Source organism: Barbatula barbatula, assembly GCF_947034865.1.
Source record: "Barbatula barbatula genome assembly, chromosome: 5".
Classification (NCBI taxonomy): Eukaryota; Metazoa; Chordata; class Actinopteri; order Cypriniformes; family Nemacheilidae; genus Barbatula; species Barbatula barbatula.
In genome coordinates this window covers 3,988,625-4,060,713 of record NC_136769.1, presented here as the reverse complement: position 1 = coordinate 4,060,713, position 72,089 = coordinate 3,988,625, and the positions used below count along the sequence as shown (strand labels likewise).

The 72,089-nt window shown below is 38.5% G+C and overlaps 3 protein-coding genes and 3 long non-coding RNA genes across 7 annotated transcripts in view; 3 read left to right on the top strand and 3 right to left on the bottom strand.

Moving 5' to 3' along the window:
• The first annotated feature begins 1,390 nt into the window (after nt 1–1,390).
• On the top strand, nt 1,391–6,065 carry LOC306894606. The gene is made up of 3 exons (XR_013786712.1): nt 1,391–1,810; nt 2,902–2,986; nt 3,070–6,065. It is a non-coding gene; the product is annotated as an uncharacterized lncRNA (long non-coding RNA).
• On the bottom strand, nt 1,400–6,818 carry LOC306894604. The gene is made up of 4 exons (XR_013786710.1): nt 6,203–6,818; nt 6,056–6,080; nt 2,956–4,449; nt 1,400–1,780 (listed from the first exon to the last, which is right to left on the bottom strand). It is a non-coding gene; the product is annotated as an uncharacterized lncRNA (long non-coding RNA).
• A 12,727-nt stretch (nt 6,819–19,545) lies between these two features.
• On the top strand, nt 19,546–35,932 carry LOC306894406 (uncharacterized protein). Of its 2 annotated transcripts, none has more exons than XM_079456926.1 (3): nt 19,546–20,640; nt 32,850–33,080; nt 34,408–35,901. In XM_079456926.1, exon 3 carries the CDS (start codon nt 34,410–34,412, stop codon nt 35,487–35,489), a length of 1,080 nt encoding a protein of 359 aa, XP_079313052.1. In that variant the 5' UTR covers nt 19,546–20,640; nt 32,850–33,080; nt 34,408–34,409; the 3' UTR covers nt 35,490–35,901. The 2 variants fall into 2 exon arrangements, 1 of the variants encoding a protein (XP_079313052.1); XR_013786687.1 differs by lacking the exon at nt 19,546–20,640 and adding an exon at nt 31,526–31,647 and having other exon boundaries at nt 34,408–35,932.
• LOC306894408 (uncharacterized protein) lies at nt 19,814–26,439 on the bottom strand. Its single transcript, XM_079456931.1, has 2 exons — nt 23,540–26,439; nt 19,814–23,481 (listed from the first exon to the last, which is right to left on the bottom strand). The coding sequence occupies exon 1, from the start codon at nt 25,897–25,899 to the stop codon at nt 25,120–25,122; it is 780 nt and encodes a 259-aa protein (XP_079313057.1). The 5' UTR covers nt 25,900–26,439; the 3' UTR covers nt 19,814–23,481; nt 23,540–25,119.
• Nucleotides 35,933–37,152: 1,220 nt separating the features above from the next.
• On the bottom strand, nt 37,153–40,232 carry LOC306894664. Its single transcript, XR_013786717.1, has 3 exons — nt 39,604–40,232; nt 38,865–38,948; nt 37,153–37,463 (listed from the first exon to the last, which is right to left on the bottom strand). It is a non-coding gene; the product is annotated as an uncharacterized lncRNA (long non-coding RNA).
• A 29,068-nt stretch (nt 40,233–69,300) lies between these two features.
• LOC306894743 (uncharacterized protein) overlaps nt 69,301–72,089 on the top strand; it is an 8,833-nt gene continuing 6,044 nt past the window's right edge. The window contains exon 1 of the mRNA XM_079457488.1: nt 69,301–70,063. The gene's annotated coding sequence lies outside the window, so the exon portion shown is untranslated. The remainder of the gene's footprint in view (nt 70,064–72,089) is intronic.

The following is a 72,089-nucleotide window of genomic DNA, read 5'->3' as shown; positions in this document are numbered from 1 at the left end:
TTCAGAAGGCACGGATGCCGAATCGATATACAAAAGTTTGAGGAAAAGCTTGAGACAAGCGGGACTGGATGATGAGTTTCTGGGAAAAAATCTCATCGGCATTGCAACAGATGGAGCAGCGGTACTGACGGGCAGAGTCGGCGGACTCGTCACTAAACTCAAACAAGATTTCCCCAAAGTTCATTCAATACACTGTCTAGCTCACCGACTTGAGTTAGCTGTCAAAGACTCACTTAAGGAAGTAGCTGGATGTAACCAATTTGAGTTTTTTATCTCAAAACTTTACAACCTTTATAACCAGTCATCAAAAAACGCCCGTTTGCTCCAGGAGGCAGCTACAGGTTTAAACATGCAAATCCTAAAAATAGGTCAAATCTTTACAATTCGTTGGGTGGCTAGTAGTTTTCGCACTGTGAAGGCAGTATGGAACGATTATCCTGCACTTGCGCACCAATTCAGAACAGCCATGGAAGACACATCTCGCTGCGACACAGAGAGGCAGAAATTCAGGGGCCTGCACAAACTCCTTACAAGCACAGGTTTTGTGGCTGATTTGGCATGTATGAAGGATGTCCTGCGAGAATTACAAAATCTGTCGCTAAAACTGCAACGCAAACAAACATCTTTAGTTGATGCAAGTTGCCACATTCAGCAGACCATTGACGTCTTGACAGCCATGAAAGCAAGTGGAGGAAAATCCACACAAAAAGCCGAACAACGCATATCGACTGGCCTGTTCAAAGATGTTGAGCTTTCAGACAGCAGGCCGAAGATAAACCGTCTTCAGTTCAATCAGTCTATTATCAACAGCCTAAAGAAGAGATTGCCCGAACCGGACCTTGTCCAGATGCTGAAACCGCTGGATAAACGCTTTTGGCCACAGCAACATAGCGCCCGTATCCTATATGGGGAAACTGAAGTTCGAGCATTGGCAAAAACACTGGGAGAACCGGCCCGAGAGGCTGTCGAGGAGTTCCGGGACTTTAAATTGCAAAACAGAGCACCAGGGAAAACGCTTGTCAAACTTCAAACAGCAAGTCTGACCTACTTGCCGTCCTCAGCTGAGTGTGAGAGGGGATTTTCTGCCGTGAATTCTACTGACAGCAAGTATCGCAACAAGTTGCGTGAACAAAGCCTCTCCTCGCTTCTCTTCGTGGATCTGAATGGACCCCCTTTGGAGCAATTTGACCCTCTGCCTTTTGTATCATCTTGGATTAAAGCCGGTCACCGACCCTCAACATCCTGGGTTACAGGACGGAAAGCAAAGACAGAAGACCCCAGGCCTCTGTGGTCACTTCTGATTTAAGGTAAGAATCGTGGAATTACTTACTTGATCTGTGCGTTTGTGAGGATTGGCCCTAATCCTATTTAATATCGATGTATTTTTTTTATAATTGTTATGGGAGTTATTCTGTTTTTATCAAAATTTGCATGATGTGGGCCTAAGCGCGGTTGATTCAGAACCGTGGACAGAGCTGTTTGCCCTAACACTGACAACACTGACTGAAGCTTGCGTTTTGAAGTAAACGGTTAACTAAGTAAACAATAGGTTTACTGTAAACCTATTGTTTTAAATGCCCGAACATACACCAAAAGCGTTAAAGTCGGTCAGGGTCAGGGAGGATCGGAAAATAGGGCTCCCCCGAAAGCCACTTTGTAATTCGAACCCTGCTTAAGACACACATGAGAATTCACACTGGAGAGAAACCTCAAGCATGTCTACAGTGTGGAAAGACTTTTACACAAACAGGAAGCCTTAAGACACACATGAGAATTCACACTGGAGAGAAACCTCACGCATGTCTACAGTGTGGAAAGACTTTTAGAAGCACAAGTGACCTTAAGAAACACACGAGAATTCACACTGGAGAGAAACCTCACGCATGTCTACAGTGTGGAAAGACTTTTACAGAAACACGAAGCCTTAAGACGCATATGAGAATTCACACTGGAGAGAAACCTCACGCATGTCTACAGTGTGGAAAGGGTTTTACAGATACAGGAAACCTTAAGACACACATGAGAATTCACACTGGAGAGAAACCTCACGCATGTCTACAGTGTGGAAAGAGTTTTACACAAACAGGAAACCTTAAGACACACATGAGAATTCACACTGGAGAGAAACCTCACGCATGTCTACAGTGTGGAAAGACTTTTACAGATACGAGTAACCTTAAGACACACATGAGAATTCACACTGGAGAGAAACCTCACGCCTGTCTACAGTGTGGAAAGAGTTTTACACAAACAGGAAACCTTAAGAAACACACGAGAATTCACACTGGAGAGAAACCTCACGCATGTCTACAGTGTGGAAAGACTTTTACAGAAACACGAAGCCTTAAGACGCATATGAGAATTCACACTGGAGAGAAACCACATGTATGTCTACAGTGTGGAAAGGGTTTTACAGATACAGGAAACCTTAAGACACACATGAGAATTCACACTGGAGAGAAACCTCACGCATGTCTACAGTGTGGAAAGACTTTTACAGATACGAGTAACCTTAAGACACACATGAGAATTCACACTGGAGAGAAACCTCACGCCTGTCTACAGTGTGGAAAGAGTTTTACACAAACAGGAAACCTTACGACACACATGAGAATTCACACTGGAGAGAAACCTCACACATGTCTACAGTGTGGAAAGAGTTTTACACAAACAGGAAACCTTAAGACACACATGAGAATTCACACTGGAGAGAAACCTCACGCATGTCTACAGTGTGGAAAGACTTTTACAGATACGAGTAACCTTAAGACACACATGAGAATTCACACTGGAGAGAAACCTCACGCCTGTCTACAGTGTGGAAAGAGTTTTACACAAACAGGAAACCTTAAGACACACATGAGAATTCACACTGGAGAGAAACCTCACGCATGTCTACAGTGTGGAAAGACTTTTACACAAACAGGTGACCTAAAGATTCATATGAGAATTCACACCGGAGAAAAATCTCATGTATGTCTACAGTGTGGAAATACTTTTACACAAACAGGAAGCCTTAAGACGCATATGAGATTTCACACTGGAGAAAAACCTCATGTATGTCTACAGTGTGGAAAGACTTTTTCCACAAACAGGTGACCTAAAGATTCATATGAGAATTCACACTGGAGAAAAACCTCACGCATGTCTACAGCGTGGAAAGAGTTTTACAGATCCGGGTAGCCTTAAGACACACATGAGGCTTCACACTCGAGCGGAACCCTTCAATGGATCAGTGCAGTAAAACGTAGGGCTGTACGATGATGGTAAAATGATCATCATGATTATTTTGTCATTGAGAACTTTGGTTTTTCACTTGAGAGTGTTTATTAGGCCTATACTTTACAGCCAATGAAAATGTTATAATCTGCTGCCATTGAACTTCTTCAACATGGTATTTCAAACCACGCACACAATAATCTATAAAAATGTCGAAACAGAAATGAAAATGTTGTGACCTTCGGAATGAAACCTTGCTGTTCCTTTTTTATATAAATCCTTATTATTGGTCACTCTTCATGTTTGTCTGTGTGTTTTGCAAGAGAGTATTAAAATAGTACAAATGATTTGAAAAAATGTTGTGCTCTTTTATTTCCTGTTAAGTGGCCATTTACAACCATTACAAGATACAACCATGATTTTCTGACGCTATCGGGAGTTTAGCGTGATGACAAAATGTTGACTACTTGTAAGTTGTTAATGTAAATGTGACCATGCCCTTAATTATGCAGCACTTTAAGGCTTAATATAATGGAAACAGATGAGTTCACCCCCTAACAGCTGAATTATAACAAAATGAAATAGATAGGTCACCAGAACCTCTTTTTGTACCAAACTATAAAGGTGGGTTTGGAGACAGTCTCTACCGACGGTTTGAAGGTGATATAGAAAGAAATTCATACAGATTACAGATGTTGAGCCGTTTACTTTCGGTTTGGTCAGAAAGGACGTTCATATGTCATGAACGGGCAATTTGGTTTAATAAGTTGTAAATATCATGTAATATATGTTATTACATTGTGTTATCGGTCATTTGAGCGGTTGTTATTTGGGAATAACCAACCTGCAAATGTCGCGACTGGCCAATCAGAATCAAGCATTCCAACGAGCTGTGTATTAAATGTGCAATTAATTTAGCACAATCGTGGTGACAATAATGTTTTAAAAGCAAACACTAAACAGTACCTTTAGTTTTCAAGGCCATGCTACTTAGAGGATTAAAGCTGTAGTAAGCAAAGGAGAGAATGAACAATAGGATTTTTATAGACACAAGACAAAGACTTGGTTATTGGTTAGTCAAATAAATGCGGAACATGTCTGCCGTTTGGGTGGATGCTGGTTGTTCATTCCACCACAAGGGATCCGAATGAGTAAAGGTTTTTGCAGGCGATTTGATGCCTCGCTGTCGCTCATTTTTTTAGACTGAAGATGACCGGAAGGGATGTAGACCTGGAGAAGAGAGTTAAGGTCACTTTATTGACAGGTGGAATGTCGCTGCTGTCCGCCGTTTGTCGGTCTGAGCTAACTTGATCACGTCAAGATATTTATTTTAGTGGAAAAAGTTCTGTTAAAATAAAATGTAAATTTCTCACACAGCAATACTTAACTTTATTTGAAACGACAAAATCATTTAAATTAAGATTATGTCACGATCGTCTGCTGGAGTGCCCATGAACTCCAGTAGAGGGCCCTCCACTAAGGACTCTTTTTGTGTCCTTTCCCAATTCCAACTCCATTTCCCATAATCCTCGGACTAATCACCACCAGGTGTTTCCAATTCCACTCCCTATATAATCTGGTTCCAGACTCTCAATTAACGTAAAATCTTGTTAAGCCTGTCTGACATTTCAGAGCGGTCCCTGTGTTTGTCCCTGCTGTATTTGATCTCGGATTGCTTAAACCGACTGTGATGACCTGCCCCGACCTCTGCTTGTTAGTGTTTTTGGATATCCCCTGACATACCTGACGCTGTTCTCTGACCTCTGCCCGTTTGGCCATTCTTTATAATAAAATACTGCATATGGATCCGAACGTCTCTGACTCCACATTACAGATAGACATCATTCAATGTTTATGTATGAATCACTAAACTGGATCAAATGATCATAACTTGATCTGGTAAAGGTTCAATAGAATCACATGTTTGGCTATAAGGTGACCATCGTTCTGCTTTGAGTTTGTAGAGCACAGCATTTTGACCCTTTGTTTCACATTTTCATCAGTCTGTTGGTTTTTTATCGTCTTATTGAAAAGAAAACATGGTTTTGTTCTTTTACTCGACTACATGAGACACAGTCTGTTGGTTTTTAGTTGTCATTCTTTCTTTTACTCGACTATATTTTTGGGGGCATCGTTTCTGCTGTACTGAACTTAAAGTGACAGCAGCTTTATATAACGGGGGATTTAGCCCGTCATGTGGGGAAAATTAACTACGACTGCTCTGGAAGTTTGGACAACGAAAGGATCTTGGTCCTCGCTCCCCAAACGTTTTAGCCTCGTTACACACTAATGTGTGTATGTTGTTTCTTACTTTATTGTGTGAGAAATCTAAAGATTGACAAGGGTAGGCTTCAGGTATGATAATGTCACACGGTGGCTTCCTGAAGAGAAATTGCATATGTAAGAACACAGTGTGTTATGCTCCTCCCTCCCCAGATCTAATAAAGTAAGCGAGACTTCCCCACTCCCCAGCAGCCCTCAATGAAAAGATACACTGTAAATAAGAGCAAAAAAACAATTAAAACAAATTTATTCTTTTAGATTTATTATGATTGGTTATGTCTTCTGTCTAAATAAAGAATAAAATAAAGTCATTTACAGTCTTTGTGTTGTCTTTTGAATTCACAGCCACACTTTTAACTCTGAAGTTGTAAACTTTTTTTACTTGTGGTATAACAAATCCCTTATAGAACTTCAATTTGTTAATGTCAATTTGTATACCCACAAACTATCACTTTTCCAAAAGATCACCTTCAAACAATCACCTTTGAAAACAACAAACATAAACATACCATCAAATTTCCCATCTGAATAACACTTTTAAAGGTTTACTCACAGTTCACCGTTTATCAGTTCAGTCACTGAAAAATAAAGGAGAACAGTTCGTAGAACGATGAATTCGAGTGCGTTGTCTGGACGTGGGGTGCGTTGCAATAAACTGAAGATCCCTTATTGAAGTGTGCAAGTTCAAAAATACACTCACTTTTGTCTAATCTGTTTCACAGACAAACTATCTCAAAAGAAAATCAACTTGCAGATGAATCAAACGGAGATGTCACTTGAATGGCAGGGTAAAAACAATCTTCATTTTGGAATCAGCAGAAAAAGTTATGTCTCTTCCTTAAGTGCGTACTGTGTACTAGTTACTACCGCAATCTCAATCTCACGTGCTCTGACTCGTGCGGGAAATTAATTACACGTGAACAGTCCAATTGAGCTATTAACTCGACGACACGTGTCGATCAAAACACAAAAAGTGCAAAAAGACATGTAACGAGTCTCTGGATAGCAAAAATCAAACGGGGTTTGCACTTTAAACGTACTCACAGCTTTCGTGGTCTTCACAATATGTCACTGCGTTACTCTCACAGCCAACACATGCTGGAACAAAACTGCCTTACGCAAAATCAAACGCGAGTCACTGTTCACACGTTCACTTAGTGCTGTCTGCTGTCGCTCTTTACTCAAAGCCTCGATAATCTTTAATTAAAACAACTTTATCGAGCAAGCTTCACAATCGCGACACGGCACTCTCTTCTTTGTCAGACACACATACCGCGCTCTCCTTCGTCTCACTCCGCTACCTTCACCGCACGCGCAAAGAAATAGACCACTCGCCAAAATAAGAGTACCCTAAAAAATATATTCAAAATGATTACCATTACATTTATAAATCACAGTCTGTTATTATTGTTAATAAAACAACAAAAGAAAAGAAAATCGTCACTCAATGCTCTTGACTGGTGTGACTCTAATAAGGATTGATCTATATTCAATTTATACAGTGAAGACTATGTAGTGTTATTTCACATCTGATGACTTTATTTTGTACCTAAAAATATTTCGCATTGATTCTTGATTTATACTTGATTCATTCAATCCAAACCACTGAGATATCATGGCAGTAATGATTTTAATTATAAAACACATAATTCAGTAACAAAAATGATTATAATAAACATTAATTTGCTCTCTGGATTGCACAATTAATTATTTACAGTTTTGTTTCTTTTTCTGCTGAAAATGTCATTACTGTAGTCTGAGTGAATTTTATGTTGTAATTTAAACAGAGTAAAGTTAAAATATTCTCTTAGGATGTGGTCATATTATATGGCAAACACTTTTATCCAAAGCAATACTCAGTGCACTGAATGACTGTGTTCCCTGAAAATGAAACTGATCTTGTCTTGTGATGTTGTTTTGTACAATTGTGAGAACAGGAGACAAAAAGAGTGAAAAACAGCACATGAGAATTCACACTGGAGAGAAACCTCATGTATGTCTACAGTGTGGAAAGAGTTTTACACAAACAGGAAACCTTAAGACACACATGAAAATTCACTGGAGAGAAACCTTTCGTGTGTCATCAGTGTCTTTTTCGTGACTTCAGTGTGGAAAGATTTATGAGTAACCTCAAGAAGCATACGAGAACTCAGAGCGGAGAGAAACATTTAACAGTTGAAGAAACACAAGATAACACTTACAGTTCTAGTTGTGTTGGTCTTTATTCTGTACTGAATCATCATACATGTTTTACAGGAGACTGCATGAAAGAAAGAAATCAGTTCAAGCTTTAAAACTTGTTTTGTAATGTATTTAAGTTCTAGTTGTTTAAATCATAAACACTTAGATTCAAGTTTCTCTTTGGAGGTGTTCATCTTATATTCCAAACACTTTTATCCAAAGCAATATTCTGCACTGCACTGAATGACTGGGTTACCTAAAAAATGACATTTTATAATATTATTATTTTATTAATAAATTATCATGTACTTTGACAAAGCAATGTTAAAAATAAACCTGTCTAATGTGTTATTTGTAATGTTGAATCTGAACTCACACAAATCATGATCTGGATAATTTGGTTCTTTGAACGCAGCTGTTGTGTACGATTAGAATATCTGGATTAAATTGTCTGAGTTTGTTAAGGCAACGTACTGTATATCAATAGAAGAACTACGCACGCACTACGGCACCGGTTGACTATGTCTCCCTCAGGTAAGTCTCCCTCAGGTAAGTCAAAACTTTAACCATAGTATGTGCGCCCAGGGGCGCTGCCAGGAATTTTGGGCCCCATGAGAAAAAATCGAATTGGGCCCCCTCCGTGCAGCTGTTGGCACCACATCTCTAGGACCTAACTGTCCAATCAAAAGCTTTAAATAACTCCAATCAAAGGCTTGCAACTGTCTTGCTTCTTGTAGTGCAATACTAGTACTAGCAAAATATTTACACCTGGTGATCTGTAAATGCAAATCTACATACACTATGCAGTTCACTATTTGATGCAAGATTTAAAGCCACCATAAAAATGTCCATTCTCAATGTATTTTTATTGTAAACATATTGACAGATTTTAAAAATGAAAAAGAAAAAACCTAAATATATATTAACTTTTTAATCAAAATAAATTAACATCATCATCTCAAAACAATGAAAACAGCTTTTTTTTTACTTACCTACATTTACATTTATTCATTTGGCAGACGATTTTATCCAAAGCGACTTACAAGTGTTTTTTTTTATACAGTGGCACATTACTGCAGAGCAATCAGGGGTAAGGTGCCTTGCTCAAGGGCACTTCAGTCATGACCTGCTGGCACTGAGATTAGAACCAGCAACCTTCTGATCACAAGCCCAGCACTCTAACCATTAGGCCACAGTTGTTGACGGCTGTCCGAATGAGAGTCGGGCGCTCTAATGACTAGGCTAAACACCGCAGTGTCATTTCACACAACATGGCAACATGCATACAGTAATCATAACACAGAGAGAACATTATAGTTGCATACCTTTATCTTTTCAGCATACAGGGGCGCCAATTTGCCAATTCCCCACACAATGAATGAATAGATAATAGATAACCGATTTGCGGCAGCCCAGAGTTTCTTTTACTGCTCGTGCCGGTGCCGCCCCCCACGTGACATGAAAAAATGCCGCCCCGGGCGACTGCCCGGTTCGCCCGTGCCTAAAACCGCCACTGGTTATGATTATACAGAGAAGTATAATATCATATTTTATCAGTGATATGCACATTTGTTTAAGCAAACTGTATTTGTCACTTCCTCTAACTGAAAAGATCTTAAGCATTGTATGGCATTGTACAAATTCATTAAGAAAAAAAACATCTCTTCTCTATTTTTCAGTGACGATTTTCATCAGATTTTTGTAAGTGGTGAACTAATCCTGCATTATTCTGAGTCTGTTTCGCATGGTTTAAGTAGCCTAACTAAACATCGCGGATAAAGACATTTCATGTATTGGCTTAGATACGTGGTTACGTGGAGCGCATGGCGTAATAAATTTGTTACTAAGTTTCCTAGCATCTCTGTCTAATGGTTACTTTCAATGCGAAGTGCTAAACTAGAACCATTACACATCCGTCACTCCCCACGTCACATGCTCGCACACAGGCGCCATTACAGAGTTTTGCCTCCTAAAATAGCCTATTTTTTTATCAATATTACCTTTCAGTGAGTGGAAAAATGTCTCTCTCGAAAATGATTTATCTGTTCAGTGAGCGGCAGAAGCAGCACAAATATGACCAAACCACAGCTTACAAAACACCTTTTACAGACACCTGTCATTGTTACCGATTGGAGAGATATGAACAAAATAATAGGCCAATTACAGACAAATGTTTATGTCTGTCAACAGAACATTAAATATATAAATGAAAAGTCAAAAATGAAGTCTAGAGCAACCTCTGCTCAGCTGTCAGTACAGAGACGTTTCAAAAGCATCAACCCTAGCAAAGACACCTCTGGTTAAGTCTGCGCAGTCGAACACGCCTCTTGCCAGCTGGCATACAGGTAGATTCGTTTAAAGTGAATAACCTTTATGTTGCAGTTCAATTTCAGGGTGCAAAGACTGACAACACTCTTAACGAAAATATATTTTCCTCTAAATTAACTATGAATAGTATATGAAGTAATTTAATATAGATTGAGATATAAATAGAGTGGTATATTAGTTAAAATAATATATACAATATAATACATAAAGAATTGACACTTCTCAAATATTAATAAATAGATGCACTTAAAATATTATATTAAGTATTATCTTGCACTAGATATTAGGGATGGAATTTAAGGCAAAAATAATATTCGAGAGAGAGACCATTCACACTTTCAATGTGTATGATGACCAACTGTTTAATTCATTATGGAATAGGTTATTAGCTCAAGTCGTTTTAATATAATAAACATTACCAAATGACGTAACATTTTACGACCATTACATTTACATTAAGCAGACGCTTCTATCCAAAGCGACTTACATTGCATTATCCTATACATTTATACATAGACATCTGCAATCCCCTGAGCATTGCGTTGTTAACGCTCTTAGCACTGAGCTACAGGAAAGCTGAATGTTGGCACTTACAGGATCAGCAGAAAGTTGATGGGGATTCTTAGTGATGGGGCAGTTGTCCGTCAAGCATTCAACTTGGTTTATCCGATCATAAAACTAGCCACTGTTTACTACTGTCTAATGGACGGGACTGCAGGGTGCGGCTTCAAATTAATGCTTAATGTAAACTTAATGAAGAAGTTTGCACTGCACTTAATTTTCATGACAATTGTTAAGTAAAACACACAGAACTCATATTTAAAATAGTGGCAAGTTGCCGTAAATGCAATGCAAGTATAGAGTAGACAACCTCATGTTGCGGTCCGGTCAACCACATGTCTCACATCCTTCAAAAAACTACTTAAAACACATCTCTTTGGCGAATACCGTACACTAACCCTCTTCTCTCAACAGATAGTGGTTTGGCTTTTGTTGAAACTAGTATTAGCACCTAATGTACTATTGCTCTATGTATGACATATCGCTTATTGCTCCCCGAAGTCTTTGTAAGTCGCTTTGGAAAAAAGCGTCTGCTAAATGACTAAATGTAAATTTGCTGACAGCTTGGTCCCCCCCTGTTAAAAAATCCTATCTGTGCCTCTGACTTCGCTTCGCGGCCGCATAACCACCTCGGGTGGGCATTATCGAATAATTGAATGGAACATCGTCAGTTTCTATCATACAAACCTTTTTGTCCCTCTTTCTAGTCCTGAAACGTGAAGCTCTTCATCCTCATTGGTAAAGAGGTCATCAAGCTGAGCAAGTTTGCTGGGTCATCCCTTCACAGCCAGTTGTTTCTCATGAACCACAATGTCAAGCAACTCTTTGTACTTGTCACTTGTCATAAAGCATCAGTTGGACATTTATAAGTCCAAGAAAGTGTTTCAGCTAAAGTAGGCTTGTAGGGAATCGCGTGGCATGGAACATCTCGCATCTCTGCATAAACCAGATCCAGAGGAGGCCAAACTTTTAAACCAAAGAACCGACATCACACTGGTGAGTCCTTCAGACACCCGAGCCAACACACAGCCATGTGTTTAAAAGAAATGATTTCATTAAGTCGTACACTTGTTTGATTCTTGTGGTTAAACTGATTTGCTGTGGTACTTGAGGACTGAACGTTTCCTCTTGAGACTCTTTTATATCTCAGCAGGCCTGGAAGCCAATGACAGAGATCTGGAGAAGATTCAAGTGTTTGAAAAGAATCCTCTTTCTCCATCTGCTGGACAGGACCGAGAACTGTGTGACTATATGACACTGATGAGAAACAAATGAGACGCCAGTTCTCATACAGCGTGAGGCTACAAGCAAGTTCTCTATTGTGTCTTTCTGCGCGTCTCACTGTGAAATACGAGGTTACGTCAAAAACACACGAAAACAGTCCGTTGTGTTTTAATGGAAAGTAAACAGTCGCATCTAAATCACCAGCCTTAAATCTCTTTTGCATCTTTATTTTAAATCAGTGTGTTTATTTCATTCATACAGTGAAGAAGCAGTGTTTCATTTCTACATTATTCTGTTTCTTTCTTCAAATGCTAATGGCCTGTAAAATAGAGCCACGGTATTCATGTACAGATCAATATATCCTTTATTTTATTACAAATCAGTTGAACATTTATTTTTTGTTAAAGCCTTTTGCACAGGGACGTTATAGACCTAAAGCTCTACTGGGGCTCGATCGGGCCTCCATTACTTTTTTCTGTGATAGAGAAAATAATATCTTGCACATCTGCATTCATGACACAATGATACACATCAATAATTACATCTTTTCAAGAATGTACAGTTAAAATATTTTAAGAAATCAGTCGTTTTATGGATCCAACTAATATGAAGAACATATTTTCTCTTAAAAAATAAAACAATATTTTTTAAATAAATATACCTTTACCTCCAAGTATACAGAGGAATATCCTTACCAGGATAAAACAGATGTCATGTATAAACGTTCACAAATCATCAAACTATTTAAAAAAGAGAAGAAATAAAGAAAACGCAAACCAAGCAACGCTCGTGCTAGACTTTCGCTACGCAGAATAATTCCCATTTGTCTGTCATACTCAGTTCCTCTGCGTAGAGTCTCACATGAGGATGAAAACACCTGAACCTTATACGTCAGTGATTAAACTAAGTTTGTGATTGGTCATGGACATTACAATTGACCAAACGAGCAATATGGGATCTCATAAAGCAGCACATACACATCCCAAACAAGTGTAAACAAACTTATATGCCGTTTGTCCTGTTAAGGAATGGGTTACATTCAAAATCTATATTGTCATACTCACCCTGTCGTCATTTTAAAGTTGTGATTGTCTGTCTTCTGCAAAACCCAAATGAAGATGTTCTGAAATGTTGGAAACCAATAGCCGTTGTTCCCTTTTGACTTCTATTGTATAGACATCTAATGCAAGTTAATGGGAACCAAAACATTTTCTAAATATAATTTGCTCTACAGACGAAAGCCATACAGGTTTGAAGTGACAACCCATCAGTTGAGTAAATTGATAAAATTTTCACTTTGAAGGCTAAATATTCCATAGAGTAAAACCGATGCATGTGAAGGACTGTAATACAAGAGAAGTTCACTCAAGTAGTGAGGAGCTTAATCATGCAGGAATATATATCTATTGGAGAGAACACTCTTGCATATTGTATGTGTTTTATAATTACAAACATTACTGTCATGATATCTCAGTGGTTTGGATTTAATGCAATGCTCTTAAAGTGTTTGCGGACTTTAAGCCACAACTTTTTAGATTAAATCGAGCGCGCTCAAACTTCCCATCATTCTGATTACGGTTGTCATTTTGTCACCCTCATCATGGCAAACACACGGAGAAATGCAAATGATGCAGCTTTCAAGGCGATTGATCTAGCTGTTGGAAAAGGAAATAGAGATGGTGCACGGGAGCTTGGTCTTAATGAGTCGATGATAAGACGTTGGAAACAGCAGCGTGAGGAATTGACTGCAAAAAGACAACTAAAGCTTTCAGAGGGAAGAACAGCAGATGGCCCCGAACTAGAAGATGAGCTCGAAGACTGGGTCAACACACATAGAGCAGACAGCCGAGGTGTTTCAACACAAAACTTTTGTAAAAAAAATATAGTCGCCCTCATGTTGTTCAAAACTATTTAAATGTAACGTTAGGATATTGAATTTTATTTCAAGTTTAACAAAAACACTTTTCCAAAAACCTTGACAGAACTACAAACAACTTACACTAAAACCAGATAAAAAGTTCACTTGATAAATATCTCAAAACTCACAGAACATGACTAGCCCACCCAGCACCAGACGTCATTTTGACGTCTTTTTTTGGGCTAAATCATCAGCTCAAAGATGTTCTCGCCCGGGGTGCAATTCAATGTAGAACCGCCACTGTTTGTAAGTCTCTTTGTTATTCTTATTGTGTACTACTATCTACGTAGAATTCATGGCGGAATCTTCCCAAAATGCAATGCGCAATGACGTAGTTTCCTGAACTCACGGAGCTGCAGCGCAGATAATTTTTTTTAATGGGCTTACTTTTTTGGTCATTTGGTAGTATATCACAATGTATAATCGTATAAATGTACAATAAAATATTCAAAAATAAAAAATATATAATATTAGAAACTTCTGTCAGAAGTTCTTGCTGGAAGACGGCGAAGCTGACCTGGGGTCTGTGACTGACCATCGCGCGCACACAGCCCTGACTGACTTCTGTTGACACCACGTACTGCCGTTTTTCTGAGGTAAAAATATTTTTACTTTAATTAAATTCATTACAAAACATGAGCCCACAACTAAACAAATAACATTATGTACAAAAGTAATAATAACAGTACAAATTCATTAAGAAAAAAAACTATTCTCTTTTTTTTATCAGTGACGATTTTCATCCGATTTTTGTAAGTGGTGACTAATCCTGCATTATTCTGTTTCGCATGGTTTAAATAGCCTAACTAAAAATCGACACTACTGCTGCTCCCCAGTTTATTTCTAATATGCCTAAAAGATGCAGAAGATGAAGTCAAAACGGCATTAATTGTTTCAATTTCTCTATTTATTTAAAATACGGTGTTCCACAAAATAACAAAACAGGAAAGTAACAAAACAGCTTATATTGTTAGTTGACGGAAGTCGCGTCTTACTTTTAACTGAAACAGCGGATAAAGACATTTAATGTATTGGCTATACGTGCGAAATAAACCATGTATCACTTTTATGCAACAAAGTGAAAACAACACAAGTGTATCTTTGTCATTACAGATGCAGTCTGTGGGACAGCAAGCCACCGAACACACGAAAGCCGTGGGAGACCTTAAACATGCCCCTGGATGATCTTGTAGCGGATTTTGTATTTATTTTGGTTTATAATCGATTTACAATTATTTATGTAATAATAATAAATTTTTTGTTGTTGCTTACTTTTTTGTCAGTTGTCTTATTTTAAAATTATAATAATGAATGATGAAATTATGAATTTATGCTTAATTCAAGTCTAAAAAATACCACGACTTTACCTCGACCAAATTTAGTCTTAAAACGGACGTCTTTTTAAAGACGTCTTTTCAACGACTTGAAAAGGACGTCTTTTCACCTTTCACTTTTCAACCATATTTGGACGTGGTTTGGACGTCTGGCAGTGACGTCTTTTCGACGTCTTTTCGACGACTTTTTGCTTGGTGGGAGAGCTCTATTCACACAGGATTGTTATCTGGGGACCTCGTGGCATTTAGAAATGACCTCCCCACATCTGTATTTCATGTGGCGCATTCCCTCAGGATAAGTGAAGCCTGTGATTTTACTCATATCCCGGATATGATGGCAAGACTTTGTGTAAAATACCCTTGAATTACACATAGAAACTCACACCGGAGAGAAAGCGTCCACATGGCATCAGTGTGGAAAGAGTTTCAGATGAGAAGCTTGTCTCAGATCTCACCAGTGTTTTAACTCTGATCGGTGCTGAAACAAGTTTATTTCTGCATCACATCAACAAGACTTGTGTGCTGTTTGAGAGCTCATGTGAAAATCAATGTTGTAAACGTTTATGTAAACAATTTGTTGGAAATTAATATATAAAGTTGTTCATATCTTTGCAGTGTTTTTAAAATGCTTTAAGATGAATCATGTTCAAATTCACATGTCACATTGCTCAGTGTTTCTCCTTAAAACTGCAGATGCTCTCTCTCTCTCTGCACAAGACCTCCACAAACGGATGTGACGTTTACTTTAATGTTTATACGCTCACAGATGTACTCGAGTCTAAATCAACACAAAGCTGCACAAAAAACTGTTTGGTGAAAAACCTCAAGAAAAGTTATTGTAATATCATCAGTCGACAAATATCACCAGTTCAGTCATAGACGACGGTATTTGATCACTATGGTTACCGTTACTACAGGCACAATTGAGGCAGCTAACAGCTCCTCGTAGGACCCCGGGGGCGGAGCCAGGAGTCGCAGCGGCAGCAGCACAAAGAGACTGAACGTCGATGACCGACACGATTGTGAAGCAGTGACGGGAAAATACTGAAGCAGCTGCGGGCCTGTCCGTCACTACTCAGGCTAATGTACATAGCGGACATCCTCATGAATCCTCAGTTTTACAGATGTTTGATGTTTGTCGTCTTTCGTTGGGACAGTGAGGGGCAGATCGGGTCACTATGAGTCTGAGGGGTCTTGTCTCCCCGTCACTATAGTGCTGTCTGCGCGCCTGTATGCGCTGTTTGCTGTGACCGGTTTCGTCTGTTGACGAACAATGTGACATTTCAGACGTTTAAAACTCAACTAATCGCGGAGAAGTTCAGGGAACGAATTTATTATAAGACGCCGCTGTATCGTTTCAAATCCGTTCAGAGAGAATGAACGACCGGCGGATTCTCTCGTTAAGTTTCATTTCAAGGATTCTTGACGGTCTTGTGAACATGCGGAAAAGTGTCATTATTACAAACTTTTATCCAAAGCGACTTACGTTATATTATCCTATAGATTTGTTTCTAAATATGTTGATGGAACCCACGATCTTGGCGTCGTTAATACCACTGTTACCAGTGAGCATGAAATACTAAAATCGACATAACGCAACAAGTCCTAATAGTTCAGTTATACAGTGAAAACACATCCATTGGTGTTAATAGAGCTGCCGGTCTTCTGCTGATGATCATGAACGTTTTCTTTTTGTTTCAGTATAACAGACACATCAGTGTTAACAGCTGTCATTATTCTACACCCATAGTTCCCATTTTCACCTCATTCATTATGCTGATATCTTAAACTCTCATGGAAATGTCCTCACAAAACAGATGTTTGTGTTTTAAATAGGCAGAATTTGATATCGATTGTAAAAGCTCAAAACTTCTGTGATTTAAAACACCAGACAGTTTTATAACCTGAGGGTCTTGTTGTAACCGGTCAAATCAAAGTCCTTTAGAAGTTATTGAATGATTTAACTCTCATTCTTTTCAATTGAATCGTTTTTTAATGTCGATTGTGCAAAAATATCGATAGACTACAGCGCAATATTTTTTTATGATAGTGTATCGATATTCCAAACGCTACAATCATTGATATTTATAATAATATTATAATAATAATAAATAATAAGCAGTTGAATATTTATCCATCATGAATAAGACCAAAGAAATTGAACATTGTTAGATGTTTTACAACTGCTCTCACTTTGCTTGGGTTTCTGTACTTGATTTGTGATGTGGCCGAGATGTTTTTGTCATTGATGTTACACATGGAGATAAATGTTGGTATTTGATATAGTGGACAGCATCTTGGTCAACAATTGTTGTTTTTAGTGATGTTATATAAGTGAAGCTGAGTTGAGTTATTGACAATGTCTCTCTAACACCTCCAGTTCACACCAACAGTGATTGACACCTTCAGTAAAGCTCCTCCTACATCAAACCACCAATAAATACCAGAAAGCAACAAGCAGAAGAATCACTTCAGGTGTAAGAACTGAAATCTTCACACAGTTGTTGGAGTTTGTGGAAGAGAAGCTTGAGAACACGAGAGATCCAGAACTACACACAACAGAAACTCAGAGGACTAAAGAACACAGAGGTTGGTTTCTGTTTTTAAATCTTTATTTCTGACAGTGGAGGAATTATTAAGCTTTCATTTATTTGATAAACCACAAATGCAGAAGATTAGAACTGAAAGGGAATCACTAAACTGCATAAAGTGATCATAACTTGATCTGGTTGTGATCTGGTAAAGGTTCAATAGAATCACATGTTTGGCTATAAGGTGACCATCGTTCTGCTTTGAGTTTGTAGAGCACAGCATTTTGATCCTTTGTTTCACATTTTCATCTGTCTGTTGGTTTTTTATCGTCTTATTGAAAAGAAAACATGCATTTGTTCTTTTACTCGACTACATGAGACACAGTCTGTTGGTTTTTAGTTGTCATTCTTTCTTTTACTCGACTATATTTTTGGGGGCATCGTTTCTGCTGTACTGAACTTAAAGTGACAGCAGCTTTATAAATCACAGTCTGTTATTATTGTTAATAAAACAACAAAAGAAAAGAAAATCGTCACTCAATGCTCTTGACTGGTGTGACTCTAATAAGGATTGATCCATATTCAATTTATACAGTGAAGACTATGTAGTGTTATTTCACATCTGATGACTTTATTTTGTACCTGAAAATGTTTTGCATTGATCCTTGATTTATACTTGATTCATTCAATCCAAACCACTGAGATATCATGACAGTAATGATTTAATTTATAAAACACATAATTCGGTAACAAAAATTATTATAATAAACATACATTTACTCTCTGGATTGCACAATGAATACATTTTGTCAATCAAATACAAATGTCAATAATGTACAGTCTAAGCTAATTGTATGTTGCAATTTAAACAGAGTAAAGTTAAATATTCTCTTAGGATGTGGTCATCTTATATGGCAAACACTTTTATCCAAAGCAATACTCAGTGCACTGAATGACTGTGTTCCCTGAAAATATTTTGTACAATTGTAAAACTGTGTTTAACAGATAGTTTTGTTCACTTCAGATATGACGGAAGTGAATAAGGACAGTCAAGATAAAGTAAAAGATGCTGATCAGAAACATCAACGTGCACAAACGTTGCAGAAAGTTTCACTTGAAGAAGCTCTGAGAACAGGAGACAAAAAGAGTGAAAAACAGCACATGAGAATTCACACTGGAGAGAAACCTCACGCATGTCTACAGTGTGGAAAGAGTTTTACAGCTATGAGTAGCCTTAAGACACACAAGAGAATTCACACTGGAGAGAAACCTCATGTATGTCTACAGTGTGGAAAGACTTTTACACAAACAGGTAACCTTGAGACACACATGAGAATTCACACTGGAGAGAAACCTCACACATGTCTACAGTGTGGAAAGACTTTTACAAAGACAGGTCACCTAAAGATTCACATGAGAATTCACAATGGAGAGAAACCTCATGTATGTCTACTGTGTGGAAAGAGTTTTACACAAACAGGTCACCTAAAGATTCACATGAGAATTCACAATGGAGAGAAACCTCACGCATGTCTACAGTGTGGAAAGACTTTTACACAAACAGGTAACCTTGAGACACACATGAGAATTCACACTAGAGAGAAACCTCATGTATGTCTACAGTGTGGAAAGACTTTTACAAAGACAGGTCACCTAAAGATTCACATGAGAATTCACACTGGAGAAAAACCTCACGCATGTCTACAGTGTGGAAAGACTTTTACACAAACAGGTCACCTAAAGATTCACATGAGAATTCACACTGGAGAGAAACCTCATGTATGTCTACTGTGTGGAAAGACATTTGCAGTCTTGGGTAGCCTTAAGACACACATGAGAATTCACACTGGAGAGAAACCTCATGTATGTCTACAGTGTGGAAAGACTTTTACACAAACAGGTAACCTTGAGACACACATGAGAATTCACACTGGAGAGAAACCTCATGTATGTCTACAGTGTGGAAAGACTTTTACAAAGACAGGTCACCTAAAGATTCACATGAGAATTCACACTGGAGAGAAACCTCACGCATGTCTACAGTGTGGAAAGACTTTTACACAAACAGGTAACCTTGAGACACACATGAGAATTCACACTAGAGAGAAACCTCACGCATGTCTACAGTGTGGAAAGACTTTTACAGATACAAGTAGCCTTAAGACACACATGAGAATTCACACTGGAGAGAAACCTCATGTATGTCTACAGTGTGGAAAGACTTTTACAAAAACAGGAAACCTTAAGACACACATGAGAATTCACTGGTGAGAAACCTTTCGTGTTTCATCAGTGTCTTTTGCGTGACTTCAGTGTGGAAAAATTTATGAGTAACCTCAAGAAGCATACGAGAACTCAGAGCTCGCACTTCCGGGTGAATGCTGGCACTATTAGCTGCCGCTACTCAGGGAGGGAATTTTAAAACTCTATCGCTTCAAAATCTTCCTGCACTTATGAATGCATGGATACATCAATGAACTGCTTAAAATCATTATAAGGAGTCTGACCTGTGTATCCACGCTGTTTCCGCGAGTTTGTACGCTGGTTGATCTACCTGTGTAGGCTATTGACTGCCGGACTGACTGTTCTTCGTGGTACATTTGGCACGCAGTTCAACTATGAAGATTACTGAACTACTGGTGCGGATGAACTACATCTGGATCGTCCTTTCTGCATTATACCACTCGGTGGCATGGACGATGCTCCAGTATTCGGTGGCGGAACTTATCCAGCTCATTTTGCGTCCTTTTAATCTTCTGTCAACTCCACATCTTCCCTTGGATATTGTGTACATACCACGTCGGAAATATATACATCGCGGGTCTCGGCGGAGTTATAACATTGATGGCTCGTGTCAAATACGAGTTGGTCATTGGAAAATTGGTCATCTAAACCACGTTTGCCGAGGAGGCTTACACGGACTGTTGTATTAACAGAGTATTAACCAACACGGCCAGATCGGTTGGCAACGATCCTGGTAAAAACAATTTCTCCTTTGGATTACTTAAGATACGATCACTTTCCACTAAAGGACCCCTGGTGTACGATCTACTGAACGACCGTGAGTTAGATTTTTTTTATGTTTAACTGAGACATGGCAGAAAACAGATGACTTTTTCCATCTAAACCAGTCTATTCCCGCAGGATATAGTTATGTTTGCAAATCTCGTGCTACGGGAAGGGGAGGGGGGCTAGCAATATTTTAGAAAGAGAAATTTAAGGTATCTCAGTTAACTGTGTCTACATATTCTTCTTTTGAATCAATTGCCTTAAATATTAATGCCGTGATTCCTACCATCCTTATAACTATCTACCGCCCTCCCAAAATCAATAATACCTTTTTTACTGAACTATCTGAACTCTTGACTCATCTATGTTCCATATCTTCAAATGTTATTCTTCTGGGAGATTTTAACATTCATGTAGATAACGTCAGTAATGTATTTACAGGTGAATTTTTTATCATGTTTGGATTGCTTTGTTATACAACAATTTAACACATTGCCCACTCATTCTAAGGGGCATACTCTTGATCTTGTTTGCTGCTCTGGTATAACACCAGATCACTTTCTGGTGTCATTTTGTGCCAAATTGGCCATTTTTAAGGTAAACCTGTGTCGCTCGATTACATTTCGGAATATTAAGAACATTGATCTGCCTACTTTTGCTGATGAACTTGCCATCTTTTCCAGTAAATCAGTAAACCTGATTTCTCTACTGTTGATGAACTGGCAAAATATTATGATGATGGACTAAACATGATTTTAAATGAATTTGCACCTATGAAAACACGAACTGTTTCATTTATACATTCGGCTCCTTGGTTTACACCTGAACTGCGTGAACTTAAAACTATAGGCCGTAGGTTAGAGCGGCTGTACACAGGTCTGGCCTTACTGTTCATAAAGACATGTACGCTAAACATATTCTGAATTACAAAAAAGCTCTGACTAGAGCTAAATCCGATTACTACTCCAACGCAATTGGAGTTAGCAATGGGAATTCCAGGTCTCTCTTTTTGGTGGTAAACAATATTCTGAAACCACCTGATTCTTTGCCATCTGATATGACTTTTTTTACATCTAAGGTTGAAAATATACATCAGCAATTACTTACTGGTATTATCAACAATACCTCCTTTCAGCCTATCACTCACGCACCTCCCCACGCTGTTTTCTCTATCTTTACACTACCAACTACTTCAGAGATTGTGGGTTTGATGGGTAAACTTAAAGCTTCAACAAGATCCTCTGCCAACTCCTTTAGTGAAAGCTTGTTTACCAGCCTGCCGTTTATTACAAAAATTGTTCATGCCTCACTTGCTTCTGGTTTTGTATCTCCATCTCTTAAATCTGCTATTATCACACCCATACTTAAGAAGCCAGGGGCTGATCCATTTAATTTTGACAATTTCCGTCCAATTTCAAATGTACCATTTATCTCTAAGGTAGTGGAAAAATGTATTGCAATTCAAATTCATGACCATCTCTCCAACAATAACTTGTATGAACAATTCCAATCTGGTTTTCGTCCCCATCACAGCACTGAGACTGCCCTTATCAGAATAACAAATGATCTACTGATGGCAGCTGACTCTGGGCTTTTAACCATACTTTTCCTTCTTGACTTGAGCTCTGCCTTTGATACTGTCTCACATCAGATACTCCTTGACAGGTTAATTTCAATTGGTATTACTGGCACTGCTCTGTTTTGGTTTAGGTCATATCTATCTGGACGCAGTCAGCGAATTCAATTAAAAGGTTTTAGTTCAAGAATATCGACAGTCACCACTGGTGTTCCCCAAGGTTCTGTTTTGGGCCCGCTTCTTTTCATTATCTATATGCTCCCTCTTGGTAATATTCTTGGTAATATGGAAATATGGTATCCATTTTCACTGTTATGCGGATGATACCCAACTTTACCTGTCTGCCAAACCCACCGGATCTTTTCCTCCGCCATCTTTGTCAAGCTGTTTGGCTGAAATTAAAGTTTGGCTATCAGCAAACCTCTTGAAGTTAAATGGCAATAAAACTGAGGCTCTGATTGTTGTCACAAAATCTGCTGTGTCTAAATCAAACTGCTTTTCTTTATACATTGACAATATTGAAATTTGTCCTTCTTCTGAGGTCAAAAGTCTAGGTGTCATCATGGATGGCACACTATCCTTCAAAGCACACATTAATAATATCACACGAATTGCATACTTCCATTTGCGCAATATCAACCGCCTCAGTCCCTTTCTCTCAAATAGTCATACTGCAGTTCTTATCCACGCACTAGTCACCTCACGTATAGACTACTGTAATGCTTTTCTCACAGGTATGTCCTCTAAATTGCTGTATAAGCTTCAGTTGGTTCAGAATTCTGCAGCTCGTGTTCTCTCGAGAACACCCTATACTGACCACATTTCTCCAGTTCTCCAGCAGTTGCACTGGCTTCCAGTAAAGTATAGAGTTGAATTTAAAATCTTGCTACTCACTTATAAGGCACTTCATAATCTTGCACCAAAATACCTTACTCACCTTCTCCATGTTTACACTCCTTCTCGTGCACTCAGATCTTCTTCTTCAATTTATCTTGTTGTACCTCGGATCCGACTTACCACCATGGGTGCTAGGTCCTTTAGTTATGCTGCCCCCCGCCTATGGAACTCTCTTCCTCTTGATGTTCGCAATAGTGTGTGCTTGGTTACTTTTAAAACTTTACTTTTAGTCATTTAGCAGATACTTTTATCCAAAGTGACTTACTAGTAGGTTTTTTTTGTTACAGTGGCACATTACTGCAGAGCAATCAGGGGTAAGGTGCCTTGCCCAAGGGCCCTTCAGTCATGACCTGCTGGCACTGAGATTAGAACCGGCAACCTTCTGATCACAAGCCCAACTCTCTAACCATTAGGCCACAGCTGAAAACGCGTCTAAAGACATATCTTTTTAAACAGGCTTTTGTATAACATGTTTTACTGAGACTTATCTGCACTGTACATGTATATGCTGTTGGTTTGTTGTTTGTTTTGTTTTATGTGATCTGTATATTGCTTGTGAGGCGACCTTGGGTGTTTTGAAAGGCGCCATGAAATAAAATGCATTATTATCGCGGAGAGCGGAGAGAAACATTTCATAGTTGAAAAAACACAAGATAACACTTACTGTTCTAGTTGTGTTGGTCTTTAATCTGTACTGAATCATCATACATGTTTTACAGGAGACTGTATGAAAGAAATGCATCAGTTCAAGCTTTAAAACTTGTTTTGTTCTGTATTTAAGTTCTAGTTGTTTAAACCATAAACACTTAGATTAAAATTTCTCTTGGGAGGTTGTAGCAGGTGGAGAGATGACACATACACAGAGAGTCGTTTTACCGCCCCGGAGGGGACCTTTTATTTAGACATGTACGTGCAGGGTGCTCTGTGCAACGTCCAAATGGATCCGTGGGTGTGGCGTAGGCGTGTCCCGTGATTAATTCCCCCGCTGGTTCGTGCTCTCCGTGCCCAATTGCGTGTCCGTCCACCGTGCGTGTGTCTCCTCTGTGCGTGCTTCCAAGCGCGGTGCCGATCGTCAGTCCTCCGAGCCTGCGAGACAGAAGACATAAACATTAATCCTGGCTTGCATGGGAGTGGTAGCTCACCGTGTCTTCTGGCCCGTTGGCTTTTATGCCAACTTGATTGGAGAGTTGACGATCGGCAGCTGTGGCTTGTCCGTTTCCCTGGCGACGCTGATTGCGCAAGGGGTGACTCGCCACATCCCCCCCTAGGCGTCGACGTGGGAAGTAGAGGCCTTCCGTAAACCTTCGACCTGGGTGGGTGTGGGGGGGGCGGGACTGTGCCTGACCAGGACGTCCAACCTGACCAGAGTCTCGACAGACCGTCGGCATTGCCGTGGGAGGCCCCAGCCCTGTGATCCACGGTGAAGTGGAAGTCCTGGAGCGCCATGAACCAACGGGTCACACGGGCGTTGGTGTCCTTGGCCCTTGCCATCCACTGTAAGGGGGCGTGATCAGTGACGAGGGTGAAGCTCCTCCCGAGCAGGTAGTACCTGAGCTCCAGGACTGCCCACTTTATGGCTAGGGCTTCCTTCTCCACCGTTGCATACCGGGACTCGGCGGGGGTGAGCCTTCTGCTGATATACACAATGGGATGTTCCTCACCCTCCCGAGTCTGGGACAACACCGCCCCTACTCCCGCATCTGAGGCGTCGGTCTGGAGTGTAAAGGGGCAGCCATAATCCGGGTCGTACAACACTGGAGACGATGTCAGGGCTGTCTTCAATGCTTGAAACGCCTTCTCCGTCTCCTGGGTCCAGATAACCTTCTCTGGCTGCCCCTTTCTGGTCAGGTCGGTCAGGGGACTGGCTATTGAGGAGAAGTTAGGGATGAAGCATCAAAAAAGTTCATGGGGGAAACACATGAGTCCATGGGGGAAAGTCCAAAGGGGTTGGGATAAGGGGGAACAGTTTCTGTCCCTGGCGCTCGTAAGCGCGGAGTCCCAGGGGACTTAGGGGACACCCTGGGGGGCGGCGCTCGAGAGCGCGAAGTCCCAGGGGCTCTAGGAGTCCCCGGCTGAGGAACATGGCCTGACGCCGGCTGGAAGGCCGGCTGAGGAACAGGACTTGACGCCGGCTGGAAGGCCGGCTGAGGAACAGGACTTGACGCCGGCTGGAAGGCCGGCTGAGGAACAGGACTTGACGCCGGCTGGAAGGCTCGGACTCGGGACCACCGGACTCGGGACCACCGGGACCACCGGACTCGGGACCACCGGACTTGACGGGACCACCGGACTTGGGACCACCCTCCGTTGCCTCTTCTTCTTCAGCCGAGCCACCCGTCTGGTGGTCGGCTGGAGGAAGGAGGTGAAGGGCGTGGCTGTCTCCGGGTTGGAGGCCTCTGACGAGGACCCCCAGGACTCTCGCCTACCCCTCTTGCCACCAAGGCTGACTGCGGGTGGGGAGACTGTAGGAGGTGGTGCGGTGGACGAGGTGGAGGTTGCAGAGGGTGAGGAGAGGCCCACAACCCCGATTTGCAGGGTACGGCCCTCGGGGATGGCGGCCAGCGGGGGGGAAAGACTGGGTCGAACTGAGACACTGGGCTCCGGCCGATTCATGGCATACCTGATCAGGTCAGTGAAGCCCAGCGGTCTCAGCATTTTCATCTCCCACTCCGCTAGAGGTTGGTTGAGGCCGCCATTGAACAGGACCATCTGCTCCTGCTCATTGTGGACCATCTCCCCTGCCGTCTCAAAAAAACGGTCCGCAAACTCCAGGACATCAGAGTGCCCCTGGCGTAAACGTAGGAGGCGATGAGCCTGGGTTGCTCGTCTGGCCTCCATTTAGCCTGCTGGGTTCGATGCTGGCTCGTGCGTTCTGTTATGATTTGTGTGTGGAGAACCCAAGTGCAAGGCAGCAGGGATGAAGGGGTTAACAGAAGCTTTATTCTAAAGCACAAAACAGCAAAACAAACATCCACGATGGGAGAACTCTAACTAGACAAAATACAAAAACAGAAAATAAACTCATCCCACAAGGGGGGGGGGGCAAACATAAACAACTAGGAATAAAACAAGGAACTTGAAACCATACATACACTAGACTGGGCACTAGACTGGGAACATGAACAGCATACAAGTATAAGTATAACGCACGAGCACAAGACAATAGACATGAGGGCATCTTATAGGAAAACTAACAAAGGAGATAACAATGGGCAGGTGTGGGTAATGAGACACAGGAGGAAAGCAATACTAGGAACGAGAGGGGCGTCAAAAAATGTCAAACTCCACTTTTTAGTCTTTTACATCTGAACAAATTAAATTTACAATGATATTATATACACATATCATTTAATTTTGAGAATATTTATATCTCACGCATAGTGATTATTAGAGTACAAAAAATTAAATCAAAACTTACAGGTTGTAAATCAATGAATGACTTCCGGGATTCCATGGTTGTGGGTCTGAAGACCTTTCCTCCTTTCTAGTATATTGAAGGGGGAAGCAAAATGGGCAGGACTTTGAAACACTCTCCCCTTTAGCATCTAAACCATGAGGAAAAATACATAGATGCAAGTGGTTATTTAACCGTAATCATAAGATTTTCTTACGTCTTGTGCACTTTAATGCCCTTTGAATCTTACATAAGCTCTTACAGCATGGCAGAATATTCAGTGATGTTCACTTTGCAGCGTAATTAAGATCGAATTCGCGAGGACTTTGAGTAACAACCGCTGGCCTATGTTAACTTCTTAAATACAACATGAAAGTCTTGCGCATAAAACGCATTCTTACAACGCGATCAAGTTAAAAGAAAGTTAAACTCGCATCCACACTGGCGAGTGGTATGATGCAGCAATAGGGAAGAGACACCACACCACTTACTGTTTTCTCTGAGGCGCGAGTGCAGCATCAGCCATTTTGCCCAGTTGCGACTTATACATGAGTGGTTAATTACCTGCGCCATCATGCGGTCTGGTTACTTTCTTCACTTAAATTCTGCATTTACTGTCAACATGACTGATAATGTTTGCTAACGTTTTTTATTAAAATCGAGATTTATCAATAAATAAATTCGAATGAATCGAAATCGCCCTACCCTGACACCATTACATTTCAGTAACAAATAGTACATACTTTAATAACAGTAAAAACCGCGTCGATATTACTGGTAAGTTAAGGGGCATCGTTTTTAGCTAATGCAGGCTGGAGCTAACCTTAAGTTACCTGAGGGGAAAAAAGCACGGAAATGCAAAACGTAAAAATTATGGATCTGTGTTGTTGATGGATCCGGGATGTCCCTCAACCTTGAAAAAAATGCCCTTAAATCTAATTTAGTATGAAATGGTCTAATTCTGACTAAACAATACGAGCCAAACAGTATGCACACAGTAACTGAACTTTCCTTTGACCTAAGGTTAGTTTTTTTCTATGAGGCATTAAAGTAAGGGACGAAACGTTAAATGTTTTAAGTAACACACACACACATATATATACTTATATATATATAACATTTATTTAACGATAATACGATTGTTAAGGCCTTTTTTGTCAAAACATGTTTTATCTTGCTAGGCTTCCACTTAACGTAAATCATTCGCTGAATAAAACGCTAACTCTGCACAGCGACAGGTTAAATATTACATTCAACTGTTAAATCCGTGTGCTTTTATCACAATTGATTTACCAATCGTAAAATGTATTAATTTACCTCATAATCTGGCTGCTTGCTGCGACGTGGGTGGCCGTCTAGCTAGTGAAGAATCCAGAAAGTTCGATGATGAGGAAAAAGGAATAAACCGTTTGGGTCAAAATAACCCAACCCATGCGGTTAAGTGGTGAAATAACCCCTACAGTCCATTTGACCCAGCGTGTGCAACCCAACTGTGTTTTTACAGTGCCTCAAACAACCCAAAATTTTGCCCCAGCTCAATTAACCCAAAAATGTGTTTACAGAAATAACCCAGCAATTTTTAGAGTGTAGCTACATTATGATAATAAAGGCCTTCTTAAGCAAAGAGTTGTGTTTGTAAGAAAAATATCCATATTAATAACCTTATAATCAAAATGATCTAGCTTCTGCCAGACGACCGTATGCATTCATATGGTGTCAGAAGAATCGTCCATCATAGATTACACAGATTTCAGATTAAAAACAGTCCTCCATTTCCACACCTGGGTTGCCATGGTCATCTGGTGTAGATCCACAAGCACAGGTTTATCTATAATCTGAAAACACAAAAGAGGGACATATTATAAAATACTATTTAAATTTAGGGTTAGGACTACACCTTACCATGAATAACTCTTGTATAGTTCACCTTTAAGGTGTAATGGATTAGTTAAAGCATTATTTTAAATTCACAAACTCATTATGGAGGAAACACTTATTCCCCTTTTCCACCAAGGCAGAGCTGGTGCTGGTTCTGAGAACGCATTGGATTCGCAGTGTTTGGATGCCGATGTATCTTTCGCAAACCCATGAGCATCCATAGTAACGCAACCGATCGAAACTGCGGGAGTGTTTGAAGAGCATTCGACTCCTTGTGCTTTTGGATCGCTTTGGCAGTGCTTCGAAGTTATGATCGGTCTGTGAGAAGATGCATCTCGAACAAGCCTGGTGTGTTTGGTGCTGCGTTTCTGGGAAACATGAGATGTATGCAGTGACGTAAGATCTAGCTCTGGGGTGGCTCTCTAGCCGGTGGAAAGGCAAACCGGTTCTTAGTAAGCTCGTCAGTCGAACCAACTCCGAACCAGCTCTGGCTCTTAACCAGCACCCGGTTCTTGTTGGTGGAAAATGGGTATAAAACAACCTGTTATTATGATTGATAACACACACACACACACACAACAAGATGCATCTGAATAAAGTGTGCTGTTGAATAAAAGTGTGAATGTTAAATAGTTGCGTGGAGTTGAAAGTAGAATAATGTCGTTTTCATTATTCTGTGGATATTTACTAATTTCACTCCCTAACTTGTCTTGGATGCTAAAAAAATGTGTCTTCCTTTTAACTCCTTGTTCCATTTCTCTTGCCATATTCTTAAAAAAGCTTTTTTTTTTATACACGTTAACGGAATATTTCAGATTATTACCTGCAAATTGAAGGATGTACTGTTACTCCAACAAATACAGTAAGAGATCTAGGTGTTATATTAGACAGCAACCTGACAATGTCACAAAAACAGTCTTTTTCCACCTAAGAAATGTTGCCAAATTACGAAATATTCTGTGTGTTGCTGACGGGGAGAAGCTTATTCATGCATTAATGACCTCAAGACTTGACTACTGTAATCCGCTACTTAGTGTTTGTCCTCCATCATCAATAAACAAACTACAGTTAGTTCAGAACGCAGCTGCCAGAGTTCTTACCAGGTCCAGAAAATACCATCACATAACCCCAATGTTATTAACCCTTCACTGGCTTCACATTAAGTGTCGTATTGACTTTAAAGTTCTTTTAATCACTTATAAAGCCTTAAAGGGTTTAGCCCCTACCTACCTAACAGAGCTTCTATCACACTACAACCCATCACGCTCTCTAAGATCTCAAACTCAGGACTTTTGATAATACCTAGAATAACTAAATCACCAAAGGGGGTCGAGCTTTCTCATACGTAGCACCTAAACTCTGGAAAAACCTTCACGACTCTATTAGAAGATCAGACACACTCGCCCAATTTAAATCTAGATTAAAGACACATCTTTACAACCAAGCATTCACTTCATGCAAAATATGCAAAATAAACCACCGGGAGACTGATGACATTAGATATTATTTACTAGAATCATTTAACTAGTTATATAAACACCATGTACTGTGTTTTACCTTTTTTTTGTGAGTGTGTTTCGGTTTCTATTTTCCCCTGTAAAGCCGCTTTGGAACAATACAAATTGTGAAAAATGATTTATAAAGAAAATTGAATTACAGATAGAAACTCACACCGGAGAGAAAGCGTCCACATGGCATCAGTGTGGAAAGAGTTTCAGATGAGGAGCTTGTCTCAGATCTCACCAGTGTTTTAACTCTGATCGGTGCTGCTACAAGTTTATTTCTGCATCACATCAACAAGACTTGTGTGCTGTTTTAGAGCTCATGTGAAAATCAATGTTGTAAACGTTTATGTAAATAATTTGTTGGAAATTAATATTTAAAGTTGTTCATATCTGTGCAGTGTTTTTAGTGACAAGGGCGTAAGTTTGATTTTGACATTGGTGGGGACATAAAATTGGTCTGCAGAGCGCATTGTCAATAAAGTTTAGCGCTGTTTACTTGATTTATTCAAACAATATATTAATTTATAACAAAAGTATGTATGCCTACATTGTTAAAACTAATGTATGACTGAGTGTTTAATAGACCTCTAAAACAGAGCAACCTTGAAATAATGCACAACACACCTGTGACCCTGCTTCTGTCTCTCCACCTGGGCTACAGCTGCTTCTGCCAGCTAATGAAATGACACATCTTAACAATTCAAAGCTCCACCTCCTACTGTATATTTAGCCACATGGGTGATGAATCTGTGCAATAAATGAAATAAAATATTGGTGTAATGCCGCACACACCTCAAAGGATCAGAGCCCATGTTTCAGCTGGCGCTGCGTGTTCAGCTCCTCCAACATCTGCACTGAGCTCCTCTCTCTTCAAGATGAGCATAAGCATCCTGCTCTTTATCCTCCTCTTTCTAAATCCTATGGTGCTGCCCTTTAGTCTCTACAAATGTTAGCACATCCCTACACCGCTGACTTTCCCTCAAACCCTTTCCCAATATGTCAACCATGTTTACCGGCCCACTCCTACTGCTGTTACATAAATCCTGTTGCTCATCATATTGACTACACTTTACAAAAACATGCTCAACTGTTTCTAACACCATGCACTCATCACACAACCCATTCTCATGATTTACCATTAATGCCATTGTTGAGTTAAATCTCGTGTGTCCCAACCTTAGTCTTGAAAACACTACTTCTTCCTTTCTATGTCTACCATAGGAATGTTCCCTTTTCCCTACTGATTCCACAATATTATAAAACCACCTGCCTGTGCTGTTTTATCCACCTCTGTTGCCAAACTCGTGTTATTTCCTTATTAAACACAGATTTAATTTCCCTTCTTCCCAGAGGAACCTTAATATCAACCAAGTTTTTATGTAATGCTTCTTTTGCTAATTTATCAGCCGTTTCATTCCCTTTTATCTCCATATGTGCTGGTACCCAACAAAATTTTACATTTATACCTTCCATTTTAATCTATACAATAATGTCACAAACGGATGTGGCGTTTACTTTAATGTTTATACGCTCACAGATGTACTCGAGTCTCAAGAAAAGTTATTGTAATATCATCAGTCGACAAATATCACCAGTTCAGTCACAGACGACGGTATTTGATCACTATGGTTACCGCTACAGGCACAATTGAGGCAGCTAACAGCTCCTCGTAGGACCCCGGGGGCGGGGCCAGGAGTCGCAGCGGCAGCAGCACACAGAGACTGAACGTCGATGACCGACACGATTGTGAAGCAGTGACGGGAAAATACTGAAGCAGCTGCGGGCCTGTCCGTCACTACTCAGGCTAATGTACATAGCGGACATCCTCATGAATCCTCAGTTTTACAGATGTTTGATGTTTGTCGTCTTTCGTTGGGACAGTGAGGGGCAGATCGGGTCACTATGAGTCTGAGGGGTCTTGTCTCCCCGTCACTATAGTGCTGTCTGCGCGCCTGTATGCGCTGTTTGCTGTGACCGGTTTCAATGAGTCTGTTGACGAACAATGTGACATTTCAGACGTTTAAAACTCAACTAATCGCGGAGAAGTTCAGGGAACGAATTTATTATAAGACGCCGCTGTATCGTTTCAAATCCGTTCAGAGAGAATGAACGACCGGCGGATTCTCTCGTTAAGTTTCATTTCAAGGATTCTTGACGGTCTTGTGAACATGCGGAAAAGTGTCATTATTACAAACTAAAATCAACATTATAACGTAACGAGCCTTAATAATACAGTTAAATATAAAGCCTAGTTTCCTTCAGTATAATATATAATATGGTCTTAACATGATGCACATTTTCTGTTGGATCAGATGAATTCAGAGGGATTTGGTCTGATGTATTCAGAGTTGAGTCAGTCTTAGCACAAGAGATGAACACAAAACACCGGAGCACAGTGAGGAAGATATAACAATGATAAAACATGTTTAGTTCATATATACTGAGACTTAAAATCCTGATTTGTATGTTTGTCCTGAAAGGTTTGTTTCATTAGTGACATTAGCCTAACAGTGAAAACACATCCATTGGTGTTAATAGAGCTGCCGGTCTTCTGCTGATGATCATGAACGTTTTCTTTTTGTTTCAGTATAACAGATACATCAGTGTTAACAGCTGTCATTATTCTACACCCATAGTTCCCATTTTCACCTCCTTCATTATGCTGATATCTTAAACTCTCATGGAAATGTCCTCACAAAACAGATGTTTGTGTTTTAAATAGGCAGAATTTGATATCGATTTTAAAAGCTCAAAACTTCTGTGATTTAAAACACCAGACAGTTTTATAACCTGAGGGTCTTGTTGTAACCGGTCAAATCAAAGTCCTTCAGAAGTTATTGAATGATTTAACTCTCTTTTCAATTGAATCGTTTTTTTTATTCTGAATTTCGATTTGCAGCAAAAATATCGATAGACTACAGCGCAATATTTTTTCATGATAGTGTATCGATAATCCAACCGCTACTATCTGTGATATTTTTCATTGTGTTTTATCGTCTTATATGCTACAGTACATATGGCCAATGTCTCAAGAGGGAGACTGAGGTGATTGACACCTTCAGTAAAGCTCCTCCTACATCAAACCACCAATAAATACCAGAAAGCAACAAGCAGAAGAATCACTTCAGGTGTAAGAACTGAAATCTTCACACAGTTGTTGGAGTTTGTGGAAGAGAAGCTTGAGATCACGAGAGATCCAGAACTACACACACCAGAAACTCAGAGGACTAAAGAACACAGAGGTTGGTTTCTGTTTTTAAATCTTTATTTCTGACAGTGGAGGAATTATTAAGCTTTAATTTATTTGATAAACCACAAATGCAGAAGATTAGAACTGAAAGTGAATCACTAAACTGCATCAAATGATCATAACTTGATCTGGTTGTGATCTGGTAAAGGTTCAATAGAATCACATGTTTGGCTATAAGGTGACCATCGTTCTGCTTTGAGTTTGTAGAGCACAGCATTTTGACCCTTTGTTTCACATTTTCATCAGTCTGATGGTTTTTTATCGTCTTATTGAAAAGAAAACATGCATTTGTTCTTTTACTCGACTACATGAGACACAGTATATTGGTTTTTAGTTGTCATTCTTTCTTTTACTCGACTATATTTTTGGGGGCATCGTTTCTGCTGTACTGAGCTTAAAGTGACAGCAGATTTATAAATCACAGTCTGTTATTATTGTTAATAAAACAACAAAAGACAAAGAAAATCATCACTCAAACCTCTTGACTGGTGTGAGGATTGATCTATATTCAATTTATACAGTGAAGACTATGTAGTGTTATTTCACATCTGATGACTTTATTTTGTACCTGAAAATATTTTTAGATAGATTAGATTCAACTTTATTGTCATTACACATATACAAGTACAGTGTAACGAAATGTAGTTTAGGTCTAACCAGAAGTGCAGTTAACAAGTGCAGGATATACAGTTAGAATAAATACAGAATACAATATGAAAAATATAATACAGTGGGCATGGACTATAAAAATATTTTGCAGTAGGTGTGTTCTATGAAAATATGACAGTAACTATGAACAATATATACAGATGGCTATATACTATGAACATTAATGTACAGGTGGATATGAACAGATAATAATTTAGACTAAAATAGTGCAAGTGACTTAGGTATGCATAAATTATTGACATTTCGCATTGATTCTTGATTTATACTTGATTCATTCAATCCAAACCACTGAGATATCATGTCAGTAATGATTTTAATTTATAAAATACATAATTCGGTAAAAATATCATTTTTATATTATAATAAACATACCTTGGCTCTCTGGATTGCACAATGAATACATTTTGTCAATCAAATACAAATGTCAATAATGTACAGTCTAAGCTCATTTTATGTTGTAATTTAAACAGAGTAAAGTTAAAATATTCTCTTAGGATGTGGTCGTCTTATATGGCAAACACTTTTATCCAAAGCAATACTCAGTGCACTGAATGACTGTGTTCCCTGAAAATGAAACTAAGATCTCGTCTTCTGCTGTTATTTTGTACAATTGTAAAACTGTGTTTAACAGATAGTTTTGTTCACTTCAGATATGATGGAAGTGAATAAGGACAGTCAAGATGAAGTAAAAGATGCTGATCAGAAACATCAACGTGCACAAAGATTCCAGACAGTTTCACTGGAAGAAGCTCTGAGAACAGGAGACAAAAAGAGTGAAAGACAGCACATGAGAATTCACACTGGAGAGAAACCTCACGCATGTCTACAGTGTGGAAAGACTTTTACAGATACGAGTAACCTTAAGACACACATGAGAATTCACACTGGAGAGAAACCTCATGTATGTCTACAGTGTGGAAAGACTTTTACAAAAACAGGTCACCTAAAGATTCACATGAGAATTCACACCGGAGAGAAACCTCACGCATGTCTACAGTGTGGAAAGACTTTTACACAAACAGGTCACCTAAAGATTCACATGAGAATTCACAATGGAGAGAAACCTCATGTATGTCTACAGTGTGGAAAGACATTTGCAGTCTTGGGTAACCTTAAGATACACATGAGAATTCACACTGGAGAGAAACCTCATGCATGTCTACAGTGTGGAAAGAGTTTTACAGATCCGAGTAGCCTTAAGTCACACATGAGAATTCACACTGGAGAGAAACCTCATGCATGTCTACAGTGTGGAAAGACTTTTACAAAAACAGGTCACCTAAAGATACACATGAGAATTCACACTGGAGAGAAACCTCATGCATGTCTACAGTGTGGAAAGACTTTTACAGATCCGAGTAGCCTTAAGTCACACATGAGAATTCACACCGGAGAAAAACCTCATGTATGTCTACAGTGTGGAAAGACTTTTACACAAACAGGTCAGCTAAAGATTCACATGAGAATTCACAATGGAGAGAAACCTCACGCATGTCTACAGTGTGGAAAGACTTTTACACAAACAGGTCACCTAAAGATTCACATGAGAATTCACACTGGAGAGAAGCCTCACGCATGTCTACAGTGTGGAAAGAGTTTTACAGATACGAGTAGCCTTAAGACACACATGAGAATTCACACTGGAGAGAAACCTTATGCATGTCTACAGTGTGGAAAGACTTTTACAAAAACAGGTCACCTTAAGACACACATGAGAATTCACTGGAGATAAACCTTTCATGTGTCATCAGTGTTTTTTACGTGACTTCAGTGTGGAAAGAAGCATACGAGAACTCAAGAGCGGAGAGAAACATTTCATAGTTGAAGAAACACAAGATAACACTTACTGTTCTAGTTGTGTTGGTCTTTAATCTGTACTGAATCATCATACATGTTTTACAGGAGACTGCATGGAAGAAATGCATCAGATCAAGCTTTAAAACTTGTTTTGTTCTGTATTTAAGTTCTAGTTGTTTAAACCATAAACACTGAGATTCAATTTTCTCTTAGGAGGTGTTCATCTTATATGGCAAACACTTTTATCCAATGCAATACTCTGCACTGCACTGAATGACTGGGTTCCCTGAAAATGACATTGTATCATATTACATATTTTAAATAAAGTAACATGGATATTGACGAAGCAACGTTAAAAATAAACCTGTCTAATGTGTTATTTGTAATGTAGAATCTGAACTCACCCTCACACAAATCATGATCTGGATAATTCGGTTCTTCGAACGCACCTGTTGTGTAGGATTAGAATATCTGGATTAAATTGTCTGGGATCATTGCACGCTCAAGTGCAGTTTGGAAAGGCAGCATACTGTATATCAATAGAAGAACTAGTAATCACACTGAAAAAAATTACCGTTATTTTACAGGTAATATTCTGTATTTTTTTACAGAATTTCCCAAGTTCTTCATTAAACAGTAAAATGTTGTTGTTTTACAGATATTTGCTGTAATTTAAAGTTTTAACATTGAAATTACAGTATTGTAAATTACAATTACATCAAAACTATGTTTTTAAAGGCATTTCATACTATTTTTACAGATTACATTTTTTTTCTACTGAACATTACTCTAAATTTTTACAGATTTAAAAGATGTACTTTTACAGACAATTACTGTAAATGTTTTATTGATTATTTTCCTGTTCATGACAGAAATGTATGTAAAATTACATAAATCAGTAAATTGAAAGTGTTTTAAATGTATCCCCCTTCTGAATGTTCCCTCCAGGAATAACTTTCTCCAGCGTGCGATGTCTGTTTATATTCGACCAGTGATTAAGCATATTATAGCAAACTCCAAATGCTGCAATTAACAATATTTATTATTTTTTGTAAATTATCATTAAAAATTTAAATGTGGTTTATTTAGGCCATGCATACACTGTAAAAAAAACCCGTAAAAAAACGGTAAATCTCTGGCAGCAAAATTGCCAGACGGATTCCGTCAAATAACAATACAAAAAAACTTAAAAATACAGAGAATATTTTAGTCATAATTCATTTAATTATAGTATATAAGGGTTAATAATTTTTATCAAACTGTAGAAAAACAGATCAATAATGTGAAAATACATTAAAAACAACTACCTTTCAGGTTAATCTCTGTAAATGTATGGCTTTTATTTGTTACTTTATTAAGATTCTGTGTAACTATACAGTAATGTACTTTTAAAATATAGCTTATCTTTGTAAAATAACCGAGAACAATGGATAAAACCCCAATAAGTACATAAAGTCAAAGACAAATATATTAAATAATTATATTTTAACAAAATGATTGGACAATGGAAAAATAATCATCAAATGTTGTTTCTCCCAGTAAAACAAAAACTATAAAAATGTAATGGGTACCTCCAATGAAACAGAACAGTAATTTTTGTGAATTGCAAACAAATGTTTAATGTTAATTGGACAGTAGAAATACAAGCAGAGCATGAAAACATAGATACATTATGATAATAAATGCCTTCTTAAGCAAAGAGATGTGTTTGTAAGAAAAATATCCATATTAATAACTTATAATCGAAATGATATAGCTTCTGCCAGACGACCGTATGCATTCATATGGTGTCAGAAGAATCGTCCATCATAGATTACACAGATTTCAGATTAAAAACAGTCCTCCATTTCCACACCTGGGTTGCCATGGTCATCTGATGTAGAACCACAAGCACAGGTTTATCTATAATCTGAAATCACAAAAGAGGGACATATTATAAAATACTATTTAAATTTAGGGTTAGGACTACACCTAACCATGAATGACTTTTGCATAGTTCACCTTTAAGGTGTAATGGATTAGTTAAAGCATTCTTTTAAATTCACAAACTCATTATGGAGGAAACACTGATTCCCCTTTTCCACCAAGGCAGAGCTGGTGCTGGTTCTGAGCCAGAGCCTAGTTTCAAATTCGTTCTTTGTTTTTCCACACACAAAGCTCCGAACCAGAAAGAGTAGTAGCACCAAAGCATTGCTGGTCTAGAACAGAGCCAAGAAAGAACCGCTTGCGTCAGGGGCTGGGTTACTGTGACCAACAAGACGAATAGAAATTTGTGAGCGCCATTTTTAAATAGCAGCATGTCGAGTTAATAGCAGCTTGATTATAATATCCTTTTATGTAAGTTACTGCAAGCTGCACGAACGCATTGGATTCGCAGTGTTTGGATGCCGATGTATTTTTCGCAAACCCATGAGCATCCACAGTAACGCAACCAATCGAAACTGCGGGAGTGTTTGAAGAGCATTTGACTCCTTGTGCTTTTGGATCGCTTTGGCAGTGCTTCGAAGTTATGATCGGTCTGTGAGAAGATGCATCTCAAACAAGCCTGTTGTGTTTGGTGCTGCATTGCTTCTGTAAGGTGCCCGCTAAACACAGTGCTCACTAATAATGCTCAAGACAGCTGACAAATCTGTGACTATACCAATCAACCAAGTGCTACACTGTCATGAAAGGTTATTGTTAGCAAGTGTTATAAGCTTTAATATCTGAAAGAAAACTGAATTTAGTTCTGTGAATGTAAAAACAAGGCATCGCAATTTTAAAGTTTAAATTTATGTTATCAACAAGAAGCCCTCTAGAGGATTTTAGATATTTTGGTAGCCCTCACTTACAAAAAGGTTGGAGACCCCTGCTCTGAACTTTGATCCAGGAGAGCAACACTGAAGTGCTGGTAGGTGCACATTAGGTCACACACCATCTGAGAGATGTAATCGATCAGCTTCCTTATCAATTCAATTACTTTTTGCTTAATATTATTACTATTATTAATAATATTATTTCCTGTAAATATGATCATTTATTTTCAGAAAATAATCCGGGGTCTGTAATGCAGTATATGAAATTAGTGAAGACTGAAATACACATACTATATACATTGATATGATCATGACTGCATAATCTTTAGTTTCTTTCTATAATATTTATTGGTAAGAAACAGTGATACAAACTGGGGACTTAAGAGACTGAAATACCACAAATTTGCAAATGGCAGGGCAAACTGCATTTCTATATATACTGTATATATACATATGCACTGTCTGAGCTTTTATATATATACAATATGGTGTACAAATCGATTCCTGAATTCTACCTAGTACAGTCTTCCAATCTGATGTGCACAACTGACAGCTCTGGGTCACTCTTCAGTCCTTTTGAACTCCTCCCCCTCAATTTCCTGCAATTAGAAAAATATTGAGTACACCATATTGTCCTTGAATACATACACACACAATTAAACCGTAGCTATAAAATAAAGAGAATACATGTGAACTACTTTTGACCTCTTTATTATATACTTAATACTTTTTTAACCCAAATCAAAGAAAATTTGACTTAATATAGCAGGTTATTTTTGCACTATATAAAAATACTGATTCAAGATCATTTAATAGCTAAAGTATATTAATGATAGATAATCCTTGCAAGAATTAATACATGAGTATACATAAACATGTAAAGAGGCAGATCTGTGCAGATTACAGAACTTCTGTTAATGTGACATGTGCTAGAAGTTTCCGCCTATGTCTGTCTGCACTTTCTATTTTAAAACGTTTACTTCCAGCATTTTAAATGGCGTGGTCAGTAGCTTAGTTTTATTCACAGGGCAGCTAAACCTCTGCAACCAACGATGTTCATTGTGTACCAATGGCTGCGGTCGGCCAGGGACTATTTATTCCAGCGGAAGGATCGCCATTAGGTATTTTACTAACTGTGAAAGCAAAGAAGGAGTTGCGGGCACAACGCGAAGCAGGAAAAGCGCTTCAAACATGATTTATTCACGATACAACAGAGCCTCTCATAACTTATTTGCTTACTTTAATGCTCCTTACCTGATCAAATGTATTACTGGATGATCGATCAGACGTTGTGGAGGCCGTAACCTTGTTTAAAATGCGAGCGGAAACAGTTAAGCAGCGCAGTCAAGTTCAGAAACATGTCAGAATATCCCTACACGCGGGTTATTACACCGAATTAACATTAATCGGTTAAACAGCATCACCTAGCCTAGCACACCCAAGTACCGGTAATAAGGAGCGAGAGGACGCGGAAGATAAAATGTCACACATAAAAGTTAGTCTATCGTCAATTTTCGTATTAAAAAATACAAATGTGACGCAAAATATAACGTTACTGTTGCTCATGCTGTTGTTCATACCAGTGAAAATAAAGAAATGCTTGTGAAAAACATTGTCGAATACTTAAATGAAAAAGACAACCTGTCTAGAAATACACGACAACCTGAAGACATCTGTCTTGATGTAAATATATTAAGCTAGTGAAGGCTGCAAAACAGTTCTAAAATACAGTGACATGGGCCCTAACATTCGCTAAACATATATGATCGAGAAATCATAATAAACATATACTATAAAACATTTAGAAGACAATTAACTTAACATATCTGCTTGTGTGGATGATATCCGCTCCCTCAGAAACGATCCCTCAAATGGCGGGAGTCACGCGCATGCGCATTGATGAATCCTTAGAGAATTCTCTTCTGTAATATATCTGTCTAGAAAATATCGAACTAAATATAAGAAAAAAAATAATTTGCTATTCACTAGTCTAATCAAATTTTTTTAAGGTACATCGAAAAATATTTCGAAATGTGGGTTTGTTCAGGTGCTCTTCTAAAGAAAAATGAAACTCTACGTTTTTTTACGTCGTTATAAATACTTGAGTAGGCCTAATCAGTGAAAATGCAACAAACATTACATTTTAGTATTTATTTATCTTAATCAATACATGCACAACATAAACACCGCTGTAGGTTTTTTTCAACATTTTCAAGTTCACACATCAACTAACTTTTTTTTATCAGTGTATCGCTCCAGACCCCTGAGTGATGGAAATAATCTATTTGTTATTTTCGTTGTGTCTAGGTTTGACAATTTGGCAAGCAGCTAATTTTTACAGTTATTGAATAAAGCATTTTTGTATATGCCTACATCTCTGAAATTCCTTTGGTAATTAACCGATGTTCTTAAACTTTAATTCCGAAGGCGGTTGGGCCTCGGAGAGATGTAGACGTGTCTAACTGAGCTCTCCCACATGAACCTTTAAAAACTCTTTTTTTTTTGCTGTTCTAAGTCATTCAGACACTGTGTAGATTGGTAAAATGAGAATTTTTGTTTCTATTCTGTTAATCGAGGTGAGCTGCGTATAAACACGTCGGACCGGAGGAAGGCTGCTAAAACTAACGAACCAGCAGAAAACACTAGCTCGGGACAGTCAGCTATATTGCAAGCAATAAATGCATTAAGAAACGAACTGCTGGCGAAAATGGATGAGAAAGCAGAGATGCAAAATGAAGAAATACGCGAGGAAATCTGTGGTTTGAGAGACGAACTGAAGGGAGCAATCGATCAGGCCAACATCAAAACTAATGCGCTAGAGGAGCGCACCGCAGGCTTGGAAATAGCAGCTAACACTCACTCGGATGCTATCGCTAATAGCACTGAGTTGGACATTATCAGACATGGGTTCTGCAGATGGAATGAATAGACCTGCGACTAAATTTGTGAGCTGGAACGTGAGGGGACTCAATCATCCTGTAAAGCGAAGTAAGGTGTTTTCTCATTTAAACAAATTAAAAAGCAGAGATAATATTCCTACAGGAAACACACCTTCGCACAACAGACATTCCAAAATTGAAGAGAGGATGCGTATCCAGGGGCGATTCTAGGATTTTCATTTTAGGGGGGCTCAGCCCCCAATAAGGGTATGATTAAAAAAATATTATTTGACTATTAGGGTAGGTTTTTATACTTCTAAACTTATTGCTATCCACTATTTCATTGTATTCGAGAAGTGTATGTATAAGAATATAGACAAAACATGTATTAATGTAATTGTCTATTGGAAATATGTTTAATCTGTTCTATATTTATTTCTATTTGCCACTTCTATAAATCAATTACTTAAAATAAAACACAAATCCCTTTACTCTACTCTTACTCTAATGTATCATGATACACTAATGATTCATTATTACTTAATACAAAAAAAACATATAATATTACAAAACAAAATAACTCCACATGATGTTTCTCTCTCTGTGCAATTTGTGGCTTTCAGACAATGATGTGTGTATTTAACAATTTCTGGGCATGGCTGCACAATGTAATGCCGAGATACACAATAATATGTTTTAAATTTTAAAAAGTAGATTAAAATAAATCATGATCGTTTTCTAAAGTATGTTTTCATAGGTGTTAATCGCTTCATTTTTGTTGGAAGAAAAAACAACTACCACACTGTAGCGAAGACGTACTGGTATTGGATGAGAAACCCAACCGTGTATTGGTCCAGTAACATTATTTAAACTGCAATTACAAGAACTGCACCGATGCAGATGTCATATCATAGCAATAAATGCACACACACACACACACACACACACAACTCTGATGTTCGCTCTGCTCGGCGCCCCTGCGGATTGAAAAACGCGCTGAATCCACGCAGACTCAGATCAGGGGAGGAGCCGAAACTAGACGCAGCGCGCCGCCGTTACAAATTCGTTTTTAAAGGGGAAAGAAGCGATCACAAATTAATTAATCAAATATTTTTTAGGGGGACTGGGCAGAAGTTTAGGGCTGAAGCCCCCCTAAAAAGGGCCTAGTGACGCCCCTGCTACTGATTCTCTTAAGGACGCACAGGTAAGTATACAATTCAGCCAGAGACGAAGTTTAATTTTTAAAAGGGACAACGACTTTATTTCAATCATTAAAAAAAACAATTTAGAAAACATTCATACTTTAGGGAGGGGAACAAAAGGACAAATTATACTTGCTGCTGAGGCTTACCAGTGGAGGTCGCTTTGGACAAAAGCATCTGCCAAATGAATAAATGTAAATGAAACGGACACAAACACACACACACCATCAAAGGGGATTCACTCAACAGAAAGATTAATATCATATTTAAACGTAAAGAACAAATTGAAATGATCTTAATCGCAAAATAACCAAACAGCCAGCCCAGCAATGATTCAAGGAAGGTAGCACACGAACAAAATAAGATATCAATTCTGAGACACTTCTTAATAAACCAAGAGAAACGAAAATAATAAGTATGATTAAAGTACAATAAGTGTCAGGACTCTGGTCTAATCCTCGCTCAGTCTTTCGTTTTACTCTCTTCTGCGCTCACGCACAGCTGCTATCACTCTATCATTTCGCTCTCTTGCACACCTGTTCTCTCTTTGCTCGCTAATTTCTGACTGTTATGGTTGCTTCCGTCTTTCTGTTCCTTGCCAGTGTGTTTTGCAAATTATGCTGATCGCTTTGCCCTTGTACCGTGGTACGTCTTGTCATTGTGAATCTACTGTGTACTAACCTTGTCTTCTGTCCAGTGTGTGCTCATCCGAGTTGGTGATCGCTGGTTAGATCTCCTTGGACTGTCCCCTCGGTTTTTACTCCTGCCTGCCTGTTTACGAGTTGCTTCACCCCTATGATAAAGTTCGCCCCTCGGTTGACGATTGCCTGTCCCTCTTCTGACCTGTCATTGCCCCACTGGACTTCGCGGATCGACCGACCCCAGCCTTCTCGACTACCTCCGTATTTATTATTTCCGAGCTTGTCTTGAGTGTGACTCTCATTTGACTTTGTCCTTAATAAACTTTTATGTTCCACCTGCACTCTCTCTCAGATTGTGACAATAATTCCTTGGCCAATTCAGTAATAAGACAGAATCAGACAAGATATATATATAAATGTATTAACTGGATTAGTTTATCTAATGAGATAAACCACAGTCACTGATAAAGAAACAAACAATCAATCATTCAAATTAACTAAATTATGAAAAAGGAAAAGAAACAACTTAACCAGATAATAACTGTAAAGAGCCAACCCCTTCAGCTCCATTCAAGCAGTTTCAAATACTGAGGGAGAAGTTATAAAGCCTAGTTTCCTTCAGTATAATATATAATATGGTCTTTACATGATGCACCTTTTCTGTTGGATCAGATGAATTCAGAGGGATTTGGTCTGATGTATTCAGAGTTGAGTCAGTCTTAGCACAAGAGATGAACACAAAACACAGGAGCACAGTGAGGAAGATATAACAATGATAAACATATGTTTAGTTCATATATACTGAGACTTAAAATCCTGATTTGTATGTTTGTCCTGAAAGGTTTGTTTCATTAGTGACATTAGCCTAACAGTGAAAACACATCCATTGGTGTTAATAGAGCTGCCGGTCTTCTGCTGATGATCATGAACGTTTTCTTTTTGTTTCAGTATAACAGACACATCAGTGTTAACAGCTGTCATTATTCTACACCCATAGTTCCCATTTACACCTCCTTCATTATGCTGATATCTTAAACTCTCATGGAAATGTCCTCACAAAACAGATGTTTGTGTTTTAAATAGGCAGAATTTGATATCGATTTTAAAAGCTCAAAACTTCTGTGATTTAAAACACCAGACAGTTTTATAACCTGAGGGTCTTGTTGTAACCGGTCAAATCAAAGTCCTTCAGAAGTTATTGAATGATTTAACTCTCATTCTTTTCAATTGAATCGTTTTATTATTCTGAATTTCGATTTGCAGCCAATTTCTGTCAGTTGTGCAAAAATATCGATAGACTACAGCGCAATATTTTTTCATGATAGTGTATCGATAATCAAACTGCTACAATCATTGATATTTATAATAATAATAAATAATAAGCAGTTGAATATTTATAAATCATAAATAAGACCAAAGAAATTGAACATTGTTAGATGTTTTTATGACAACTGCTCTCACTTTGCTTGGGTTTCTGTAGTTGATTTGTGATGTGGCCGAGATGTTTTTGTCATTTATGTTACACATGGAGATAAATGTTGGTATTTGATATAGTGGACAGCATCTTGGTCAACAATTGTTGTTTTTAGTGATGTTATATAAGTGAATCTGAGTTGAGTTATTGACAATGTCTCTCTAACACCTCCAGTTCACACCAACAGTGATTGACACCTTCAGTAAAGCTCCTCCTACATCAAACCACCAATAAATACCAGAAAGCAACAAGCAGAAGAATCACTTCAGGTGTAAGAACTGAAATCTTCACACAGTTGTTGGAGTTTGTGGAAGAGAAGCTTGAGAACACGAGAGATCAAGAACTACACACAACAGAAACTCAGAGGACTAAAGAACACAGAGGTTGGTTTCTGTTTTTAAATCTTTATTTCTGAAAGTGGAGGAATTATTAAGCTTTAATTTATTTGATAAACCACAAATGCAGAAGATTAGAACTGAAAGGGAATCACTAAACTGGATCAAATGATCATAACTTGATCTGGTTGTGATCTGGTAAAGGTTCAATAGAATCACATGTTTGGCTATAAGGTGACCATCGTTCTGCTTTGAGTTTGTAGAGCACAGCATTTTGATCCTTTTTCACATTTTTTCTGCTGTACTGAGCTTAAAGTGACAGCAGCTTTATAAATCACAGTCTGTTATTATTGTTAATAAAACAACAAAAGAAAATCGTCACTCAATGCTCTTGACTGGTGTGACTCTAATAAGGATTGATCTATATTCAATTTATACAGTGAAGACTATGTAGTGTTATTTCACATCTGATGACTTTATTTTGTACCTGAAGATGTTTTGCATCGATCCTTGATTTATACTCGATTCATTCAATCCAAACCACTGAGATATCATGTCAGTAATGATTTTAATTATAAAACACATAATTCAGTAACAAAAATAATTATAATAAACATACATTTGCTCTCTGGATTGCACAATGAATACATTTTGTCAATCAAATACAATTGTCAATAATGTACAGTCTAAACTCATTTTATGTTGTAATTTAAACAGAGTAAAGTTAAAATATTCTCTTAGGATGTGGTCGTCTTATATGGCAAACACTTTTATCCAAAGCAATACTCAGTGCACTGAATGACTGTGGTCCCTGAAAATGAAGATCTTGTCTTCTGCTGTTGTTTTGTACAATTGTAAAACTGTGTTTAACAGATAGTTTTGTTCACTTCAGATATGATGGAAGTGTATAAGGACAGTCAAGATGAAGTAAACGATGCTGATCAGAAACATCAACGTGCGCAAAAGTTGCAGAAAGGTTCACTGGAAGAAGCTCTGAGAACAGCAGACAAAAAGAGTGAAAAACAGCACATGAGAATTCACACTGGAGAGAAACCTCACGCATGTCTACAGTGTGGAAAGAGATTTACAGCTACGAGTAGCCTTAAGACACACATGAGAATTCACACTGGAGAGAAACCTCACGCATGTCTACAGTGTGGAAAGACTTTTACACAAACAGGTCACCTAAAGACACACATGAGAATTCACAATGGAGAGAAAGCTCATGTATGTCTACAGTGTGGAAAGACTTTTACACAAACAGGAAACCTTAAGACACACATGAGAATTCATACTGGAGAGAAACCTCACGCATGTCTACAGTGTGGAAAGACATTTGCAGTCTTGGGTAGCCTTAAGACACACATGAGAATTCACAACGGAGAGAAACCTCACGCATGTCTACAGTGTGGAAAGACTTTTACAGATACGAGTAGCCTTAAGACACACATGAGAATTCACACTGGAGAGAAACCTCACGCATGTCTACAGTGTGGAAAGACTTTTACACAAACAGGTAACCTTGAGACACACATGAGAATTCACACTGGAGAGAAACCTCACGCATGTCTACAGTGTGGAAAGACATTTGCAGTCTTGGGTAGCCTTAAGAGACACATGAGAATTCACACTGGAGAGAAACCTCACGCATGTCTACAGTGTGGAAAGACTTTTACACAAACAGGTCACCTAAAGATTCACATGAGAATTCAGACAGGCAATGACAGACTTCAGTGTGGAAAGATTTATGAGTAACCTCAAGAAGCATACGAGAACTCAGAGCGGAGAGAAACATTTAACAGTTGAAGAAACAAGATAACACTTACTGTTCTAGTTGTGTTGGTCTTTAATCTGTACTGAATCATCATACATGTTTTACAGGAGACTGTATGAAAGAAATAAATCAGTTCAAGCTTTAAAACTTGTTTGGTAATGTATTTAAGTTCTAGTTGTTTAAACCATAAACACTTAGATTCAATTTTCTCTTGGGAGGTGTTCATCTTATATGGCAAACACTTTTATCCAATGCAATACTCTGCACTGCACTGAATGACTGGGTTCCCTGAAAATGACATTGTATAATATTATATATTTTAAATAAAGTAACAAGGATATTGACGAAGCAACGTTAAAAATAAACCTGTCTAATGTGTTATTTGTAATGTAGAATCTGAACTCACCCTCACACAAGTCATGATCTGGATAATTTGGTTCTTTGAACGCAGCTGTTGTGTAGGATTAGAATATCTGGATTAAATTGACCGGGATCATTGCACGCTCAAGTGCAGTTTGGAAAGGCAGCGTACTGTATATCAATAGAAGAACTAGTAATCACACTGAAAAAATTACCGTTATTTTACAGGTAATATTCTGTATTTTTTTACAGAATTTCCCAAGTTTTTCAGTAAACAGTAAAATGTTGTTCTTTTACAGATATTCGCTGTATTTTACCATTAAAATGACAGTATTGCAATTTACAATTACATCAAAATTATGTTTTTAAAGGCATTTCATACTATTTTTACAGATTACATTTTTTTTTCTACAGAACATTACTCTAAATTTTTACATATTTAAAAGATGTACTTTTACAGACAATTACCGTAAATGTTTTATTGATTATTTTCCTGTTCATGACAGAAATGTATGTAAATTTACATAAATCAGTAAATTGAAAGTGTTTTAAATGTATCCCCCATCTGAATGTTCCCTCCAGGAATAACTTTCTCCAGCGTGTGATGTTGTCACGGTGTGTGGACAGAACCCAAACGCAGGCAGCAGAGTTAGATAACAAAAACTTTATTTAAACAAAAGACCCTCGATGGGGAGAACATGATCTAAAACAAGACAAAAATGTAAACTAAAACTTTCCACAAGGGGAACAAAACAAACAAAGTCCTTTGAATAATAAATCAACAAAATCCACAAACTTAGAACAGGAACAAACACGATAATCCATAGACAGGAATAATCCAACAAGGTGACGTGTGGAGGTACAATAAAGACAAAATGACAATGAACCGACCAGGGACAGAGGGAAAACTGGGGCTTGATAAAGGGAAAACACTAACAAGGACTGATGACACAGGGAGAGTGGCCACAGGTGACAAGGATGAAACACTAAGGGAAAGCTAACAGGAGGATTGCACGAGGCAGGTGAGGGGACTGAAACACTAAGGGAAGGATGGATCAGGGCTGGAGACAAGACTAACACTAACGGACTGCAAACAGGGAAACAAGGGGGCGGGGCAAAAGGACGAGACACCGGAGAGAGAGCATGGCGTGACAAACCAAAACAATGCTCTTTCTCCACACAAAACACATGGGACTGACATGATCCTGCCACAAGACTCGAAAACCAAGACAAGGAGAGGCAGGATCATGACAGATGTCTGTTTATATTCGACCAGTGATTAAGCACATTATAGCAAACTCCAAATGCTCCAAATTAACAATATTTATAATTTTTTATAAATTATCATTAAAAATTTAAATGTGGTTTATTTAGGGTTTTACCATGCCCTGGCAGGCTATGCCTACACTGTAAAAAAACCCGTAGAAAAACGGTAAATCTCTGGCAGCAAAGTTGCCAGACGGATTCCGTCAAATAACAAAAAAACGTAAAAATACAGAGAATATTTTAGTCATAATTCATTCAATTATAGTATATTACTGTTAATATTTTTTATCAAACTGTAGAAAAACAGATCAATTATGTGAAAATACATTAAAAACAACTACCTTTCAGGTTAATCTCTGTAAATGTATGGCTTTTATTTGAGACTCTATTAAGTTTCTGTGTAATTATACAGTAATGTACTTTTAAAATATAGCTTATCTTTGTAAAATAACCGAGAACAATGGATAAAACCCCAATAAGTACATAAAATCAAACACAAAAATATGAAATAAATATATTTTAACAAAATGATTGGAGAATAGAAAAATAATCATCAAATGTTGTTTCTCCCAGTAAAACAAAAACTATAAAAATGTAACAAGTCCCTCCAATGAAACAGAACAGTAATTTTTGTGAAACAAACGTTTAATGTTAATTGGACAGTAGAAATACAAGCAGAGCATGAAAACATAGCTACATTATGATAATAAAGGCCTTCTTAAGCAAAGAGATGTGTTTGTAAGAAAAATATCCATATTAATAACTTATAATCGAAATGATCTAGCTCCTGGCAGACGACCGTATGCATTCATATGGTGTCAGAAGAATCGTCCATCATAGATTACACAGATTTCAGATTAAAAACAGTCCTCCATTTCCACACCTGGGTTGCCATGGTCATCTGATGTAGATCCACAAGCACAGGTTTATCTATAATCTGAAATCACAAAAGAGGGACATATTATAAAATACTATTTAAATTTAGGGTTAGGACTACACCTTACCATGAATGACTCTTGCATAGTTCACCTTTAAGGTGTAATGGATTAGTTAAAGCATTATTTTAAATTCACAAACTCATTATGGAGGAAACACTTATTCCCCTTTTCCACCAAGGCAGAGCTGGTGCTGGTTCTGAGAACGCATTTGATTCGCAGTGTTTGGATGCCGATGTATTTTTCGCAAACCCATGAGCATCCATAGTAACGCAACCGATCGAAACTGCGGGAGAGTTTGAAGAGCATTTGACTCCTTGTGCTTTTGGATCGCTTTCGCAGTGCTTTGAAGTTATGATCGGTCTGTGAGAATATGCATCTCGAACAAGCCTGTTGTGTTTGGTGCTGCGTTTCTGGGAAACATGAGATGTATGCAGTGACGTAAGCTCTAGCTCTGGGGTGGCTCTCTAGCCGGTGGAAAGGCAAACCGGTTCTTAGTAAGCTCGTCAGTCGAACCAACTCTGAACCAGCTCTGGCTCTGAACCAGCACCCGGTTCTTGTTGGTGGAAAATGGGTATAAAACAACCTGTTATTATGATTGATGACACACACACACACACACACACACAACAAGATGCATCTGAATAAAGTGTGCTGTTGAATAAAAGTGTGAATGTTAAATAGTTGTGTGGAGTTGAAAGTAGAATAATGTCATTTTCATTATTCTGTGGATATTTACTAATTTCACTCCCTAACTTGTCTTGGATGCTAAAAAAAATGTTTCTTCCTTTTAACTCCTTGTTCCATTTCTCTTGCCATATTCTTAAAAAAGTTTTCTTTTTTATACACGTTAAACGAATATTTCAGATTATTACCTGCAAGTTGAAGGATGTACTGTTAATCCAACAAATACAGTAATAGATCTAGGTGTTATATTAGACAGCAACCTGACAATGTCACAAAAACAGTCTTTTTCCACCTAAGAAATGTTGCCAAATTACGAAATATTCTGTGTGTTGCTGACGGGGAGAAGCTTATTCATGCATTTATGACCTCAAGACTTGACAACTGTAATGCACTACTTAGTGTTTGTCCTCCATCATCAATAAACAAACTACAGTTAGTTCAGAACGCAGCTGCCAGAGTTCTGACCAGGTCCAGAAAATACCATCACATAACCCCAATGTTATCAACCCTTCACTGGCTTCACATTAAGTATCGTATTGACTTTAAAGTTCTTTTAATCACTTATAAAGCCTTAAAGGGTTTAGCCCCTACCTACCTAACAGAGCTTCTATCACACTACAACCCATCACGCTCTCTAAGATCTCAAAACTCAGGACTTTTGATAACACCTAGAATATCTAAATCACCAAAGGGGGTCGAGCTTTCTCATACGTAGCACCTAAACTCTGGAATAACCTTCACGACTCTATTAGAAGATCAGACACACTCGCCCAATTTAAATCTAGATTAAAGACACATCTTTACAGCCAAGCATTCACTTCATGCAAAATATGCAAAATAAACCACCGGGAGACTGATGACATTAGATATTATTTACTAGAATCATTTAACTTGTTATATAAACACCATGTACTGTGTTTGACCTTTTTTTTGTGAGTGTGTTTCGGTTTCTATTTTCCCCTGTAAAGCCGCTTTGGAACAATGCAAATTGTGAAAAATGCTTTATAAATAAAATTACACATAGAAACTGAAGGATTTTTATGATGGTTTAAATGTGCCTTTACATTTAATATGCTCCAAATTTCATTATTCATTACTAACTGTGCATAACATGTTGAAAATATGACCAGTACGTGAACCAAGAATTCAGGACTCATACTGAGGGCTTTTTCCATAGGAAATGGGTATGTGTGTGTGTGTTAAGGTCAGGTTACGCACAGAGCGTGTTGGAATGTGTGAGGGTATCATGTAATGTCTTACAGATGGAAGGTGATTTGAAAAACAAGGCAGTGAGCTGATTGGCTGAGACAAGACAAAGAGGAGAGAAGCTGATTGGACCCCAGCTGAAGAAGAGGCACACCAAAATATTATAAATATGCTGTGAAATTGTTTTTCTGGGTCGGTCGGGCCGTTGTAAAGATATCAGTTCTTTTTGTAAGACTGAGTCTAAGGCAGCCCACCCACCCATCGGCTGGTGTACACAGCTGATGTATTTTGTTTTAATCTTCTGATCAATAAACTTCAAGATTTTACTTTGACTGGCCTCTCTCCAATTTTGAACTCGCAGAACATTGATCGAATGTTCAACAAAACTCACACCGGAGAGAAAGCGTCCACATGGCATCAGTGTGGAAAGAGTTTCAGATGAGAAGCTTGTCTCAGATCTCACCAGTGTTTTAACTCTGATCGGTGCTGAAACAAGTTTATTTCTGCATCACATCAACAAGACTTGTGTGCTGTTTGAGAGCTCATGTGAAAATCAATGTTGTAAACGTTTATGTAAATAATTTGTTGGAAAGTAATATTTTAAGTTGTTCATATCTGTGCAGTGTTTTTAAAATGCTTTAAGATGAATCATGTTCAAATTCACATGTCACATTGCAGATGCTCTCTCTCTCTGCACAAGACCTCCACAAACGGATGTGACGTTTACTTTAATGTTTATACGCTCACTAAATCAACACAAAGCTACACAAAAAACTGTTTGGTGAAAAACCTCAAGAAAAGTTATTGTAATATCATCAGTCGACAAATATCACCAGTTCAGTCATAGACGACGGCATTTGATCACTATGGTTATCGCTGCTACAGGCACAATTGAGGCAGCTAACAGCTGCTCGTAGGACCCCGGGGGCGGGGCCAGGAGTCGCAGCAGCACACAGAGACTGAACGTCGATGACCGACACGATTGTGAAGCAGTGACGGGAAAATACTGAAGCAGCTGCGGGCCTGTCCGTCACTACTCAGGCTAATGTACATAGCGGACATCCTCATGAATCCTCAGTTTTACAGATGTTTGATGTTTGTCGTCTTTCGTTGGGACAGTGAGGGGCAGATCGGGTCACTATGAGTCTGAGGGGTCTTGTCTCCCCGTCACTATAGTGCTGTCTGCGCGCCTGTATCATGTGGGGCCCAAATGGGTTGCACTTGGGCTGATATCTGGGGCCCACCTGGGCAACCCAACTGGGACCCAGCTAATTTTGTCCGCAGTTTCCATGGTGGCCCCACATGTGTTAGCCCACATGGGCTTATGATGGGCCCTTAATGGACGCCATATAGGCCCCACTTGGGTTAACCAGATAGCTCCCATTTGGTGTCTACAGGAGTTTGCCTAGATGGGTTAATGATGGGACCTAGCTATGTCTTATATGGGTCTCTTATGGGCCACAATTAGTATACATATGGACTAATTTATTTGTATATACTGTATTGTTTGTATGGGTTAAATTATTTTACGCTAAATCCATACATTTATCTCATTAAAATCCTAAAGGTATTTAATGAATCAAAACCAGTAGTGCATGCTTTTAAGCAAAGTCTATTTCAATTTAAAACTTTTCTTTTGAATCATACATACATCATTCATACATACATAAATATAAATTCAAACTTTATAAAACACATGTACATTTAGAACTTTAAAAAAAATATGTACATTTACAACTTTGTGTATTATAATCTAAACTTTTAATACAATTTTCAGGAAAAAAAACTGTGCAGCTCCTCAGTCCTCGTTCCTCTCTCTCCCAACAGCCCTGTGAAAAGACAATAATTACTCAACCATGATACCACTTTTCACAGTTAAAACAAGGGCTGTCAGGTTAGCATTTTGGCACCAAACACCAAGATTTAAAATTAAAGAGTCTTTTACCGATCTTGTGCCCTTGCATAACGATTTGTTTGCTTGATAAATATGAAATAATGTTTTAATTGTATGTATTGTTAAAAGTTGTTAAAGCCTTTTTGTCATTGACAGAGATCTGTCCCAAGCTGCTTTATACACTAGCGTATACTAGCTTCTCTGCTATGAGCCCTTTCATCTAATTATAACGCTAATCTTCCTCGATCGTGAGCACACCGCATGATGTCAAACTTGTAGTTTAATAAGCTTTTTCGTGTCTTGAACTATTAGATGGCGTTGGGAACAAAGGCATAATTTACAGCATTATCGTTTAGCATTGGCGCCAGAAATAAGAAAAATGACGCGATATTGTCTTAATTCTATCATGACAAGAATCAAAACTACGTTTTTGAACCATAATGAAACAGTATTTTCATACTTAAAGAGTATATACATTGTGTGTGTATATATATATATTTTTTAAACTTGTAATTCTTACCTTCTATAAACTGCAGGCAAAGTACTGCCAAGTCTGTGCACTTGCAGGAAAATGCGCGATTCAAATACTTAAATGGGAATTGCTAAAGGAAATCTCACCGGATCTTTCTGGGCTGCATCTCGCGATACTTTGATGACATACGCCAATCGTTCTGCGCAGTGAAGACCATTCTTTTTTTTTTCAAATATAAATGTTGGGTACATTATGCAAATACATTCAAAAATCAAACACAATATTTAAATTATATCAATATCAAAATAAAAAAATAAAAAAGTTAAATTAACAGTAAGTATCAAAATACTTTTATATTTGCTAAACATTACATTGAATTAGATAGGATTTCCGCCTTAACAACTATATAGGTTTGTCTACTCGAAATGTACATTTGTGGATACTAAATTTGGCTAGAAAAAGAAAACAAATTAATTACATAATACTCCTTGTGAAAAGACATAACTGTAGCCCATTTTAAACCCATGCACACATTTCCCATGAATTGCCCAACTAGAAACCATATGGGGAGCCCACCTGGGTTCACCCATGCAGGTCCTATCTGGGTCACCCAAGTGGGCCCCAGATAAGATGCCCATTTTGAGCCCATGCCCAGTCTGAACCCCTGTAGCCCATTTACAACCCATGTGGGCCCCACATACACGTGTTTGCTGGGTGACGGTCTTGTGAACATGCGGAAAAGTGTCATTATTACAAACTAAAATCAACATTATAACGTAACGAGCCTTAATAATACAGTTAAATATAAAGCCTAGTTTCCTTCAGTATAATATATAATATGGTCTTAACATGATGCACCTTTTCTGTCGGATCAGATGAATTCAGAGGGATTTGGTCTGATGTATTCAGAGTTGAGTCAGTCTTAGCACAAGAGATGAACACAAAACACAGGAGCACAGTGAGGAAGATATAAAACATATTTAGTTCATATATACTGAGACTCAAAATCCTGATTTGTATGTTTGTCCTGAAAGGTTTGTTTCATTAGTGACATTAGCCTAACAGTGAAAACACATCCATTGGTGTTAATAGAGCTGCCGGTCTTCTGCTGATGATCATGAACGTTTTCTTTTTGTTTCAGTATAACAGACACATCAGTGTTAACAGCTGTCATTATTCTACACCCATAGTTCCCATTTTCACCTCCTTCATTATGCTGATATCTTAAACTCTCATGGAAAAAGTTTTAAATAGGCAGAATTTGATATCGATTTTAAAAGCTCAAAACTTCTGTGATTTAAAACACCAGACAGTTTTATAACCTGAGGGTCTTGTTGTAACCGGTCAAAGTCCTTTAGAAGTTATTGAATGATTTAACTCTCATTCTTTTCAATTGATTCGTTTTTTTATTCCGAATTTCGATTTGCAGCCAATTTCTGTCACTTGTGCAAAAATATAGATAGACTACAGCGCAATATTTTTTCATGATAGTGTATCGATAATCCAACCACTACTATCTGTGATATTTTTTATTGCGTTTTATCGTCATATATGCTACAGTACATATGGCCAATGTCTCAAGAGGGAGCAGCATGACACCAGAGTGGGAAACTTTAATGGTTTCTACTGGTATGTGAGTGTTGGGATGATAAAAACACCTCAGCAAGTTGAATTTTCAGCTCTATTTGAGACATTTTTATTTGTAAAAATATATTGTCGCCAACACCGGTAATTGTGTTTTTCCATCTTAAAAGTAAATCTAAACTTCGTCATGTGCTGTTACCATCAGATCTAGAGAAGCTTATACATGCCTTTATGACATCAAGACTAGATTACTGTAATGCACTATTAGGCCTATTACAAAAACTCCAACTGGTCGAAAATGCGACAGCTCGGGTTCTTACACGTACAAAAAAGTATGAGTATATTAGCCCGGTTCTGTCAACCTTGCACTGGTTATCTATAAAGCATCACATTAACTTTAAATTCTGCTTATTCCCTATAAAGCCCTGCATGGTCCTCACTATTTGAGTGAACTTCTCTTGTATTTCATTCCTTCACGTCCACTACGCTCTCAGGCGCCCGGTCAGTTGGTAATACCTAGAATTTCAAAATAAAGTGCAGGTTTGGAACAGTCTTCCCCGCACTGTCAGACACACTCTGTCAGTTTAAATCTAGACTAAAGGGGCAACTTTAAGATTTATAATCTTGCATACACTACAGTATTATAATATAAATATATTCTGAAAGGTTTAGGCTGCACTAGTTAGATCAACCGGAACTGTTGTACCCTTAAAAAGGGAAAAAGTAACGCGAAGGTTAAAGAACACACAGTGACGCAGCTCTCGCCTTCACTCGTCTGTATTGAATTGAGTATTGAACAAAGTATACAATAAACCATACATTTTTACATTTGTACACATTTTGGCTTTCTAAATGATCTTTTTAACTAAATTACCCTATAAAATGTCAATTGCTTTAAACAAAGCTATCAAAATACATTTTAATACTCCTTTCTAAATTAATTCCCAAGTAACACTATAATGAATTGTACTTTTAACAATATTCAGTATCTCAGCATCACATTAAATCACCCTTATAATGATAATTACACAATGAACTTTACAGCAAAAATACGTGTACATAAAAGTAACTAGCTTAAACACAAATCACACTGTAAACACTCGTATGTATCGAGACTCCGACACGATGGAGCCACGAGATGCTTAGCCGCTAGCATAAAGTTACACACTTCATACAAACTCTTTAAACAGTGCATGAACCCATCTTATTTACTCATATGAAACCACAATATCGTAACGATTTATATTATAGACATATATGCATTGCTTTGTGAGTGGTAACTACCTTAAAAAGGGAAAAAGTAACGCGAAGGTTAAAGAACACACAGTGACGCAGCTCTCGCCTTCACTCGTCTGTATTGAATGAGGGAGAGAAGCACGCGCATGTTCAGTGTTGCCAACTATTTTTCAGGGGAAGTTGCTAAAGGCAGATCGCTTTGTTGCTAAAAGTTGCTAAATGACGTTGTGACGTCATTGCGCTATGACGTCATTGCGTAATCGCAACACAAAACTACGCCATTATAAGTAATACGTAGATATTATTGTTTATATTATATATATATATACATACATACATACATACACACACACATAGCATTTGTAAAAGTAATACAAACAACACTTATTCATGATAAGATTTTTTTCATTTTAAATACAACATTGACATTGAACAGTTAAACACTTTTGAACAATTACAGTTTGTGTAGGCTATTTTCTAATTTACCATTGAAACTACACGTTAACTGAACAATTAAAGCACTGTGGTAGTTGATATACCCTAAAACAACTTTTTTAATTGAATGATCTGTAAGACTTGGGCTTTATTAATGCTGTTCATTTATTCAAGTAATTTTTTTGACATTTGGGTATAAAGTGTTTTAATTCTACAATATATGCTGTAAAAAGGTAAAAACGTCTGAGTGCTGCCCTTTTCTGGTTGAACGGTGGCTACTGCAGTTGAATTTTCCTATTGGAAGTTGTGATGCCCTTACCAGCTCACCACGCCCTTGCCATTTCATGTGTTTTTTGGATTAGAGTCACTTTCCAAAAGTTGCTAAAAGTTGCCAAATAAATAAAAACAAATGCTAAATTTGTTGCTAGGTGCTTTATGAAAAAAAAGTTGCTAGGGTAGTCTGAAAAATTGCTAAATCTAGCAACAAAATTGCTAAGTTGGCAACACTGCATGTGATCCCCCTGCGGAAGCCCGAGGTATTACCAACACGTCTAGTTTTAACAGCGACGAACTTAATATATATTTAATATAACACACGCGACGAACTTAATATATATTTAATATAACACATTGTTTAAATTAAGTGAATTAGAAACACTTGTCACAGAACCAGGAACACTTCCAATAACAACTGATGCATTTGTTGCATCAAAGAGTGCAGAACAGTAATCTACTCTCAGCCAGTCTTGTCTCATTGTTCCAAGGTTACTAGAGCGGGCAAGATGCGGTCCATGCCCAGACCTGACAAAAGCTGTGATAAGAGCTGGACAAAGGACTCTAGAAATGTCCGGCCGCTTTTAGATAATGATAATAGGCCTATTAAATCTAATTAGCACTGTCGCGCTTGTGCAGAGGCTGCAGCTTTTGCCAGAGGAGAACTGGAATCCCCTGGTTAGGCCTGGTTTCCCTCTGAGGGTTTTTTCTCCTCCAATGGGAAGAGCTAATAGAATTTTAATGTTTTATGTAATGAACACTGCATATAGGAATTTATAGTCTGTCTGATATCTGACCTAATTTGGACTTGCATAACCTTTTATGTTTTGCTTATAGTTAATGTTTTCTTTTACAGCTGCTTTGTAACAATGAAAATTGTAAAAAGCGCTATATAAATAATGCTGACTTGACTTGATATTGCAAAATGTATAGTATAAAAATCTATTGCATTGTGAGTTATCTATGGTGATATGTATCGTATCACAAGGCCTTTGTCAATACACAGCGCTAATATAATGAGAGTTAAAGTTAGAAACACTGTAAATAATAAGCAGTTGAATATTTATAAATCATAAATAAGACCAAAGAAATTGAACATTGTTAGATGTTTTTATGACAACTGCTCTCACTTTGCTTGGGTTTCTGTAGTTGATTTGTGATGTGGCCGAGATGTTTTTGTCATTTATGTTACACATGGAGATAAATGTTGGTATTTGATATAGTGGACAGCATCTTGGTCAACAATTGTTGTTTTTAGTGATGTTATATAAGTGAAGCTGAGTTGAGTTATTGACAATGTCTCTCTAACACCTCCAGTTCACACCAACCGTGATTGACACCTTCAGTAAAGCTCCTCCTACATCAAACCACCAATAAATACCAGAAAGCAACAAGCAGAAGAATCACTTCAGGTGTAAGAACTGAAATCTTCACACAGTTGTTGGAGTTTGTGGAAGAGAAGCTTGAGAACACGAGAGATCCAGAACTACACACACCAGAAACTCAGAGGACTAAAGAATACAGAGGTTGGTTTCTGTTTTTAAATCTTTATTTCTGAAAGTGGAGGAATTATTAAGCTTTAATTTATTTGATAAACCACAAATGCAGAAGATTAGAACTGAAAGTGAATCATTAACTGCATAAAATAATCATAACTTGATCTGGTTGTGATCTGGTAAAGGTTCAATAGAATCACATGTTTGGCTATAAGGTGACCATCGTTCTGCTTTGAGTTTGTAGATCACAGCATTTTGACCCTTTGTTTCACATTTTCATCAGTCTGTTGGTTTTTTATCGTCTTATTGAAAAGAAAACATGCATTTGTTCTTTAACTCGACTACATGAGACACAGTCTGTTGGTTTTTAGTTGTCATTCTTTCTTTTACTCGACTATATTTTTGGGGGCATCGTTTCTGCTGTACTGAGCTTAAAGTGACAGCAGCTTTATAAATCACAGTCTGTTATTATTGTTAATAAAACAACAAAAGAAAATCGTCACTCAATGCTCTTGACTGGTGTCTCTCTAATAAGGATTGATCTATATTCAATTTATACAGTGAAGACTATGTAGTGTGATTTCACATCTGATGACTTTATTTTGTACCTGAAAATGTTTTGCATTGAATCTTGATTTATACTTGATTCATTCAATCCAAACCACTGAGATATCATGGCAGTAATGATTTTAATAGTAAAACACATAATTCGGTAACAAAAAGGATTATAATAAACATACATTTGCTCTCTGGATTGCACAATGAATACATTTTGTCAATCATATACAAATGTCAATAATGTACAGTCTAAGCTCATTTTATGTTGTAATTTAAACAGAGTAAAGTTAAAATATTCTCTTAGGATGTGGTCATATTATATGGCAAACCCTTTTATCCAAAGCAATACTCAGTGCACTGAATGACTGTGTTCCCTGAAAATGAAACTAAGATCTCGTCTTCTGCTGTTGTTTTGTACAATTGAAAAACTTTGTTTAACAGATAGTTTTGTTCACTTCAGATATGATGGAAGTGAATAAGGACAGTCAAGATGAAGTAAAAGATGCTGATGAGAAACATCAACGTGCACAAACGTTGCAGAAAGGTTCACTTGAAGAAGCTGGAAAGACTTTTACACAAACAGGAAACCTTGAGACACACATGAGAATTCACACTGGAGAGAAACCTCACGCATGTCTACAGTGTGGAAAGAGTTTTACAGCTACAAGTGACCTTAAGAGACACATGAGAATTCACACTGGAGAGAAACCTCACGCATGTCTACAGTGTGGAAAGAGTTTTACAGATACGAGTAACCTTAAGAAACACATGAGAATTCAAACTGGAGAGAAACCTCATGCATGTCTACAGTGTGGAAAGAGTTTTACAAACATGAGTCACCTTAAGACACACATGAGAATTCACACCGGAGAGAAACCTCACGCATGTCTACATTGTGGAAAGACTTTTACACAAACAGGAAGCCTTAAGAAACACATGAGAATTCACACTGGAGAGAAACCTCACGCCTGTCTACAGTGTGGAAAGAGTTTTACAGATACAAGTAGCCTTAAGACACACATGAGAATTCACACTGGAGAGAAACCTCATGCATGTCTACAGTGTGGAAAGACTTTTACACAAACAGGAAGCCTTGAGAAACACATGAGAATTCACACCGGAGAGAAACCTCACGCATGTCTACAGTGTGGAAATAGTTTTACAGATACAAGTGACCTTAAGAAACACACGAGAATTCACACTGGAGAGAAACCTCACGCATGTCTACAGTGTGGAAAGACTTTTACAGATACGAGTAGCCTTAAGAGACACATGAGAATTCACACTGGAGAGAAACCTCACGCCTGTCTACAGTGTGGAAAGAGTTTTACAGATACAAGTGACCTTAAGAAACACACGAGAATTCACACTGGAGAGAAACCTCACGCATGTCTACAGTGTGGAAAGACTTTTACAGATACGAGTAGCCTTAAGAGACACATGAGAATTCACACCGGAGAGAAACCTCATGCATGTCTACAGTGTGGAAAGAGTTTTACAGTCTCGAGTAACCTTGAGAAACACATGAGAATTCACACCGGAGAGAAACCTCACGCATGTCTACAGTGTGGAAAGAGTTTTACAAACATGAGTCACCTTAAGACACACATGAGAATTCACACTGGAGAGAAACATCATGCATGTCTACAGTGTGGAAAGACTTTTACACAAACAGGAAGCCTTGAGAAACACATGAAAATTCACACTGGAGAGAAACCTCACGCATGTCTACAGTGTGGAAAGACTTTTACAGATACGAGTAGCCTTAAGAGACACATGAGAATTCACACTGGAGAGAAACCTCATGCATGTCTACAGTGTGGAAAGACTTTTACACAAACAGGAAGCCTTGAGAAACACATGAAAATTCACACTGGAGAGAAACCTCACGCATGTCTACAGTGTGGAAAGAGTTTTACAGCTACGAGTAGCCGTAAGAGACACATGAGAATTCACACCGGAGAGAAACTTCACGCATGTCTACAGTGTGGAAAGAGTTTTACACAAACAGGAAACCTTGAGAAACACATGAGAATTCACACTGGAGAAAAACCTCACGCATGTCTACAGTGTGGAAAGACTTTTACATATAAAAGTAGCCTTAAGACACACATGAGAATTCACACTGGAGAGAAACCTCATGCATGTCTACAGTGTGGAAAGAGTTTTACACAAACAGGAAACCTTGAGAAACACATGAGAATTCACACTGGAGAGAAACCTCACGCATGTCTACAGTGTGGAAAGACTTTTACATATACAATTAGCCTTAAGACACACATGAGAATTCACACTGGAGAGAAACCTCACGCATGTCTACAATGTGGAAAGACTTTTACAGCTACGAGTAACCTTAAGAGACACATGAGAATTCACAATGGAGAGAAACCTCATGTATGTCTACAGCGTGGAAAGAGTTTTACACAAACAGGAAACCTTGAGAAACACATGAGAATTCACACTGGAGAGAAGCCTCATGCATGTCTACAGTGTGGAAAGAGTTTTACAGATACGAGTAGCCGTAAGAGACACATGAGAATTCACACTGGAGAGAAACCTCATGCATGTCTACAGTGTGGAAAGACTTTTACACAAACAGGAAACCTTGATACACACATGAGAATTCACACTGGAGAGAAACCTCACGCATGTCTACAGTGTGGAAAGACTTTTACAGATACGAGTAACCTTAAGACACACATGAGAATTCACACTGGAGAGAAACCTCATGTATGTCTACAGCGTGGAAAGAGTTTTACACAAACAGGAAACCTTGAGAAACACATGAGAATTCACACTGGAGAGAAGCCTCATGCATGTCTACAGTGTGGAAAGAGTTTTACAGATACGAGTAGCCGTAAGAGACACATGAGAATTCACACTGGAGAGAAACCTCATGCATGTCTACAGCGTGGAAAGAGTTTTACACAAACAGGAAACCTTGAGAAACACATGAGAATTCACACTGGAGAGAAGCCTCATGCATGTCTACAGTGTGGAAAGAGTTTTACAGATACGAGTAGCCGTAAGAGACACATGAGAATTCACACTGGAGAGAAACCTCATGCATGTCTACAGCGTGGAAAGAGTTTTACACAAACAGGAAACCTTGAGAAACACATGAGAATTCACACTGGAGAGAAACCTCACGCATGTCTACAGTGTGGAAAGAGTTTTACAGCTACGAGTAGCCGTAAGAGACACATGAGAATTCACACTGGAGAGAAACCTCATGCATGTCTACAGCGTGGAAAGAGTTTTACACAAACAGGAAACCTTGAGAAACACATGAGAATTCACACTGGAGAGAAGCCTCATGCATGTCTACAGTGTGGAAAGAGTTTTACAGATACGAGTAACCTTAAGACACACATGAGAATTCACACTGGAGAGAAACCTCACGCATGTCTACAGTGTGGAAAGACTTTTACACAAACAGGAAACCTTGATACACACATGAGAATTCACACTGGAGAGAAACCTCACGCATGTCTACAGTGTGGAAAGAGTTTTACAGCTACGAGTAGCCGTAAGAGACACATGAGAATTCACACTGGAGAGAAACCTCACGCATGTCTACAGTGTGGAAAGAGTTTTACAAAACACGGAACCTTAAGACACACATGAGAATTCACTGGAGAGAAACCTTTCGCTGGTAATCAGTGTAGTCATCAGTCTTTTGCGTGACTTCAGTGTGGAAAGATTTATGAGTAACCTCAAGAAGCATACGAGAACTCAGAGCGGAGAGAAACATTTCACAGTTGAAAAAACACAAGATAACACTTACTGTTCTAGTTGTGTTGGTCTTTAATCTGTACTGAATCATCATACATGTTTTACAGGAGACTGTATGAAAGAAATGCATCAGATCAAGCTTTAAAACTTGTTTGGTAATGTATTTAAGTTCTAGTTTTTTAAACCATAAACATTTAGATTAAATTTTCTCTTGGGAGGTGTTCATTTTATATGGTAAACACTTTTATCCAATGCAATACTCTGCACTGCACTGAATGACTGGGTTCCCTGAAAATGACATTGTATAATATTTTATATTTTAAATAAAGTAACAAGGATATTGACGAATCAACGTTAAAAATAAACCTGTCTAATGTGTTATTTGTAATGTAGAATCTGAACTCACACAAGTCATGATCTGGATAATTTGGTTCTTTGAACGCAGCTGTTGTGTACGATTAGAATATCTGGATTAAATTGTCTGGGATCATTGCACGCTCAAGTGCAGTTTGGAAAGGCAGCATACTGTATATCAATAGAAGAACTAGTGATCAGCAACACTGCTATTGGCCGGTTGTTACGTCAAAAGATGTAAAACTCAGCAGCAGTTGCAGGAGTCCACATGATGTGAAAGGCATTAATCTGCTGAGTATGCACAGAAATGTAGTACAGAGATGAGAAAAATATTATTCTATTATGTTATATTTTAGTTTTTAATGTTTTGTTCATTATTGATTTCTCTCCACAAAATTCACAAGATGAAAAAACTTTTTGAATTCTTTAAAGTTCGAATACATAAAGAAAAAGTAAAACCTAAAGATTAGAGATCTAACATTTCTGATTGCTGGTAAAATATGACACCGATGACTCTATTATTCATGAAGATAAACACTTAAATGCATGTGGGAATAAGCATGTCTGATGTTTTTTTTTTAATAATATATAAAACGATATTCCAAAAGTAACATTTAGAAGCTCAGTCCAGTGGTTTAGGTGTAGTGGTTAGGAAATCATGATCAGGCTGAATCTCCATCACGGGTCTCCTCTCTTTTCTGATGAAGTGTACAGACCCTGTCAGGTTCATCCCTTACTCTATATACACCGAAATCCTTCATTCCTATCAGTTCCCCAAAGGTCATTTCATGAATCTGTTCTGACTTTAGCCGCAGTGTAACAGGTTTGGATCAGCGACTGATGTCTTCAAACAGTCCAATAAATATGACTGAAGCTTGTTGACTTGTGCAGATTCAGGTCATTTGGCTTCAGTGCTGGTAGGTGCACATTAGGTCACACACCATCTGAGAGATGTAATCGATCAGCTTCCTTATCGATTCAATTACTTTTTGCTTAATATTATTACTATTATTAATAATATTATTTCCTGTAAATATGATCATTTATTTTCATAAAATAATCTGGGGCCTATAATGCAGTTTATAAAATTAGTGAAGACTGAAAGACACATACAATATTAATTAATAGCATTAATTCTCGCAAAGCTCTTTTTTATCCTGTACCTTGTGCAACAAGATGCTTTTGAATGAATGAAGCCGACTTGACTGCGTCGCGGCCGCGATCTAAACCTGTTTACAAGAAGTAAGCCTCCTCTTGAGCAGGTTTAAGATAACGGACCTGTTGCTAAGACAACAAGACATTGAGTGATAATTGATTCAAGCACCTTCTTGTAAAATCACCTAAAATCTCTAATAAAAATTCAATCTAAATATTAAATCAGCGCTGTGTCTCATCATCACAATATGAGCTCATGAGGAGGAGATAATCCGACTGCATAGAATATAAGACACCAAATACGATAACTGCAGAACGCATGTGTGAATAAAGAGCTAAATATATTTTCCTAATTACTGTTCATAATCATCAAATGTCAACATCTGGAAATACAGCCATTAAGCTCTCACACAATCGTTTCTCTAAATGTCCTCGATATCGGTTCTTACAAAGTTCATAACAAAACCAGAATGAAGAAACATTCGTCTTTTACAATTATGTCTTCAAATATGATCTCAGGTGAAGGACACCACTAATGAATGATGTGATTTTAATGAGGTGTTAATGATCAGTCTAATGCTGTAAATGCTGCAGAGAACATCTTTAGCTTTAATATAATTATAATAACGATTATTAATATGGAAATCTCAGTGAATCTCATATGTGATTTCGTTACAGAGATAAAGGACGGGATCGGAGGTCTTACATCATTTCTTGTTATTTTTCCATGTCTTCTCATACCGGTTGGACCCGGAAACGGTATACGTCCATAATGGTGCGTGACGTCAGGTTAAAAAGTGGATTGGATGCCAGGCTCATTTATTGCAAAAGCAAACGCTTCAATCATTTGAATTAAATTTCAACTCACCCATGTCCAGTCCATGTGTTGTTGCTTTCTCATGAGTTAAAAAGTTTAATATGGTTTATTTCCTCTCATAATTGTTCGGCAGAATGGTGTCAAAGTTCTTGCCAGAGTAGAGAATGAAGCAGTAGGGACACTCAGAGTCATGACAATTGCAGATAAATACAATTAATGAAGACTTGCAAATGCATCTTTGTATTCCTGTAAGAGTCTGCAAACAGCAGAACGTGAAACACATTCTCACTCCCGACTCGTCACACATTGACAAAGATTGAGAAATCTTTGATGCACCATGATCGGACGCGAACGTGATGCTGTAACGGACACGTTTCGTTCCTCTTCACATTTAATTTGCCTCGTCCGTTAATTGCATAAAGCCGGACGAGTTATCTCTTGTTTTCTTGTCTCACGGTAAATGCGTGAGAGCCCTGGTTTAGATGACGCTATTCAGGCAGTTTGAGCAATGAAACAGTTCATTTATCAGCAACGCAGTTCTCCGCTCGTATAAATATTAACTGCCATTATATTTGCTTCGTAATTCCGCACATCCGTAAACCTCAAAAGATGTGAAATATTTCCGTAAAAATACGGCCAATTTTCAACAGCAAAATACTGTTGTTTCAAAAACGGTTTAATAATGTAAATTTACAGCCATTGATCTTTAAATGAATTACTCGCTATTAAAATTCAACCGTAAACAGCTGTACAGCTAACAAAGTCAATAGTTTAAATTGCATTTTATGATTGTGAAATATGAAAGGATCCAAAGATCAACCAATGTTAAATAAATTTGTATACATTATAGTCACAGATAATAAGATTAACCGCACGCACAGTTGTTTTTCTGTATTTTTACCAGATTTACTAAATAAAGTGACAAAAACAAAAGACTTACCCTGATGCATCACTGCCATCTGAAATATGATTTTTAATGTGATAGTACACCAGCTGTGGCATGTGTTGTACATTCCTTTAACAGTTTCCCACAATCCCCTTTGGTTAACACTGTTTTTCATGTTATCAAGGAGAAACAGGGAAAACCTGCAAATCCAAGGATCAGCAAACAGAGACAAGTGGGCTACAGAATGTCCATCAGAATGTCCATCAAATTAGTTAACAACTTAAGTTTCATTACATTGATCTTATTTTTATATCTTTAATAATTGGAGAGTCCATCAGACGTCGTTTCTTTAAAACAAAAACAAATTTTATCCATTAATAACATATTTTTCCGACTGCTATGTACAAAAAACATTCACTCAACATCACAAGTTAATGATGTGGTTTTTAGCCAGTTTTGCATCTGAACTATTCAATTGTTTATCAATGACAATCAAGTTCATTACACGTGGGGATTAAACCGTAATGCTAGATATAGCGGAAGTGACGCATACTGAAGAATAGACAAATTACTTGTGTTTAACCAATAAGGCGAGGTTAGGACGAGACGACACATAAACCCGCAGAGTTCTCTGAAGTGTATCTCTCTCTTCAGCATACTGCCTACATGCCAGAAGTACATGCTTCACGGTTCCTGTTTCCATACAAAATGGGCAAATTCCTGTCTCATGTTTCCCTATTGTGCGTAGTCCGCTAGTCAGTCCTGTATGCCCTAGCCTTAGCCTGGTGAACCAGGTTTCCTCCTGTCGTGAAAGTGAGCTGATCTCATTGCCCTCAAAACCTGTGTGCGCTGGAACCCATGTGAATTGTAATATTAGCTTCTGTTGAGTTATCCTGAAAATCATCTGATGAACTTCACTGTGCCACCACTGACAAGCATGAAGCATAAATAGAAGCGGTGCACAGAGTTGTTCTTCTCCTCGTTCTTCTCCTCGTTCTTCTCCTCGTTCTTCTCCTCGTTCTTCTCCTCGTTCTTCTCCTCGTTCTTCTCCTCCTCCTTCTCCTCCTCCTTCTCCTCCTCCTCCTCCTCCTCCTCCTCCTCCTCCTCCTCCTCCTCCTCCTCCTCCTCCTCCTCCTCCTCCTCCTCCTCCTCCTCCTTCTCCTTCTCCTTCTCCTTCTCCTCCTCCTTCTCCTTCTCCTTCTCCTTCTCCTTCTCCTTCTCCTTCTCCTTCTCCTTCTCCTTCTCCTTCTCCTTCTCCTTCTCCTTCTCCTTCTCCTTCTCCTCCTCCTCCTCCTCCTCCTCCTCCTCCTCCTCCTCCTTCTTCAGGGTTTATTGTCAGTTGGCAAACCAGCTTAAGGTGCATTACCGCCACCGACTGGCTCACATGAGGTTGAAAACACCTGAAACTTATACGTCAGTGATTAAACTAGGTTTGTGATTGGCCATGGACATTACAATTGACCAAACGAGCAATATGGGATCTCATAAAGTCTCTTGCAATGTATTGCAGATGAAGCTAGTGATGAAGCGGATAAAACGTTATCTGATATGTCAGATCAAGAGAGACTTGATGACCAGTTTGCTGATTTTGACAACCCCATTGATGACGACGCCTTTATGTAATGTGCATCATTGTAGTTTGTTGCTTAAAAAATGATTTAAAGTCCCTGTGAACCGGAAGTTGCAGTTGTTCAGTATTTTGATGCATTTCAGAGGGAAATGGAATTGTGACCTACACTGATAAACTATTAACAATAAACTCTGCAACATTTCATGAAAAAATAGACATTGTCATTTATTTTCACTGGGACTTTAAATGTCGGTTACGAATTGCTTGCAATGTATTGCAGATGAAGCTAGCGATGAAGGGAATAAAACACTATCTGATATGTCAGATCAAGAGACCCTTTATGACCAGTTTGCTGATTTTGGAAACCTCATTGATGACGACAGCGTCACTTGTATGTAATGCACGTGTACATTGTGTTTATGGATTCATACACTGTAAAATATTTCCGTAAAAATACGGCCAATTTTTAACGGCAAAACACTGTTCTTTTAAAAAACGGTTTAATAATGTAAAATTACAGCCATTGATCTTTAAATTGATTACTCGCTAGTAAAATTAGAACATTCAACCGTAAATCTTGTTATGGCATTGTATAGAGCTGTATAGCAAACAAATGCAAACACAGTTCATTTTAATCTTTATTTAATTTGGATTTACATTTAAACTAAGTTAATAAAAAAATTCCTGTGATCCCCTATTTAAAGGGATTTTTCGGGGTGAAACAATGTTTTACTCACCCTTAAAGTATTCTAGGTGTATTTTCAGACGAATACAGTTGGTGTAGAATTTATTAAGTTTGGAAGAAAAAGGCTAAATGGTATTATAACTCAGAATGTTCTTACTCAGCACAGACTGTGGGGGAGGGGCGGACCTGCTAAATGAATTCTAGTCAGTGACACACGTACCTGAGGTAACCCTAAATCCCTCACGGTTTTCGTAGCTGCACACATTACAAGTCTCGTCTGAAGACATAGGATTCAAGATTGATTATTAAGTGAGTTTTGTGTCTCCACACACACGTTCTGTTGCAGTACGGTACAGGTAGTTTGCTTCGTTAAATTGGCGTGCAGTATAACTTTGATATAACTACACCAAGAAGAACACTTTGTAAATTGACGTAAAGTGACTAATACCTGAGGTAACGTTAAATCCCTCCAGATATGAATTAATGAAAATCAGACTTGTGCTCTTTCGTGGTGCTAAAGCCAGACAATGTTTTCTTGCAATCTTTGTGGACACACATGTAGTACTATACCTGCATTTGTGAGACATATGCGCATTCACATGCATGTTTCCAATGTCAGGTTTAATTGTGCTTTGCCTGTTTGCAATAAGAGTTTCAAAAAGTTTTCAGCTTTTAAAACTCACTGTTACCGCCACAAAGAGGGAAAATAGAAGCTCAGTTCTATGCCAGTGAACTTATTTGAATTAACATGTTATAATGTTGATTTGAGTCAAATCAGGTGTGAAACTCTGAAGGACTATTATAAGCATCTTAAAACACACATTAGAGAGGGGAGGAATATTTCTTGTCCGTTTCAGCAATGTGGCAAATGTTTTTCAGTTATGACCACTTTTACATCACATTTGTCTAGGAAACACCGTGATTGTTCAGAGTTAAACCTGGTTGATTCAGTTGTATTACCTCAGGGCATGCACGTGTAATGGTAATCATTTTGAATATATTTTTTAGGGTACTCTTATTTTGGCGAGTGGTCTATTTCTTTGCGCGTGCGGTGAAGGTAGCGGAGTGAGACGAAGGAGAGCGCGGTATGTGTGTCTGACAAAGAAGAGAGTGCCGTGTCGCGATTGTGAAGCTTGCTCGATAAAGTTGTTTTAATTAAAGATTATCGAGGCTTTGAGTAAAGAGCGACAGCAGACAGCACTAAGTGAACGTGTGAACAGTGACTCGCGTTTGATTTTGCGTAAGGCAGTTTTGTTCCAGCATGTGTTGGCTGTGAGAGTAACGCAGTGACATATTGTGAAGACCACGAAAGCTGTGAGTACGTTTAAAGTGCAAACCCCGTTTGATTTTTGCTATCCAGAGACTCGTTACATGTCTTTTTGCACTTTTTGTGTTTTGATCGACACGTGTGGTCGAGTTAATAGCTCAATTGGACTGTTCACGTGTAATTAATTTCCCGCACGAGTCAGAGCACGTGAGATTGAGATTGCGGTAGTAACTAGTACACAGTACGCACTTAAGGAAGAGACATAACTTTTTCTGCTGATTCCAAAATGAAGATTGTTTTTACCCTGCCATTCAAGTGACATCTCCGTTTGATTCATCTGCAAGTTGATTTTCTTTTGAGATAGTTTGTCTGTGAAACAGATTAGACAAAAGTGAGTGTATTTTTGAACTTGCACACTTCAATAAGGGATCTTCAGTTTATTGCAACGCACCCCACGTCCAGACAACGCACTCGAATTCATCGTTCTACGAACTGTTCTCCTTTATTTTTCAGTGACTGAACTGATAAACGGTGAACTGTGAGTAAACCTTTAAAAGTGTTATTCAGATGGGAAATTTGATGGTATGTTTATGTTTGTTGTTTTCAAAGGTGATTGTTTGAAGGTGATCTTTTGGAAAAGTGATAGTTTGTGGGTATACAAATTGACATTAACAAATTGAAGTTCTATAAGGGATTTGTTATACCACAAGTAAAAAAAGTTTACAACTTCAGAGTTAAAAGTGTGGCTGTGAATTCAAAAGACAACACAAAGACTGTAAATGACTTTATTTTATTCTTTATTTAGACAGAAGACATAACCAATCATAAGAAATCTAAAAGAATAAATTTGTTTTAATTGTTTTTTTGCTCTTATTTACAGTGTATCTTTTCATTGAGGGCTGCTGGGGAGTGGGGAAGTCTCGCTTACTTTATTAGATCTGGGGAGGGAGGAGCATAACACACTGTGTTCTTACATATGCAATTTCTCTTCAGGAAGCCACCGTGTGACATTATCATACCTGAAGCCTACCCTTGTCAATCTTTAGATTTCTCACACAATAAAGTAAGAAACAACATACACACATTAGTGTGTAACGAGGCTAAAACGTTTGGGGAGCGAGGACCAAGATCCTTTCGTTGTCCAAACTTCCAGAGCAGTCGTAGTTAATTTTCCCCACATGACGGGCTAAATCCCCCGTTATACACGGGTGCCCTGAACAGCTCTGTGAAATGCCCGAGGGCTCTGTTTGCAATGCTCCTGATGATGTGGAACAAGACATATTGGCTGAAAGTGTGGATGAAGATCTGTTTTTAAGACATCTTGCTCTATTTTATCTAAAATTGCAATCAAAATGTCTGCTTCCATCCTCTACCTGTCATGATTCTGCCTAATCTTGTCTTGGTTTTCTGGTCTAGGGGCAGAATCATGACAGACCCACGTGTTTTGTGTGGAGAGAAACATATTATGGTCAATCAGGACATAATGTGTTCTCTCCAGTCTCGTCATTTGGCCCCGCCCCTCTCGTTCCTAGTATAGCTTTCCTCCTGTGTCTCATTACCCACACCTGCCCATTGTTATCTCCATTGTTAGTTTCCCTATAAAATGCCCTCTTGTCTATTGTCTTGTGCTCGTTCGTTGTACCTGTGTACTTTTACTTGTATCCTGTACATGTCCCTGCACTGTATGTGGTGTTCCTAGTTCCTGTATCGTGTTTGTATAGTTCTAGTTTCTTGTTTGTTTATCTAGCAGTTTGTTTTTGCCCCCCATGTGGGAAGTATTTGTTTTCAATTTTGTATTTTAGTTTTGGATAGTGTTTTCTCCCAATTGTGGGTGTTTGTTTTGTGTTACATTAAAGTCTCTGTTTAACCCCTTCATCACCAACGCTGCCTGCAATTGGGTTCTTCCACCACGATCACGACAGAACGAACGTACCCTGCAAATCGGGGTTGTGGGCCTCTCCTCACCCTCTGCAACCTCCACCTCGTCCACCGCACCACCTCCTACAGTCTCCCCACCCGCAGTCAGCCTTGGTGGCAAGAGGTGTAGGCGAGAGTCCTGGGGGTCCTCGTCAGAGGCCTCCAACCCGGAGACAGCCACGCCCTTCACCTCCTTCCTCCAGCCGACCACCAGACGGGTGGCTCGGCTGAAGAAGAAGAGGCAACGGAGGGCGGTCCCAAGTCCGTTGGTCCCGTCAAGTCCGTTGGTCCCGTCAAGTCCGGTGGTCCCAAGTCCGGTGGTCCCGCAGGCGCCCAGTCAAGTGGCCGGTCCTGTCTTCCAGCCGGCGTCAAGTCCTGTTCCTCAGCCGGCCTTCCAGCCGGCGTCAAGTCCTGTTCCTCAGCCGGCCTTCCAGCCGGCGTCAAGTCCTGTTCCTCAGCCGGCCTTCCAGTCGGCGTCAAGCCATGTTCCTCAGCCAGCCTTCCAGCCGGCGTCAAGCCATGTTCCTCAGCCGGCCTTCCAGCCGGCGTCAAGCCATGTTCCTCAGCCGGCCTTCCAGCCGGCGTCAAGCCATGTTCGTCAGCCGGGGACTCCTAGAGCCCCTGGGACTTCGCGCTCTCGAGCGCCG

What these genes read in the sequence shown, in the direction of transcription:
- LOC306894408 (XM_079456931.1), bottom strand. Translation starts at nt 25,899, where the DNA reads ATGGAGGCCAGACGAGCAACCCAGGCTCATCGCCTCCTACGTTTACGC.
- LOC306894406 (XM_079456926.1), top strand. Translation starts at nt 34,410, where the DNA reads ATGATGGAAGTGAATAAGGACAGTCAAGATGAAGTAAAAGATGCTGAT.